Genomic DNA, 72,089 nt, shown 5'->3' on the forward strand with positions numbered 1-72,089 from the left:
GTTTTTGTTAATATTATTTCGTCAAAGTATATCAGGAAGAAATAACTCATAACTTTGTAGTTTTCGGTCTCCATCCATCCGTCTTTTCTGACTTTGTTTTCATCAAAGTTTCTTTAAGAAGTATATAGCTCACATTTTGTCCTTCATCCATCGTAGTTTCTTGATCTGTTTCCTTTAGTTTAATCACTCATATATCACTCGAGGATCCTCCGTCTTTATCTTCTGATCCAGGTAAGTTAAAATTTGTGTTTTGAAAGAAAAAAAGTCATTTTTAGTTTGATACTTAACTTCCTCTTATAAAAATTAGAATTAAATATATTTTTCCTCTTCATTAAAACAAAAATTAATCAGTGATCCTGGAACGCTTATCCATTGTTCAGAAAAACAGTGATTTGGTTAGCTTATTCATTTTGGTATTTTTCCCATTTATTCATTTATATATTTCTTATATTTCATTTTTTATTGTTATCGGGGAAGGGGGGGGTAGAAATATTATGAATAAATCAAAAAGTACCCCAGGATACTGCAAAGACAGCGCCAGTGTTTAAACTATACACCACTGGCAGGTTGGTGTTTAGCCAACAAGATTGTATTTTACACCGATGTTGAATTAAAAGTGTTAGTTCAATACCCTTTGTTGTTGTTTAAAGCACCATGTGTTTATGTTAACACTGCACATTTGGAGATAAAATTTCATGGTGTGTTAAAGAAGTTCACCTTGAAGAAAAGTTTGTTGTAAAAATAGCAGAAAGAATAAAACAAATATTGGTGAAGGTTTTAGAAAAATCAATTAAGGATTAAGGATGTCATAAGAATTTTAAATTTTTGATTTGTGAAGTCATAAGCAAGCAGCTGCCCCATATGTTATGTAAAGTGCATAAATTTCATTTTTTAAGGTTCGTGATGACTTCATTTTGTTTTCGTTTTAGGAATGGGTGAGAAATCATTTTCTATTGATCATGCTAAATGTACATTGAAAGCAATTTTCAATTTTTTGAGAAAATTACATTTCATTGATTTTTACCATCCGATATGTAGGAAAGCTGCTCGCATTAGGACGTCACAAATCGAATAATTGAAATTCTAATATTTTTTATTCTTTGATGAATTTTTCTCAAACCTTCGGCAATATTCATAATTTTTTCCTGTTTTTTTTATAATAAACTTTTCGTCAGGGTGAACTTCCCCTTTAAGTTTGCAAGCCTATACTTAGCTGAGCAAAGAGTCAAACTTGCCGTGTTAAATATCATGATGGCACCATAAACATGATAAAGATTTGCATGCTGTTTGAAGAGAGTATATCTGATGAGGAATCTATCAGACATTGATTTTGTCTTCGCTACGAGACAGGCCCGTTTGAATTTTTTCGAGTTTTTACTTTCAAAATCGGGATTGAAACATTGAGATGGATTCAACTGCACCGCTTAGTCCTCTCCGCGGAGTTGGCGATGTCAAATAGTCACTCAATAATCGCTCAAGAAACAAATGGAAGAATTTATAATAATAATAATACTTTTCTTATATAGCGCATAATAAACTGAAAGTTTCTCTACGCGCTTTACAATAAAGGTTACAAAGTAAACATGCTACAAACAAAGAAAATAGACTTGTGAATTACAGAATTAATATTTAAACTTACAATTATTACCTAATAAATAAACACCTATATACTACACCTAGTTATGAGTTTGAATTTTGAATTTAAAATTGTTTTGACCATGGTAATCCTATTAAAAAATAATATACTTTCTGAGAATTAGTATCATAAAACTGCACTTTCTAAAAGATCTGTACAAAATGCGACAAAGAAATTCTCCTTTTCTGAAGCGGCAGAGGTGGATGTAGCTCCTTGACAATCAGTTGTTTCAATTGATTCTGAAATCTAGATATTCTACCATCATGACCATCGTATTGCTGCTGACGTAAATGGTTACTACTATGTCAACATGGTCAATATACAATGTAAATGTATCCGTTTTATGGAATTAGGAAGGATTTCAACTTCACACTCGGAATGCTAATGAGAGATACTATGAGATGTGAGAAACCCACACCTTTATACAATCAACACCAACAATCTTGTTTCCGATTCGACTTCATTTTGTTTTGATATTTATTAAGTTAATATATTGTAGAGGCTGAGCGTTTTTATCAGTAAGTATCAAAGTGAATTAGGGAGATAAGATAAATGAAAAGATATAAATATAAACCTTTCAAACAGATTGTATGTTTTTTTCTTATTGTGATTGGCATAGGCATGTAATGCAAATGGAGATATGATATATAAAAATTGAAAATACCTGGTATGACCTGATTAAACACGAGGAGACCGAAAAGGGGAGTATGAAAAAAGCTAAAGGGAAAGATAAGGAGAAGGGGGTGTTATCATTCAACTTCCTGTTATCCTTTCAGTCATTCACCTTCACTTGTTTGCAAACTCCCCCAATGTCATCTAAGAATCCCGAACCCCCCCCCCCCATACCATTTAACTCCTAAACCCTGACCCCCAAAGACCAACCCTCAGTGATGTCAGCTAACTTCAAGGAACAAAAATTCTGAGAAGTATGACTCACACTTCCAGCCCCAGTCACTTGCACAGAGCATCACCACACAACTTTTGATAGACTTTAGACCAATCAGATCAAGTTTATATCCCTCCAATCTTATATTGTTACACCACAAAAACTTATGATATAAATAAAACCTCTTGATTATTAGAGATAAGAGATGATAGTAGAACCACAGTCATCCATAGAGACTAACTTCAAGAATTAGACGTCCATCCAATATTATATTAGCTTCAGAATCTTAATCTTAGACTTCAAAATTATTCATCGTCTCCTGTTTTATCTGAATCTTCATTGATATCTTCATGCACTTCGAATTGTAAACTGTAGCTGATTATTGAGTAATATATACCCTGTGAATTTGAACTGCAAATATCTTTCTCTCAGAGTTCATCATCTATGTTCATTCAAGCTTCCATTTATATACTACCGATCCCAAACACGACAAAAGGAAGGGGAGGGGGAGGGGGTCTAGGGAACAGCAGAAACCGTTTTGATAGGTGTAGGGCACGATGACCTAACTCTAAGCTTGAATTATTGTAAAAAATAAATAAATGAAAAATAAGGCTAATTGTATAATTACACAATCAAATAATCACTTTTGAATACACCTTTAATGATATAGCTTGAATTAAAAGAAACAATTTCATCTGATGGAGAAAGGGGAAAATGGCCCAAAGCTAGCTTTGACTGAATCATTTATATACGTGAAAATTGAGGGTAATTGTAGAATTGCGCAATCAAGCAAACTGTTTTCATTATAACTGTTTTACCTCTTTCTACACGTCATCTCTTTTTCTCTCGTTTTCAATTTTCTTTTCACCCCCACCCTTATAATAGGTCTACTATCACAGTTGGTGGTCATACTTGTCCCCATACTGGAACTGCAATGCAAAGTCATGATTTGTTAAAATAAAAATGTGTTTTTATTGTTTCGCTAGTTGCGATATTTAAACGACGAAGATATGATAAATTCTATCGCGCGTTATAATTGAAAAAAGAAAAGCTTGAAATCAAAATAAAATGAAAGAAGAAACTCAACGCATTCAAGAATTTGTAGAAAATCAAATTCCACTTTATTTCTGTTTTAGTATGTAATGATCAACCCAACACATTCGCAGGCTTAATTTCCGAACTTTACATAACGGGCAGTAGGCCTAGTGATACAGTCTTACTCTTACCAACAAACCCGCCCTTGACCAATCAAATCTATTACATTGTTTTGAAGGCATATCATTGGTCGGTTTGGAGTCCGTTTCGTTGGTGCGACTGTAACCATGGTAACGGTTAAGAGGATGTCCACCCCGAACGCGCCAAGTTGGTTTAAAGAAAAAAAAGCAATATGCTATACACACAGCTACAGCAACGAATCCGACTCAAGACCGTTCAAATAACTCCTTGGTTCAAAGCTAATACGTTATTACAACTGGCACATCACCGTTCGGTTTTTTTTATCCATTTACTTCTAGTGAATGTGCATAATTGTTGACTCGCACGAGAAAAGTTCTTCTTTACTATATCGTATATAAAAAGATGGAAAGGTCTTTCTTATCTCCTGATTATAATGATTTGTCATTTAGCCTAGTTGGCCCAGTTTCAAGACGTTTAGTCGTTTCTTTCATTAACCCTTTTTCGTCTTTGGGTAATGGTGCATAATTATTAGTGGCGTAGTCAGCTTTCAGGAGGACACTTACACAGTAAAGCTGATTAAAATTTCATACAACGCTGTTTACTATAACGTTCGAACAGCCACGCTTAATTTAGCAAGAATTAAAGGAAGAGTGAACTATATGTGGTCTCTCATTGACTTGTGTTATAAATACATAGTCTTAAAATATACGTTTTCAGATATCTACTAATACTACAGAGAAAAATTGAACTATATATTTAGAAACTAAACTGTTTTGAGAAGAAAAGTAATTGTTTTGTTACTTGGTAACATATTTATCGCGGTGTAAATGTATTGAGTAGTTATTTAGCATGTTACCATTCAAGTGGATCTTCATTACTAGATTACACTAGCATTATGGGTCAGGAAACTGGCCAGGTATGAGTAGCTGAGGACTTGAGATTGCGCTGTTGGTTCGTATCTGCTTTAAATATTAAAACTACAGAACTTTAGTTTTTAAACACTTGTTTGAACTGAAAAGCTACTACTTTAATGTCATAGTAAACTAAACAGAGCCGGGTTGGTTATAAATTTTAGCCATCGTTTTTGGTGTGTACAACTTGGAGGATACTTTCTTTAAAATTATTATTATTAGCGATCAACTGAAGTCCCTTTTTATTTGAGAATAAAGTTTGGCGATTTTTTTTTCATTGCACTTATTTATTCTTTCATGATTTATTCTTCCATAATCTTTAATGCATCTGTTTATAACCATTCGTTTATATCTAGATGTATTGAATTAATTGATTAATATGTTCATTTTCTATTCATCCTTGTGATTGTCAATACCCCCATGATAGATGTATATTTTTTTTAATTGATTCAGCATTTGTATTATTCATTTTTTTTTCATTGATATATTTTTAATCATCTATTTATTTATCATTATCAATGTTTTTTCATTGGTCATTCAATTATCTATCGTATTCATTTGTTGTTATTAATCTATTCATGTATTTGTTAACGGAAAAATAAACTTTAATCTCTATGAAGAAACAAACAATTATCTATCACCAAGCCTTGTCAGGCCAGGGCTTCCATTTTGTATAATTTTTTACAGTTTGTTTTCTAAAATGATATCAAATCACGGGATCTTACGATGAGAAAACATAAGGGTACAAAACTGCATCTTCAATGAATGAATAAAGAACTGCAGATGACTGTAAATGTCAAAGTCATAATTAATAAACAATGAATTTACCAGGTTAAAAAATGTACTTTGAGAATTGAATATTTAATGAAATTCTACCTTTTCCCTTTTCTCAAATGAATCATTTATGGTATTTAATTTGATTTCATTTTCGTTCTTTCAAACTGATGTCATTTTTTTTGTGTGTCGTTTTATTTATCCGAGTGGGTGTTTCATAAAGCTGTTCATAAGTTAAGAGCGACTTTAAGAACGACTGGTGATCTTTTCTTATGGTAAATGGTATACTCATTGGTGATTATTTAGCGCGTAAGAAAGAATCACCAGTCGTTCTTAAAGTCGCTCTTATGAACAGCTTTATGAAACGGCCCCCAGACGACGCTGGGGGACAGGGGTATCCGGACGCCCCTATTATATTGCAAATAGTTTGGAAAAGGAAGGAAAATGTATAGGGAGCATAAATAATGGGGAGAAAGAGAATAAAAGAAGATGAGAAGTCATGCCAGTGTTCACTGTTAAAAAAACAACCCCCAAACCGCTGTTTGACATTTTAAGCACGATGTTTAAGTCCGTTACTCTAACAAGAAGTTGTTTAAACTTTTAAACTCTTTTTTCAATTTGTTAAAGTTTTCAAACAGTTGTTTAAAACTTTAAACTATAGTATTGTATAAAGTAGGTAAATGTAGTAGTAGGAGGAGTTGTAGTTACTTCCGATTCTAATTTTGAAATAAAAACATTAGTGATTACAGTCTTGAAAATGTAACTTAAGTATTCAGAATGTTAAAAGTAAATGTTAATCGAATAATTGCATTTTCACCGGCTCGCGCTCGAGGTATATGTGCCATCCATTCCCCTATGACGTGCCCTTCGCCCTGCCATCACCCACTGCAAACTGATTTGAGATGTTGATGGATGCTGGTTTTAGAAGATCAGTCTGGCTTAAGAGATGGATCTCCCTTTAGCATTAATTAGTAGGAATAAATCCCGGGGGTCACATAGCTGTCCGTAAGATAAGAACGACTTTAAGAACGAATGGTGATCCTTTCTTATGAGCTAAGTATCACCAATGAACATTTAATGGCGAATATCATTTACCATAAGAAAGGATCACCAGTCGTTCTTAAAGTCGCTCTTACCTTACTATGCTTACGAACAGCTATATGAAACATCCACCAGGATTCGACAGCTGACCTATATATATATATCAAACCTCGATGCATTTAGATGGAAAATTAATAAATCGTCTGCCTCAACCTATACATAATGCAGATTAAAAGCCCAGGATTGAGGAATGGTGGGATTTGAAAAATTAATGTAAGGAGAACAGGGACATGGGAACCACGTTTCAAGAGGAGATGCAACTTTGTTTACACCCCTCCCCCTCCTTCTCCCCTCAATAAAAGAGTGGTTCCACTCCAAAATGAAGAGGATTTGGGTTAAAAAAAATGACAATGTAAAAACTGACACCAAATGGTGTTAATAGAGGACCACACCCTGAGGTGTTAAAATTACACCCTAGAGATGAAACATAACACCAAAGAGTAAATGTGACAACAAAAGATGTTGTAATAACACCTATAGGTGTAAAACTAAGACCACCAATTTAACACTGGTGTAAAATAACTGGTGTGGTCCTCTATGTACACCGGTTAACACCACAGTTTTTGCTGTAGACCTGCAAAAAGGGGAAAAATGAAAATACGTTGGCCCTATGATGAAGGGGAAGGACATACCAACCTAATTTCCAGGGGGAACTGTGTATCCTGTATAACAAAGGCTGATAAACTACTGCCCATACAGAGTATAACTCTTGATCAGACTCGGTTTGGGGGATGTTTTGGAACACTTCGCTTTCCATAAAAAGCACCGCCCCAGCATCCCCGCTACCCATGGTCATAAGAAAGAGAGAGAAGGAATATAGGAACAAGGAGAGTGTGACATATTAAATGAAGGGATAGAGGGAAAGAGAAATAGAGAGAAAAGAGTGATGGAAACCAAAAAATTGTATGTATGATTATATATATACAAAAAGGTAAAAGAAAAGAAAGACTGTGTGCTAGAAAGAAAGAGAGGGAGTGAAATAAAGGAAGCGGGATGCAGATAGAGAGAGGGGGGCGACCGGGCCCGGGGGCGACTAGGGCTAGAGCCTTGAAGGGCAGATAAAAGATGACCCTCATTACGTCATTATAGGGAGAGGGGGAAGGAGTATACGATGAAAAGGTCTTAAGTACTCGATTCATCACCCTGTCATTGTGTCCATGAAGGATGTTGAAGGGTAATTCTTTTGTAAAAGTAACGAAGAGAAGAGGGAGGATGAAGACTAAAATTGATGACGGTGAGTAAACGATTTAGGAGGCTATTATGATAATCAGAGAAAAGATGGAAAGGCCCGACAAAGCTTTAAGAGATTAATGGTTAGGTCTTGATTCAGATGGTACAACCTAAAAAAACGAAGAGCCAATTTAGCTCTTAAAGGTCAAGTCCACCTCAGAAAAATGTTGATTTGAATCAATAGAGAAAAATCAGACAAGCACAATGCTGAAAATTTCATCAAAATCGGATGTAAAATAAGAAAGTTATGACATTTCAAACTTTCGCTTATTTTCAACAAAATAGTTATATGAACGAGCCAGTTACATCCAAATGAGAGAGTCGATGATGTCACTCACAGACTCACTATTTCTTTTGTTTTTTATTGTTTGAATTATACAATATTTCAATTTGTACGAATTTGACGATTAGGACCTCCTTGCCTGAAGCACAAAATGTTAAAATAATGGAATTCCTCGTGTTTAGGGAGGAATGAAACTTCATTTTACATGACAATGACGAGAAAATCAAAATATTTCATATTTCATATAATAAAATACAAAAGAAATAGTGAGTGAGTGATGTCATCAACTCTCTCATTTGGATGTAACTGGCTCGTTCATATAACTATTTTGTTGAAAATAAGCGAAACTTTAAAATGCTTATTTCTTATTTTACATCCGATTTTGATGAAATTTTCAGTGTTGTGCTTGTTGAAATTTTTCTCTTTTATTTAAATCAAGTTTTTGTTGGGGTGGACTTGTCCTTTAAAGAGCGTGTATAGTGACTGCACTGATCGGAGTGCTGATTTGTCTAGTTTAAATTTGAACGAGAAAAATCAGCACTCCGAAGTGCAGTCACTATATACGCTTTTTAAGAGCTAAATCGGCTCTTCGTACGTAGCTCTTCGTTTTTTAGAGTAATTTGTCAACGTGAGTCCACAGGTCGAGATACCAACAAAATCTTCTCATTTCAAGGTTGAATATTGCTCAACATTGGCTTTCAAATATTCGGTAGATTGAGCAGGAGGGATCGATCCAAGTTTGTATTATCTGCAACTTGCAAAAGAGCAATATTTACCATTCTTCTATTTTTTTTCTGAACATCATCTTTATTATTTTCTTCACATCATTCATCATTTTATTTCATATGTAGTGTAGTCGTAAATCAGGTATTTAAAATTACAAATTAACTAGATTTTAGATAGAAAGTAAATGTAAAAAAAATAAATAAATAGGGAAAATAAAAGAAACTCGAAAATTGATAAAAATGCATATGAATTAAGTAAAAATAGTATTTAGCTGTTGCAAGAATGCGCCGTCAGCAGAGGGAGTAACGACTTCCGCAGACGAACAATTCCCCCCCCAAAAAAAAAGCGATTTATATTGACTTTTACAGTTTGCCTTAAATTAAAATCAAATGAGAATCTAATTTCAATCGGGCTTATGGTTATTGAGGTTAATTTCACAGCTGTTTATTATTTTCTAAAGAGAGAAGTTGATTATGAGAGGACTGTACTCATCAGAAGACGATTGGCCTTAATCAATTGAGTGATAACAATCATATGAATGGTGACAACATAAATATAGAGATGTCTATTCTTTCCGTCTCTATTCGCGGAGAGAATGTGGTTAGCTCTATTCATTAGGGGTCGCACGGTGAATGACCGAGAGACAATATCATGCATGATAAAGTCTCACCAACGAAACCGGTTCCAGACCGATCAAATCTATTATCAGTAGCGTACCTAGGATTTTCCACAGGGGGGAGGGCAAAATCGTCCGCAAAAAATTTGACCCCCCCCCAAAAAAAAAAAGGTCTTCAACCACAAACAAATGATTTCGTGTCAATCGACCAAAATTAAAAGCAAAAAAAAAAGGTTTTCAACTTCTCGTCAGGGGGCAGGGATACGTCCCTTGCATGGGTTGTGACTCGTCAGGGGGCAAGTCTGCTCCCCCCTTAGGTACGCTAGTGTACAGTATCGTGTTTACACGCTGAATCGGCTCGCAGTGCCGACCCGAAAGCCGGTGCAGACTCGCCCTTTTTATGCGTGTAAACGCAATTGACTTGCATCGGCTCGCGGTATGCAGACATGGCAATTTTGCTCAGATATAACTTCGATAAAAAAATTGGATTTTTCTTATAAATGGAGCCAGTGGCGTAATGAGCGAAAAATCATAGGGTTGGAAAGCGAAGCGAGCGAAACAAAATTTTGACCCAATTAAATACTAACATTTAACTTTGTGATAAATTTATAATTTGATATAATTTTCAGGAAATCATATTATATATCTCAACTTTCCGTTCCTTTCCTTTCATTTTCTTTTTTTTTCTTGGTCGTAGAAAATCAGGGGGTCCATAACCCCCCAAAACACTACGCAAATGATTGAAGATTTGACGATAATCCGCTTAAGTATTGTAGTTCTGCATGTGTGTGTGTGTGTGAGGGTGTGTGTGAAATTAAATGCGACCAGGGCCCTATTGCATAGCATAAAAAGTTGATATGATAGCAACTCTTGCTGGAATGTTAACTACCATGGCAACAGTGAAAATTCTGCTTCCTGGTTGGCTGTTTCATTGAAAGTTGACAGTTCAGCAAGAGTTGCAAGAATAATTTTTTTTTATGAAATGGGACCCAGATCAGATTTGGCTTACCGCATACTAGCGCTTATGATTTACACGTGGGACCCCCTTTCTCTTTTCATCTCGTCCCTGTACAGGTCCCCTTTCTGACGTCACAATGTCACAGCCTCTATTCGTCCTCGTCCTCTGCTTTGTCACATTAACTGTCTTATTACCACGTGTGTCAGCCTCACCTTTATATCATCTCAATGCACTGTCACTGAGTGAGCCTGATGCAACACAGTTTGAGGTCGAAACAAGAGGCCATCAACCAGAAAGGAGAAATCCTTTATTATCAGGTATTGCAATCGTCATGATCGTGTGGATTCTTTATAGAAGAAAGTATTTTTTAACTTCACGACTTCATATGCGTCTAAAAAATAAAGTATTATTATTATCATCATCCAGTCATCACCATCATCATCATTATTATTTTTATTACTACCATTATCATTATTACTACTGTTGTTGGTGTTGTTGCTGTTGTTGTAGGTTTGGTCTTAGTTGTAGTAGTATATAAGTAACTGGTGATGTCAGTTGTGTGGTTAAAGGGATGGTCCAGGCGGGAGATAATTATATATCAATAAATAGAGTAAAATTTACAAAGAAAATGCTGAAAATTTGATCAAAATTGGATAACAAATAACGAAGTTATTGAATTTAGAGATTTGCATTATTCCGGTTCTAGGCATGTCTTTATGAATATTCATTAGGTGGGCTGATGATGTCATATCCCTACTTGTTCTTTTGTATTTTGTTATGATATTAGGTTTATTACAAAATGTTCTACCAACAACTTAAACAATTGGATTGACAACTGATTAAGTGCCTTAGTTATTTATTGCCGCAACTTATTTCATCGTAATAGAGACACATCATTTACACATTTATGAAAAATGAAACATTTATGATTTCATGTAGTAACATAAGAAAAGGGAAAGTGGGGACGTGACATCATCAGCCCACCTAATACATATTCATGACGATTTGCATATAACTGTTTTCACAAAAGACAAACTTTAAAAATCAATAACTTCGTTATTTGTTATTCGATGTTGATGAAATTTTCAGCATTTTGCTTTGTGACTTTATTTATTTATATATAATTTTTTTCAGCCTGGACCATTCCTTTAATAACAGTGGTTGTTGTTAACGAAAATAATCATTTGCATTCATCATTACTTATATTTGTTTTCTTCAGGTAAATCTCGTATGTGCTTCGCTTCTGCCAGTCTTGTTTGCGTGTGTGATTTACAAGGACGACTTAAGGGCTGTTTCAGGGGACCTTCGGCTGTGATGGCCATCCGAGGGATCGGTGTATGATCAGGACTCTACAATCAACACTTATCTACTGAATTCTCTAATTCCAAAAGGCTTCATGAAGGGGACAATGGGTTTCTTTACGGAACAGGACGATAACTCAATGACAATATCGAGCTTTTATAATGTACATTGTGATTTCCCGAGGTTAACCCGACATATCACCACATGTGAAATACGGGATATCATCTAGTGTACCACATCCAGCAAATACATTCACACTCACATTGAAGGATCAACTATATTTTTGAAGGATCTGATTGGACGTAAAGATGAATCGATATAAACATGATAAATGAATCTGTTTACAATGAAGTAGTTGTATTCATGATGATACTACTGTAATAAGACTCATTTAAAACAGGTTTTATCAAGATTTTATGCCGAAGTACGACTTTGCTTGGTTTTTATTAGATTTTTTTTACTTTTTAATTGCCCCCTCTTTTTAGGGGAGGGGCTTTAGGCCTATTTTGGCAGTTATTAAGTGTACCAAAAAAAAAACATTAATATTTTGGGATAATATACACAATCATTATGGATCCGATTACTGAAGTCCCCCAATACGGGTATGATTTTGAGTTACCCTTGTTTGTGTGTTCACCAAGCAAGAATATCTATAATTAAATTGAACAGGCTAATAACATAGAAACTAGAATGTTCTCTCAACAAATCGAATTAATAACTTTCTCCCACTGACTTTCAATTGTTTTGAATTCTACCCTTTTGAAAGTGAAATCTGTGTGAAACGTTTTTTTTTTCACTCTTAATTCACTCAAAATTGAGTAATCCTTGACGTCACTACCAAAGGGAATAAAAAGCGAGTGAAATATTCACTTATACATTACTTGTCTACTAAGTACCTACACTGTTAGACAATTTATCCTGAGAATAAAAGAAATTCCTGCAGCAGAGTCTCGAGAACACCTGTAATCTTACCAGATCATGTAAAACTAGAGGAAATTTGTATTTGGTGTATGGAACCATACAAATTTCATTTAAGAAAACACCCTTTTCCCCTTTTTAAACAGACCAGGAGCCTGTTGCAGAAAGAGTTGCGTTTAAACGCAAGTCAAAAAATCAGTCGCAAGTCCCAAATGAGCGCTGTTGATTGGTTGAAAATCAAGTTACGCATGATTTTTAGAGTTGCTATTGATTGCAACTCTTTCTGCAACGGGCCCCTGTTCTGTAAAAGGCAGAAAAATTCCTATTTACGAATTTACAGAATGATTCTGCTATTGCTTTCTGCAGAATCTTCTCTTTTTCCTGTAAAATCGGGAATTTTTAACAGTGTAGATTTAAAACTATTTCATATTAATATCATGTCTGAACATTCCATTATCATAACAGTGACTCGCAGCTATAGAAAAGTGGATTTATTGGTTATTTCATCATCCGTTATTTTGTGTAATAATTACATATTTCGTATCGTATCTTTCTTTTTCCCCCGAAAGTCACTCCAGTATTTACACACGTGTGGCCGATTTCGAATAAACTATATTTATAAATCAATTTTTAATTTGCTGTTCGCGTATTTTTTTCCAATATAAATCATTGTAGTTTTTAGCCTGGAGTTCCCACTGAGCTGGTATGGAGTAGGGGCGTGAAATGGAGTGTAAAAGCCGGGGAAGGGGGGGGCACTTACATTGACGAGTGGATACCATGCGCGACCCCCCAAAAACACATAAAAAGGATGTCTATTTTGCTAGGAAAGCTACGTGTTTAGGGTCGAATTTGCGGGGATGATAAAACAAAATTAAAATGTACGTGTTTAAAGTCTGATTTGCGCGAGGTTTGGAAAGTGGGTCCGTACTATTAAAACCAAATGGTGTGTAAAGGGTAAAGGTAAAGCCGACGACCGACGGACCCGTGTCATAGTTCAATAAAGTATTGCTGTACTTGTTTAGGGGTTCATTTCAGGGAATTCTTGCCAAGACCATGAAGAGTATCGTTTTGTTTCCGATACTTGTTAAGGGTAGGGTTTCACACGCAAATACTTGTTAAGGGGTGCATTTTCAGAATATGTAAAATACGTGTTTAGGGTGTTTTTTAAGACCCCATGGTCGGGCATGGTATCCACTCGTGAATGGAAGTGCCCCCCCCCCCTCCCCGGGAGTAAAAGGCTCTGACCTGGACTAGCGTGAAAGCAGTAGCTATAGTAATAAGAAGCTTTTTAGTGGATGATAAGATCAGATAGAAGGATTGAGGTGAGGTGGTGTAAATGATGCCCAAAATAGCAGGTACTCTAAACCTTACTAGAGGATCAGACGAAATACCTGTATCAAAGACAGCCGCATTCTAATGATGGCGATAATATGTTGAGCAGGGGCGACACGTCAGGATAGGAGGGGGCAAGGGACCGGTGGCCTCTTTAATTTTTCAAGTCAAGAACTAAAAGGGAAAATAAAACAAAAATAAAAAGGGAGAGCGAAGTAATAAGAGCACAACTCCCATGTTCAATTGAGAAAAATAGGTCTCCTCGCTGCCAGCCCACCCCACCCCCTTCCCCTGTAAAATCTGGCGGAGCCCCTGATGTTGACGAAGATGATGATGATGATGATGACGATGAAAGTGATTATGATGATGATGGTGATGATGATGATGGTGGTGGTTGTGGTGATGAGATGATGATGATGATGATGATGATGATGATGATGATGATGATGAGAATGACAATGATGATGATGATGGTGGTGGTGGTGATGGTGACGATGACATTAATGATGATGATGATGATCATGATGATGATAATGGTGATATGATGGTGTTGACGAAGATGATAATCGTGGTGGTGGTGATGATGATCATGATGGTGATGACGATGATGATGACGATGATGATGGTGGTGATGGTAATGATGATGACAAAGATTCCCACATATTCGCAACCCCTCCAACGATTAGCACTTTGTTATATAAATTTATTATATAAAATTGGGGAAAAAATACCTCAATTTTTTTATATTAGATTTGAAATTCATCCAGATAAAATTCTGATAGATTTTCTCGGCCCATATTTCCCCTATCTTTCTCTTTTTCTTCACTTCTTCGCATTTTCCTACTATTCTCTTTGTTTTACAAATAACTATACGAAGTGGCGTAACATATTTGGAGGGGGTCGGATATGGCGTAGGGGGGAAACATCTCCAACAAGCAGCGAGTGATCGAAGCAGGCGATCAAAATCTTTGCCCTTTTTGGTACAAAAAAAATATTATGAATTCTGACATGACATTCTGAAAATAATTATGATTAACCGATTTCCTTTTGATTTTATATGTTTTGTCCTCATTTTGATTTCTTTGATTTTTGGGGAGAGGGTGTCCATGGCCCACCCCCAAGCGCCACCCCCCCCCCCTCCCTCTGTACGTCAGTGATGATAAAATCATATCATTTTCTTGTTATTTTTGGATATCGCCTCCCGGCAGGCCTAATCGGAATTCCAAACTGGCAACAATCGATTTCATAGTTATACGGATGAATTGTGGCTAAATTTGAGCCATAAATATTCCCCGGCGCCCCAAAGTATTTCTTCTAAATCCGTCGTACAGTATACAGTCACTAACTTGTAAGGACATTGGCATTTTAAGCACGTGTTAAATTTCCCTTTTCATTGATAAAATCAGTCGATGTAATCGGTTTGGTGACGGCGAGGCCACCGTAGGGGGCGATAAATCGATAACACCCGACAATATCGGAATACAACTTAAGTATTAAGTTACAGGTAGGAGAGAGAATGTAGCAATCTTTCTACTGCAGTTACGCGTGGGCGAATCAATGCCCTAGAAAATGTACCTCCCCAAAGCGAAGAAAATATGATAGCATATTTTTTAATTCAAGAAGAGATACAAACCAAGACAAGGAAGATACAAAATCATATAATAACAAAAGAGAGGTGGAAATCCGGGCGGAAATGAACTGACAATAACAACAAAATGGAATATTATAATTATTTTACTCCCTTTTTTTTATTTCTCCTTGTTTATCTATTTTTTTCTAATGGTGAAACTTAAGGTGGCATGATCAAAGGTCCCCCAGCCCTCTCGCCATTTAGAGGCCAGAGAAATGGGGGGGGGGGGAGAAGAAGTATAAGAATAATAAGAAGAAAACAATATCAAAATAAAAAAAATAATGAAGAAAGAGCCACAGAATCCAGTGAAATCAACAATCTTACAAAAATGATATTTAGTTTATAGTTTGCCACACAACCGTTGCTGAAAAGAAACAGTTTATTCCACAGTGTGTTCTAATGCAGTGTTTCCACATGTGTGTTCACATTTCGCTCACTGTGTACAACAGACAGAGAGAAATCATTTTTAAACAGTTAAAATATTACATCCACAGAGTCCAATAAGTGAATACACTGTAAGCACTCACATTGTAGGTCCATGGCAAAGACGGTTCACACTGTCAGAGTATCATCAAACTGTAGAATTTGATCATAATTTCTCACTGTAAATCACATCAAATTTGTGAACACACTGTAAACACGCTGTGACATCACTGTGTACACACTATGAACATAATGTGAGCACACTATGAACAAACTGTGAATACACTACGAACAAACTATGAACACAGTGTGAGCACATTATGAATACACTGTGAACGCTCTATGTGCACACTGTGAACTCATTGTGAACTCAATGTGAATACACTATGAACAAACTATGAACACACTGTGAACACACGATGAACACACTATGAACACACTATGAACACACTGTGAACACACTATGAACCCACTATGAACACACTATGAAGACACTATGAATACACTGTGAACTCATTGTGAACTCAATGTGAACGCACTGTGAACACACTGTGAACACACTATGAACGCACTGTGAACACACTGTGAACACACTGTGAACACACTATGAATGCACTGTGAACACACTATGAACACACTATGAACGCACTGTGAACACATTATGAACACACTATGAACACACTATGAACACACTATGAACACACTGTGAACACACTATGAACACACTATGATTACACTATGAACACACTATGAAGACACTGTGAAAACAATGTGAACGCACTATGAACGCACTGTGAACACACTGTGAACGCACTATGAACGCACTGTGAACACACTGTGAACGCACTATGAACGCACTGTGAACACACTGTGAACGCACTGTGAACACACTGTGAACACACTATGAACGCACTGTGAAAACACTATGAACACACTATGAATGCACTGTGAACACATTATGAACACACTATGAACACACTATGAACACACTATGAACACACTGTGAACACACTATGAACACACTATGATTACACTATGAACACACTATGAAGACACTGTGAACACACTGTGAACGCACTATGAACGCACTGTGAACACACTGTGAACGCACTGTGAACGCACTGTGAACGCACTGTGAACGCACTATGAACGCACTGTGAACACAATGTGTGAATATGTGATGTTCCCAATAGGGTTTATTGTTTGATATGAATTCCGATATGAAAATACTGAAAGAGGGACAGCGAGATTAAACTGGACTATTAAAAGAGACGATAATGATAAATACAAGAAAGGAGTAAAATTATGACGTAAAAACTGATTTCTTTCATTTATTAATACATGACGCCAAACCCGATTTTCATTTTTTAAAGACTGTTTTATCACTCCCTCTCCCCTCCCCCCGTCCAATGACGTAACCTTTTGTACTGTGTGTGCCCTAATTTCTATCACACCAGTAGAACCATGGGCCTCCGAGGTAATAGGACAATTATTTCATTCGATTTTGCTCTTTCGACCGTCTTTAACCGAATAATTAAGTCGAATAATATTATTGATGCTATCTTCCAGCCTCAAGGGTGTTACACTTAACGCTTTTCTCTATTTTCTGTTCATGTCTACCGTTCTCTATTTTAACTCTGAAAGGGAAAGCAAACTGAATAACACTTATGTGGTCTCTCATCGACTGTGTGATAATAACCAATTAGTCTTAAAATATACATGCATTTTGAAATATCAATAAAGATTATTAATTATCCTACGATATCATTATTTATTTAACGCCAGCCCGGAATCTATATCTCTACACAAAATGCACAGAAGTGTTAAACAAACCCAGTTTCGTTTTGGTCTTACATCCTGATCAGATAGGTGTTTGTACAACACCAATTGGTACTAAAACAACATCGATTTGAGTCCAAACTGGTGTTGTTTCAATATATACTTCTCTAGTGTGGACATATATAGATTCCGGGCTGGTGTTAAATCAACACCAGAGTTTTTGCAGTATACAGAAAAACGGAGATATTTTCGAGAAAAAAGTAGGTGTTTTGCTACTCCAGTATCTGGTAATATAATATAATTAATTAGTATGAATGTATTCAGCGGTGAAATATTATATCATCATAAAAATGGGCCTTATCACAAGACTGCACATCTCAGACGACTGCATTGCACTGGCCAGATGTGAGTAGTTGTGAACTTGAGGGGGCGCTATTAGAGGTTGCTGGTTCGTTGCTGTTTTAACATGTCGCTATCACCAATGGCATCAAATATCATGCTAAAAATCCAATAGAGCTACATTTTGTCGGGCACGTTTAGAGGTAAACAATTTCCCCCTGTAGTTTCATTCAGGTCTGATCACCGCGCTGCGCGATACTTCTCTAATAAAATAATGTTCAGTTGGCGTTACGTAATGTGCATACTGAATAATTTATGAATTGAATGATATATATATTTATATACTCTATTATCCACTCAACCGTCATTTCTCAAGCTTGAAAACACCACGAAAATAATATATTTGATATTCGGGGGTGGATCCAGGATTTCCAATGGGTGGAGGCATTTTTGTACAGGAACAATATGACAAACCCAAAATGGTTTTCACAGCCAAATCGAGGCCATTGTCTTGCAAGAAAAAAATTGGCAAGCCAAAGAATGGTCCTTACGAGCATAATTATGCATGACTTATTCCTCTCAAAATAATTTTGTTGCCTCTCAAAGGGGGGGGGGGGAGGCCGGATGTGCCCCCCCCCCCCGATCCGGCACTGTTAAAATTCAACACAGTCAGCAGAATAGGGATCATATTTTGTGGTTTGAATCAATTTCATTAAAGAGGGATCAAAAATATCATATACACACCCCCTTTTAGAATTTAATCTTCTAACTGAATTTGGAGGTTTGCCGCAATACTGTAAAAAAAGTGAAACTATAAGGAAGAGGGGAATATGATATCTGTTAGAGCAAACATACTTCATCTTAAAACATTCTACAATGCGTATAAAAAGATGTACACTTTAAAGAAAATTCCATAAACTTATTATTTTCTGATTTTTCCAGTCATATACTGATACAGTAAGTGAATGACGATATGGCCGTCGACATGTCGACGGCCATATCGTCATTGCATTCAAATCGACATTCAAATTGAGAGAGCAACACTTCCTCTAAAGAAGGTTTGTGAAAAAGATTTGGACAAAAATGATTATCATTTTCATTGACTAAAAAAATAGAAATGTAGATAGTTCAGTTCGTTTTTCGCTTTTGTTCCTTGACAGTGTTAAAATCAGCATTTCTGCGCAAAGCGATTTCTGCGAGCTTTACCAAAAATGGCAGAGCTCACTAATGTATTACAGTCTGTCAAAAATATATTTTCTTCTGATAGATGAAACCAAATTCCAAGAATATATGAGAAAAAATTATCCCCATTATGCATATATTTTCAATATATATTTTCACTTAAATTTCCAGGACCTTTTCAGTGTTAACGTTTGCCTTTCCGTGTTCCGTTCATACGTTTCCCCGAATGCACACAATCATTATATGAACGTCAAGATTGTCTTGACTTTTTATATAGTGTGTTTCTGTCACTTTGTGCTGAAATACCCAGTGAAAGGTCATGTGCGTCATTATTGATATATGCAGATAGAAAATCTATCCACAAATGTAAAATTATGACGTCAAATTGGTTTTCTTCATTTATCTTTACAAAACAGTGGTTTTTCAATGTTTCAACAGAGTTATTAATTCTTTTATAACTTAATGCATGTGAAGTCTCCTGTAATCTGCTCTCCATTTCAATGATTCATAATCCTATTTTGTTTCTTGTCAATAATAAAAAAAATCATGGATTTTACAAAGAATGTGATTGATATCTTGATTGGGTCTCTATAGATTTCATGGATCGCATAAATATTTTCCCTCTGACAGTTCACCAGATTTCTGCACTTTATCAATTCCTATTCTTTTGAAGCTTCCACGACATACTTTCGAAAAATGACCCCCCCCCCTCAAAAAATGTGTCAAATGCACAAGAAAAATTGTGATGTGGATGGGGGTAGAGGGGCATCTATCAGCCAACTTTGATGTTATATGTTTCTTTTTGTGTTATCACACCCCCCCCCATGCACACACACTTTTCCAAAATAAAACCGTGTACAAAAATATAGAAGTGACCATCCGGTTGTAATTTCTTGCATGTTCAGCCCCCCCCCCCCCACTTTTGGCTCAGGCTCACTCCCCCCACTTTCAAAATTTTCGGCTCATGATATACATATTGGATACAGAACTACAAAACACAAAATACCCACTTTTTGCGTAACATAAATATTTTACTTTGAAAATTGCACTATTGCCAATTATTACATTCTGAATATATATAAGTAAAATCTTATCAACAACGAAAGCATAGGAAACATACTTGTACATCGTGTTTGAAATCTTCAAATGCATTTTAAAAGAATTATTTAGCCTCATATTAGGCTCGTCAATTTAAAGACGCAAACAGATAACAGATCAAGGAGAGAGAAAGAAGTGTTTTATTCATGAAAAAAATAAGCCAAATGTTTGAATTTACTGCATCCATCATTCCTTTCACAATTCAAGCATTTAAAGTGATAGAACGACGTCACTTTTTGAGCTGATTAATATCCCGAAAATTAAAGATTTAATCTTTGCGGAACAAAAATGAGCTACATGAAGCTATATTAGGAACGCTCAAAAGTTACACATGCTAAATTGGAGCTATGAACTTTTTGACAAAAAAATATTCCACATAAGTTTCATGCTTTAAAATTCACTAATTTGTTTGTTTTGGAATAGGATCAATTACAACTACATGTACATGTAGATTGCTACATGGCATTGGATTTCAATTATACATTTACATACATTATTGATCAGTATTTTATGTTTAATTATAAACATTTTAGAATTAATAGTAAAATACAAATGCACGCAGAATCTTTTAAACTTGCTTCCAGCTAACACATTACAAAAAAATAATTGAAAAGATATTTGTAATCTTTGTCTTTGATAACAGGGGGGCCATTTCATAAATTGTTGTAACTTTGCCATAATGTTTACTACCATGGTAACAGAACTAAGCAGCCAATCAGAATCAAGGTTACCATTACCATGGTAGTTTCGATGGTACATTGTAGTTACAACTCTTTAAGAAACATCAGACCCAAGAAGTGGCTCGAATTGGTGACAAAGTTTTATTGTTCCCTTGTAGAAAACAGATTACATGTAGCATACTTTTTGTATTATAATGTAATATTAGAGTACTCAATGTTGGAAAATAGGGTAATATTCATCACCATTCTTTCTGAAAATGGAGGAACTTATTTCTATCCATTTACCCTTAATAGCAAAGTAAGAACACATAATACACGTAATGAACAATTGAATACGTTCAATGACAAAAATAGCAAAACAAATATAAAGATTATAAATTACCAGTAATCATTACTAGTTAGATTTAATAGCAAATAAATATTTATTTCAAACATACATGTCCATCTATACATTGCACACTTAGTGAACTATGCACACTTCAGTCTGATTATAAAGACAACCTTCTCTATAAAGACAAATAAACTAAAAGTAGTTTTCGGATCAAAAAGCACAAAGCATGTTTCACTTACTAGTTACTTAGTTGAACAAATTTCTGTGGCCTCAATAGAGCCAAATCTTTTGGGATCATTAAAATCTACCAAACTTCAGAACAGTTTGAGTTAAAAGAGGAACAGTACAGAGCATTGATTGAATCAATCCAGGGCGCCGTAACACTAAGGTTAGCGATTAATCGCTAAATGAAATGAGCAATCAAAATCCTTGTTTCATGCGCATTTTGCTAAGTAGACTGACTATGAACCAATCAGAATTGTTCTTTGAAATCAGCAATCAATCGCTAACCTTTGTGTTACTGGACCTAGGTCAGTTCCCAGGGTCTCATCTTAGGTGCAATTGATCTGATCAACCACAACTATGGCAAGCCAGTGCCTACTTCTAACATGCATGTTTGCTCAATTTTTTTTTCCAGATTTGATGCATACTCCTTGTCTTGTTAATTTGGTACATTTCCCCATTGTTTACAAAGGACATTGTGCAAATTTTCTGTATGGAAAATTACGACATGGATGGATTTCCATATACATGTAGTCGAGTTTGATCGGATCGTTCACAATTCTTTGTATTCTACGTATGTCAGCACTAAATAAAAGGCTGACTAAGGACATGACTGCCTCTCCAGCCTGTTTGACCCCTTTTAAAAGAGTTGGGACAAGTTTCATAGTTTAGAATAAATTTAAGAACAACTAGTGAACCTTAGTCATGTACTAAACCATTGCCAATTAACATTTTGGTGTACATACCATTTACCACAAGAAAGGATCACCAGCCGGTTTTAAAGTCGTTCTTAACTTTAAGAGCCAGTGGTGAACCTTTCTCAGTTCTCACAAGTATGCTAAATAATCACCAATTAATGGTGAATATCATTTACCACAAGAAAGGATCACAAGTCGTTCTTAAAGTCACTTTTAACGTACAAACAGCTTTATGAAACACCCCCATAATATCAAATGATTCTTATTAGAAAAAAAACATTGATTGAAATATATAAAACTCACATCATAAATAATATTCAGCATGTTGTTGAAAAGAAACTTTAAAGAAAAATTGTTTTGAATGTTAATTGTTGCCAACTTAGGAATTACAGAAATTGCCCGGCATCAAATTCAGATACAATAAAGCAATATCGCAGATACAGGATTTCCATTTGTACCGGTATTTTTAAGAATCGTATTCAAACAATGGTATTACATGTGAATATACATGTAAAAGAAAAGAGCAATGAATGAACTTTAAATACAACATTGTAATTAGACATAAATACAAGTTGTGGTCATGAATGAAAAAATTCGAACAGAATCCAATAAAATTACCAGCAAAGTGTTTATGCCAAATAGCTCTCGAACAAAATTAGCAAAATAAACACGGAATTCCATCAACTGTGAAGTATTTTTTCAAGCAATATCAATACACTGTCCGACATGTAGTTAGTGATTATCAGAATTATCCTTTTTTAGCTAGGATTTCATGATTTCAAAACTTAAGTTTACATTAATGTCCAAGATCTAAATATATCGTCAATCAACCTTGATTTAAAAGACTTTCTCATGAAATAATTGTTTGCTGCAACTACTAGAAAGTGTGTATTGTCATCTTATAAAAAACAAAGGAATATGGAAGCTCATTGTTCAAGGCACTTTGATGGCAAGAAAGAATCAATCAATATACATACATATTACTATACACTTAACCCAGTGCCAAATGGATTTGGGTGGATCCTGTACAAAGCCTATCAAAATTACAGAATTAAGTAGGTAACGGATTAAGTTAATACTATATCAGTCCAGTAGTCCACCTTCTTTTGGACAAATACATGTAATTGCCCAGGTTGAGGCAATGTTTTCTCTACAAAGTTAACATTTTATTAAATAAATCATTTTTTGTGAGTGTACTGACAATGATATTGAATAATAGTTGGATCTATAGTGTTTTGTTTAGGGGGGCCTGAGGGTACACTGCTATTATTATCGCATTTATTGCATTCAAGGAGTTTCTTCATGCCGGGTACCCATTCACCTCACCTGGGTTGAGTGCAGCACAATGTAAATTTCTTGCTGAAGGTAAACACACCATGGTTGGGAATCAAACCCACGTCCCTCTGATTGTAAGACTACGATGCCCCTACAGTGTATGCTCTAACCCATAATTGGAGACAAGGGTGGATCCTTCAAGTCCCCCCTGACATTTTTTTGTGATAAATCTTTAATGTCAAAGATAGCACTGCCTTGATTTAAAACTTTTTCCTTCCAGTCTTCGATAACGTTTCAGACCATTTGGTCAATTATTGGTTTCAGGTGTCAAGCCCAACCAGAATTAAAGCATTGTCATACGGGCAAGGAAGTCACAGAGTTACATCGCTTTCTCAATGGTAATAATTCATAAATAATAATAATAATACATGATATCTTTATTAGCGCCATTTCCACTTTGGTAACTAAAAATGTTCGAGGCGTTGCTCATTCCTTGAATACTCATTTTACCAATATGCAGCATACATTTTTCAAGATCTCTCATGCATAACTATACAAGTTCCTGCCTTAATAATATAATAAATTGATACTTTCAATCTGAATTATTTCAAGCAAGATAGATAATTCTTCTGATTACATCACTGCAATTGATGTTCCACTGGTCTTTCATATAAGGTAAATTGTGACTTGGTCTATTCCCACTTTGTCTACCTCCCGTTTGGTCTAATCAATATGGTCTGATCATAATTTGGTCTGATTGCCACTCAGCACATTTACTGTTTTGTCTATCTCTTGCCTTGTCTTTCCGTTAATGCCCACAATCATTATATTGATTATTATGACATATGAATGTCAAGATTGACTTGACCTGAATTTTGCCCGGACCGGCAGGTGCAATACACCGGGTGAACACCCCACTCTTTGACGAATAGTGTATTGGTTTTAATGTGCATAGGTTGTGACTCTCCTATACACGGGACCAATATTTGCGTCCTTTCCGATGGACGGAGTGTTTTCCAACTGCATTCACACCTGCACTGAATACTGTGGTGAGGCATGCCTACAGACAACGCAATAGCATCAGATTTTTGTTAGTTGCGTGTCAGCATGAGCGGGACTCAAAACCCTCACACTGAGATCTACGACCCTATCAGAAGCATGCACTCTAACCGACTGAGTTATGCTGCCTCCCTTCCAGTTAGGCGTTTACCCATTCATCTAATATACTGCATACTGTATATATGATTAAATTAAATTGCAGTCAAGCCTGCATTTTTTTTACAAGCTTGCTTTCAGGTTGGCCCCATCACATTTCTTAAACTTAAATTAAGCTTCTACCTTAGAACTCGACTGATTGTATCATTATATTATGTAATTATATACTTCCCAATGGTTTATGATTTAATAGTACTTTATTGTTGCTGCTTTTTATATGAATCAGACGTCAATATGAGAAATATGAAAATAAATGAAATTAAATGAAATGTTTATGAACCAAATTTTAATTTGACATAGTGCAAAATAATAAATGTACCGGTATGTAGACAATGTTGAAATAAGACCAATCTGGGCATTAGAATAAGTGATATTTAGACCAAGTGGCTCCTGGACCAAACTGAATTGATGATAGACCAAGTGGGTTTAGCCATGGTGATATTATACAGTCTGAGAACTAGACCATCTGCTAGTAGACCAGGGTCTTGTTCATGAAGGACTTGCAACTGTTTTAACTTTAACATTGTGGCAGCTACCATGGTAACAGGGCTGAGCAGCCAATCAAAATAAAGGTTTCCATGGTAGTTGCCATAATGGCAAAGTTACAACAGCTGTAAATCCTTCATGAAATGGGACCCAAGTGGTTTAAGCCATGGTGATATTAGATAATCTGAGAATTAGACCATCTGCCGGTAAGACCAAGTCAAGTGGATATAAAAGTCATACCTGGATCAAGATGGCTTCATAACTTCAACAGCTCCTCGAGGCAATCCACAAGCAGGCGAATATCTTCAGGTTCCGACATGCGATGAGCGCCCTCTTTGCGTAGGATAACATCCACGTTCTTGCTCTCCAGGCGCTCAGCAAGGGAAACCGACGTTTGGAAGGGAACAACATCATCTTTCATTCCATGTATTAACCGAATAGGCTGCTTGACTGGCATAGGGTTTTGATTGAGACATCGTGTGTAGTGTTTATCTACAAAGTTGTGCGGAGTGGTGTAGGATGTGTCGCCGGGGATTGAACCTCGGGCCTGCATGCAAAGAGAATCATTGGATTTAGACCCTTCTCTTTTAGTCCTTTAATATACATCAAGTGTTGTTTTTTTTTCTCATTCTGTATTATTTATTAACATTATATCCCAAAGTAGTAGAATTATCATTACATACTCACAATAATAAGATTGGTATAGAAAAAATGAAACAAACTTCTCACAATAAATGAAAGCAAAGCGGCAGAAAAAAAACAATAAAGCTAGTTTCAACTTTATGGAAACATACTTTACAAAGAAAACATTATAGACGTAAAAAAATTAATGATGTTTAATATCAATCATACCTTTCTTTTTGGATGGATATTGCCTGACTGGCATAAGGGTGGGGTTTTTTTACTGAAAATTTATACCTACCTTACATCAATTTCTGTTGTTGGCAAGATAGAAGGTGTTAACTCTTATTTCGCCACCCAGGCAACACATCAAAACTTCAGTATAGCCATTTACCATGCAGAAAACATCATCAATCCTGTTTCCTTACTGTGTGTATTCTTATGATTTCACCTGAAGTATCAAGAGCATGTGAAGGTTCTGCCTAAATTTCTAAAATATTTTGGTCTAACATGCACTGTATTCTATCTAATTTTTTTTTTTAATAATTCACATTTCAGTTTAGTTACACATATCAGCACGGTACTTTGTCTCTGAAACAGATCAATATCCCAATATGATTATCTCCCTATATTTCAATCCAAAGAAACAAGATAAGAGTTATTCTTGTCCTTTGAGGCATTGTTTTCTTTTCTTTTTTTACTTTTAAGGCTACACTACTTACCTCATGGACATGTCCCCTCTTCTGCTCTGTTAAAGACATGGGCCTGTCAAACTGTACTGCAGTAGCTACCCCAAGCAGGGAGTGGATACGTTCTGGTCTCTCTAAGGCTAAAAGCAGCATTATGGCCCCTCCCATACTGGAACCAACCAGAATCTAATATCAAAAATCATAATGGATTGAAAAGATTCTTTTAGTCATATTTAAGATTTTTTGGGGTGGGAGGGTGGTCAGCAGAAGTGTTTTTTTAATCTGACACAGCTTGATTGCTTTTATAAATAGTAACAACAGAAAATACGAATAATAAAAGGGGAAGTTCACCCTGACAAAAAATTGTAAATTGTAAAAAAGGAGTGCAAAACGCCCCCCTCCCCTGTGAAAATAAAGGACATATGAAGAGCAACAGAGAAGAAAGGAGAAAAATTGAGATCGGAAAAGGTACAGTGGGGAAGAGAGTAAGAGGAAGAAAGAAAAAGAGGGAGGAGAGAAAAGAGAGAGGGAAGGAGGAAGAGAAAAAAAGGACAAGTGAAGGGAAGAAAAATTAGAGAGGTGAAGTGAGAGAAATAAAAGAGTAAGATAGAGAATTTCGTCAAATTAATATTTTTTTAATTTCTCACCTGAGGCCCTACAGTAAGTTCATCAAGAACAGCAAGGGCATCTGACTTCCAGACGTCAAACATCTTTTCTCCTTTCCTCATCTCACCAATAGACTCGCCTAAGCCTTGGTAGTCAAAGCTGGTGGGTCAGTCAAAAAGAAGAGTTTCAAATATAGTGAGTTTAACGATGATAAATTAATGACAATGACATCATGACTACTTGTAATTTGATGGTGATGACAATGATGGTGAAGGGAATGATGATGATGATGGTGATGAATTGGTGATGATGATGGTGATGAATTGGTGATGATGATGGTGATGATGAATTGGTGATGATGATGATGAATTGGTGATGATGATGGTGATGATGAATTGGTGATGATGATGATGATGAATTGGTGATGATGATGATGATGAATTGGTGATGATGATGATGATGATGAATTGGTGATGATGATGATGATGAATTGGTGATGATGATGATGATGATGATGAATTGGTGATGATGATGAATTGGTGATGATGATGGTGATGATGAATTGATGATGATGATGGTGATGATGAATTGGTGATGATGATGGTGATGATGAATTGGTGATGATGATGATGATGAATTGGTGATGATGATGATGATGAATTGGTGATGATGGTGATGATGAATTGGTGATGATGATGATGAAGATGAATTGGTGATGATGATGGTGATGATGAATTGGTGATGATGATGATGATGATGAATTGGTGATGATGATGATGATGATGATGAATCGGTGATGATGATGGTGATGATGAATTGGTGATGATGATGATGATCAGCGTTCTCGCCAGTGTATAATACGCATGGTGTTTGCACCATGCGTGCGGAAATGGAGACCAAGTGGAACCATGCGTAAAATTTCAGCGACATGCGTGGCGACATGCGTGGAAAAATTAAATGGAAATATTCATTAAAAAAAATACACTCCCTGAACTCATCTTAGTGATATCAACTTAATCTATCGGGTTGCGCCGAAGTCCCACCAACTTAAGACCACTTACAGGCCTCCTACGCCACGGCTAGGAAAGTGGCAAGGCGCCCAGCTAGCTCGCGGCTGCTCGCTACGGTTCTCCTCCCGACTCCTTTCATTCTCTCCCAGTCATCCATGACCCAACTCACTGCAGACATAACATAAACCACACACACAAATTCTCTCCCCATCATCACAAGATCAACTCACTGCAAACATTATACACACACAGGACACAACGCAAGCACATGTTTGACCGTGGTTTGACCCTGGCAATTGTTTCTTCGAAGTGATTGTTTATAATTTTTAGTGCTGTGATGATAGAGTGATTTCCGTGCTTGACTGATATCTGATTTGATTTAATCCAAGTTTGAATGTGTGGTACTTGGTTTACTTGAGGTCTGTATGTTTACTGTTTAGTATTTTTAGCCCATTATTTGTCAAGAAAGATCTGCATTCGTGTCCAAATACAATGTAAAAAGATAAAGTTTTTGTAGAACTTTCGTACAATTCTGAGAAAAGTAATTTTATCATACAATATACCTGCAAGCCTGCAAATGTGAAGTTGAAATTATTTAAATGATGCATTTAAAAAAAAGACTATCCATCATGAATGCCGTCCAAAGCCTCTCTTTGCAATTAAATTTACCCTGACCTAATTTCTCAACACAGGCCATGTAGCAGCCAAACCCAACACAGAATGAAAAGGGCGGCAATCTTGTAACCCCCCCACCGCAAGAATATCAGATTTCCAAACATGTGCTTCTCAAGATTGTGCAATACTAGCGGAGACAAAGAAAGTTATGTAAACAACTCGCGGAGGGTTGGGACTAGTCTTTGTTTTCAGTCACTTAAGAACATGGCAAACTGGATGAAGGTGAAATACATCATTTAAAAAATGATTGTTTGGAATGAAAAGACTAAGATTAAAGGAAATATGACTGAAAAATATCCATAGTTCAATCGCTAATTTCATTACTGACAGAACAATAATATGTGTTTTATTAACTTCTGGTCATGACAAGATTTTTCCTCCCATTTAAGACTAGCGAGCAAATGATGGTGGGGGGGGGGGGGTTCTGGAATGAAAACCCCCCAAAAAAACTTCTCACACAAGTCACACACAAATCCCTATGTACTTTGATGATACAATCACAAGTGTTGCTTAACGCAACGCACGTGCTCTGTACTGGCTTTGTATGGAAGCAGGAGACCGTCAAAAACACGGATATACGTCGTGTCGTAATTCAATTTACTACACGACGTAAATAATTACGTAGTGTAGCAATTCGAATTACCACACGACGTAAATAATTACGTAGTGTAGTAATTCGAATTACTACACGACGCAATTCCGAATTACTGCCCAACGATTTAATGTCATGACGTTAAATGAATTAGTGTCGCTACATCAAATAATTAAGGTCGTGTAGTAATTCGAATTACTACACTACGTAAATAATTACGTAGTGTAGTAATTCCAATTACTACACTACCTAAATAATTACGTCGTGTAGTAAATAATTACTACACGACGTAATTCCGAATTACTGCTCAACGATTTAACGTCATGACGTTAAATGAATTAGTGTAGTGACGTTAAATCAACCAATGAGACCGTTCGTTATATGAGCGCAATGCGAAGAGCTGAGACTACAGAGTAATGTACAGGAACGTACCGGCAGGAAGTAAGTTGGATGTTCGACATTTGATATTCAAACTGTGAAGTTGGTTTGATATTCAGGTTCGATATTCAAACTCCTGTGAAGCTTGACCAATATTCGAGTCCGTCATTGCCACGGACCCGATCCGCATAGTACTGCCCCCCCAAAAAAAATGTTCTACAACTGAGAACAATAGGAAATGATAAAAGGAAAGAAAGGAACGAAGGATGAAAGATACGTTATTTTATGCATACCATGTCAAAATCAATCTCAAAGTTAAAGGTGTGTTTTTTCTCGCTGGCTCGAGACTTATTACGAAGCAAATTTTTGCTGCATGCGCCATTGTGTGCCCCCTCTTTTTGTTCTTATCACGCATTGAGCTTCGCCCTATAATGCTCGGGCACAATCATAAAACATCCTGTTCATACAATGATATGACCCCTCCGTTCTCCCTTCTCTTTCTCTCCCGTTCCCCTTCCTTTTCTTTCCAATCTCCCCCTTTCGCTTCTTTCTCTCCTATTATGTATTCTCTCTTTCCTTGTTTTTTTTTTACTCTATCCACTGGCGGCACCAAGAGATTAGTCAGGAACGTGGTTCCCGATGCTTGAAATATTCCGTTTTAATTTTAGCCCCCCGTTAATGTGCATGCGCCGGGTAACCGAGTCAAGTTCTACAAGTTAGGGTAGGTGGTTACCCCGGATAGGCCGTCGGGATATTCCTGGGGGCCCCTTGGAAAAAAAATAAACAAAATGCGATAAATAGACCTTTATTCCTTTAATTTTGTTAATTTCAGCCCCCTAAATGTGCATGCACCGGGTCAAACTAGTGTTTATATGGTTGCCCGAGTCAAGTTCTACAAGTTAGGATACTCGTTACCCCGGCTAGGCCGTCGGGGTATCCCTGGGGGCCCCTCGAAAAAAAATTCTTGCCCTTTTATTCACTGACGTTTGTCCCCTAAATGTCCTCGTACTTGGGCACGCCAGTGTTGTTATGGTTGCCCGAGACGTGTTGCACCTGTAAAACCCCTTAGCTTTCAAAACCCCTGAATATATCTGAATATCAAATGTTGGTCCAGCTTCACAGGCGTTTGAATATCGAACCTGAATATCAAACCAACTTCACAGTTTGAATATCAAATGTCGAACATCCAACTAACTTCCTGTCGGTACGTTCCTGTACAATACTCTGTAGTCTCAGCTCTTCGCATTGCGCTCATATAACGAACGGTCTCATTGGTTGATTTAACGTCACTACACTAATTCATTTAACGTCATGACGTTAAATCGTTGAGCAGTAATTCGGAATTACGTCGTGTAGTAATTATTTACTACACGACGTAATTATTTAGGTAGTGTAGTAATTGGAATTACTACACTACGTAATTATTTACGTAGTGTAGTAATTCGAATTACTACACGACCTTAATTATTTGATGTAGCGACACTAATTCATTTAACGTCATGACATTAAATCGTTGGGCAGTAATTCGGAATTGCGTCGTGTAGTAATTCGAATTACTACACTACGTAATTATTTACGTCGTGTAGTAATTCGAATTGCTACACTACGTAATTATTTACGTCGTGTAGTAAATTGAATTACGACACGACGTATATCCGTGTTTTTGACGGTCTCCTGCTTCCATAGCTTTGCACAGTCACAGAAATACACACAACACACACGATGCATCACGGCATACACTGCAGGCTCCAAGCAGAGAAAGTTTGTCCTCTGCTCGAAGTAAATCATTCTGTCAGCTCCAAATTCCATGTTTTTTCTATCTCAGTGCTTGGATTCGGCGCTGGCTCCCAAGCCTACTGAACGGCAAGTATCTGTGCATTTATGTGCATTTGTGTGGGCTTAAAAATACGCCACAATGGGGCTTCCTTAGCGTCTCTATTTGATGAAAAGGCCGTCGCTTCCGCGCTCTGCGCGGGAGGGGTGAACACCCACCCCCCAGGAGTGGCAGCACAAATCCCCGACATGCGTGATTTTTTTTCTGGCGAGAACGCTGATGATGATGATGAATTGGTGATGATGATGGTGATGATGAATTGGTGATGATGATGGTGATGAATTGGTGATGATGATGATGATGATGATGAATTGGTGATGATGATGATGATGATGAATTGGTGATGATGATGGTGATGATGAATTGGTGATGATGATGGTGATGATGAATTGGTGATGATGATGGTGATGATGAATTGGTGATGATGATGATGATGAATTGGTGATGATGATGATGATGAATTGGTGATGATGGTGATGATGAGTTGGTGATGATGATGATGAAGATTAATTGGTGATGATGATGGTGATGATGAATTGGTGATGATGATGGTGATGATGAATTGGTGATGATGATGGTGATGATGAATTGGTGATGATGATGATGATGAATTGGTGATGATGATGATGAAGATGAATTGGTGATGATGATGGTGATGATGAATTGGTGATGATGATGGTGATGATGAATTGGTGATGATGATGGTGATGATGAATTGGTGATGATGGTGATGATGAATTGGTGATGATGATGATGAAGATGAATTGGTGATGATGATGGTGATGATGAATTGGTGATGATGATGGTGATGATGAATTGGTGATGATGATGGTGATGATGAATTGGTGATGATGATGGTGATGATGAATTGGTGATGATGATGGTGATGATGAATTGGTGATGATGATGGTGATTATGAATTGGTGATGATGATGGTGATGATGAATTGGTGATGATGGTGATGATAATGATGGTGGACAGTGGTGCAGATGAGGAGGAGGGTGATGGTGGTGTTGATGATGGTGCAGTAGATGATGATAAAGATGAAGATGGTGGTGATAAATTGATGGCATGAGTTCTATAGTTTATTACATGTATTTTGATAAAGAATATGATGATGATGGTAAAATGGTGGTGTTGACAATGTCAATGACCATGGGAATCAATTTCGATTACAGTAACTGATGATGGTTAATTGATGACAATGACCATGATGATGGTGATGGCAAAGACAAACCATGATGATGATTACTGCTGAGAAATTGATGGTACCAATATGTTTATAATGATTATTAATTGTTGACAATTGAATAATGGTGATTAGACATATATGTAATTAATTGCAACAATCTCAATAAATAACCATCTAGATATACAGCTTCTAAATAAATACCTATTATTATTTAAATTTCTGTCCAATTAACTAAAATTTTTACACTGTACTCATGTACTACCAGACTCACTTCAAAGACAATACATTTCTAGGATAGATCTAATTTTTTTTTGTTAGTACAGTCAATGAGTCATTACTCATGTAGCTAATTTCTTGACCAAACTTTCCATTTCTTGCAATATGTCTTAACAAAATTTTGTTCTAAACTTAAGATAGGTTTAGAAGTTTTGGGGATTAATCAAATGTAGAACTAGTCTACATTTAAATATAAAAATCCCCAGAACATTTAAATCTAACTTAAGTTTAGAACAAAATTTTGTTAAAGTAGAAATATATTGAAAATCGTAAAAATGGAGAATCGTATATCACAATAAAGGAGAAAATAAGGAGAACACGATGGTGTACATCATTTATCATGGAGACCGATGAAACTCAGTTAATTGATAGTTTAAAGTTCTCTCTCTGAATGCTTCAAACACGCAGAATTACGTCCGCGAAATTGGGGATTTTTTATGACGTCACTGTCTGTACGAGAGGCGTGATTGGCTCTCCCACGTGAAGCTCCACTTGCATGCAAAACCTGTTGCAAGGGTACATTTTCTCCACATTGTCACTGAATACTTCGATCCCGAAATGAAAGAAAACCCAGAATTTTATCTAGATTTGGATTTTCAAATTGATGATTTTGAGATGAAGAGAATGATGATGAAGTGAACAACACAGTGACGTAGTTGGAGGTAAATTGGGGGAATTACGCCGATGATGATGATGAAAATTCAACCGTTTGCAACACGATCACAAGTGAAGTCATGTACATGCCGATTCGCTACCAATTCATGCTGCTGGAAGTGCTAGCTACGCCGCGCGGGCCAAATTGAATTCATGCTGGACATGAATAACCACATCCAGACAGAGTCTATCATAAGACGGAAAATAATGATATAACTGTACTTACAAACAAGTGAATAATCCGAACCTGAAGGCTAATCAACTCAACGAATAGCAGCAGACGATATGGCATATGCACTGCACGGTAAACTTCATGTGGCTGGGATAGATTGTCACTCGTTCTGTTAGATGTAACTTTTATCTCATTAATTTGACAAAATTACGAAACTCGGGGAATTATTTATCTATATAAAAATATAGTAACATCTCTTATCATTTTTTGAATTACGATAAAACCTGTTTTGAAGGAAAACGTTGAGGTAAATTAAAATTAGATGTAAAAGATCATCCCCATCATTATGTGATCGTAAACAAACAATCACAACAACACATGCCGTATTGTTTGCTCGCCTTGGCTGAGACTGAGAGAATAGATCTATATATGCACGTGTTGCACAGCTCTCAATCAGCAAGGCGAGCAAGGAAGGAATACGTGCATGTTTGAGATGGTTTGTTTGCAATGACATACAAGCTACGAATGTTGGGGATGATCTTTTACATGTAATATTAGTTTACCTCAACGTTTTCATTCAAAACAGGTTTTATCGTAATACAAAAAATAAGAGATGTAACTATATTTTTATATATATAAATAATTCCCCGAGTTTCGTAATTTTGTCAAATTAATGAGTTACAAATTACATCTAACAGAACGAGTGACAATCTATCCCAGCCACATGAAGTTTATCGTCGGTGCATATCGTCTGCTCTATTCGTTGAGTTGATTTGCCTTCAGGTTCGGATTATTCACTTGTTTGTAAGTACAGTTATATCATTATTTTCCTTCTTATGATAGACTCTGTCTGGATGTGGTTATTCATCTTATGGATTTAATTTGGCCCGCGCGGTGTAGCTAGCACTTCCAGCAGCATGAATTGGTAGCGAATCGGCATGTACATGACTTCACTTGTGATCGTGTTGCAAACGGTTGAATTTTCATCATCATCATCATCGGCATAGTTCCCCCAATTTACCTCCAACTACGTCACTGTATTGTTCACTTCATCATCATTCTCTTCATCTTTAAAATCATCAATTTGAAAATCCAAATCTAGATAAAATTCTGAGTTTTCTTTCATTTCGTGATAGAAGTATTCAGTGGCAGTGTAGAGAAAACGTACCCACGCAACAGGTTTTGCATGCAAGTGGAGCTTCACGTGGGAGAGCCAATCACGCCTCTCGTACAGACAGTGACGTCATCAAATTCCAGTCAATTCAGAGACCGATGCGAGGCATATTTCGGAGGGGCATTTTAGCGTTTTTTAATCGGCGATTTTCACCTTTTTGTATTATTTTCGGTATTTTTGAATGACCCACTGATGATCCCCACATCATTACCTTTCCATTGATATATAATAAGACCACATTCATAATCAATATATTTCTCCTTTAGAAAGTTTTTATAAATTAGCTACCAGTCATGACTCACCATGCTCACTGTCAGTTAGATCTAAGTTTAACATTTTTTGGTAGTACAGACATGTCTGTACTACCAAAAAATGTTAAACTTAGTCTTAGTCTAACTTTTTTTCATGTAAGAAGTTCAGTCATAATTTTCCAATTAATTTTGACAAGTACGATAACATATTAGAATTCTAATTCTAAAACAAAAGTTAAACAAAACTGACATTGATTCTAAAAATATAAATTGTAAAACTTAAAATAAATTAAGCCTAACGAGTAACGTTAGATTTGTCTACTCTTAAATAACTCTAATAGTAATTTATAATCTAGTCTAGTACGATATCGGCATGTTCTTCTTGCATTGGATGTCAACTCCCAAGACCGAGTCAGGATTCATCGTCAGGACCTTAACAAATCACTGAAGCGGAACGAGATCAATAAAATGTATGGCAGTGTATCCTATTGCCGGACACTTTCATTTCAGTGCTTTAAAAATGACAACTAGAGGAAATACAATCAAGAAAAATTATCACTTGCTATTCCAAATATTCTGAAAATCATGAATATGATAAAATTATTTTATATTTTCCAACCATTTTCTTTGCACCGCACTTGCCGCATACCCCTCCGCGAAAAACAATTATTTTCGTGCGTGACAAATTATATTGTAATTCCGGACGCGCGCCGGACGGGTAAACATATTCTTGATTATAATGATGTAAGAAAGAATTGGTGTGATTTTTTTCGAGATTAATCATCTCATGAGTAAATTCTAAGTTTTTGTTTGCTTTCTTATAACGATTCTGATCAGATCTTTGTTATAAATTTACGTTTGCTAACTAATTTCCTTTTTTTAATTGCGCGTTCGATATTGCACTTCCAAGTGTTAATGATGCTCGTTCATATCGTAAGACTCAGTCATCAAGTTAAGTTCTATCGATGCGCTGTCGATCATTGACGGCTCTCCAACACGGTAAACCTCGCGCACGGCCGGGGTATACCGGGAACATTGAGAACTAGCCGTCGACGATTTAATCGATGGAGCGTACGAGATTGAAATTCGGCAAATCAGGTCCGTATTTCAATCAGAAAATAGATCAATTGGTATCAATTGTTAATGCCAAAACTGTGTTATATGTTATTTCAAGCATTTTCTGTCATTTTTAGAGAAAAATAAGGTAAAAGTTATATTTTCGCTTTGGTTTTGCAATCTCGTTCTTTGAATTGATCTGTGATATTGAACTGCGGAAGTCTTACGGTACGAAATTGATTTCCTACGCAGTTATATGCGCGTCCGGAAATATGATAGTGTCCGGTAATACAATACGTCACTATACCGAACAAAGGCATGCCCACGCCGCCTGCAGTAGCCTTCCAGTGCCACGGCTTTTCCGCCGGTCATGTTGCTCATGTATCCCGGTAAAAACACAACGCCCGGATCTTTCCCGGGCGTTTGACGAAAAGCTATAGATGAAGTGTGTGTCCTTTGTAAATGTTCTAGACTCTCCCTGTCGTCTGTCATCACGAATCGCTGTTGGATTTGCAGACGGGAGTTAGATTTGGGAGCAGAAAGACAAAACATGCGAAAATTGAAACAAGTACGAAAATAGCACAAGGGCGCTGACATTTTGTTTTCCTAAAACAGCCACTTATTATCATATTGCGTGCGGACCAAGTAAAATGTCTTTATAATGTGTTAATCTTTATACTAGAAAATATATAAATATAATGTTTTTGTAATATTATATTTTAACATCAAATTATTGAGAATTATTTGCCGAATTTTATTTAAATCTCATAAAATATCATGATTGCAGTGCCAAGTTTCCGCGGTTTAGGTTTCCCAATTTTCGATGAAGTATTGAAAATTAAGATTTTTGCAACAAATATTACTATAAAAACTATATTGATATTTGAATAAATTACATAAATTTGTAGTAGTTGTAAATCAATTATTTATTTTTTCTTTTTAATCGAAAAATAAAATTAAAAGGCTAAGATTATCAAAATTTTGCAGTTAATACAATTAATTACAGATTGGCAACTTCGTACTCATTCATTCGACGAATTACGCTTTCCGTATCGAAACTTCGCACAATCTTAACGATATTTAAAGAATTCTCGACATATTTGAAGATTTTAAGTGAAAAGATCTATTCGTTAACCATTTTATCCAAGTGCTCATGCAATGGGACGGCGTAAGGTGAGAAAAAAACAGTATTTTCTTAATTTCTTGTCATTTTTTGTTGAGTGACTGCATCGACTGACTGTCTGTGGCTGGATGTGTGTGGTGCCCGCGTTTGCACGGTTTGTGACTGTGGCCTGTGCAGCGGTGGCCGCCTGCAAGTGCAAGCCAGGCGCGACCGCGGCGCGGATGTGCCTGCGCTCCTGACGTCTGCACTGCGCCTATGCAGGGGGGTGGGCATTTCATGAAGCTGTTCGTAAGATATGAATGACTTTATGAACGACTGGTGATCCTTGTGCTATGTGATATCCCTAATGTAATTGAATTGAGTTATGAGTAAGAACAAGTTCCAGTAGAGCGTAAAGTCGTTCGTAACTTTACAAACAGCTTTAATTAATGTCTGTCAGTGTGTCAGTCTGGGCTAGCCTGGAGGCTCTAGACAGCTGGCAGCCGTCTGTTTCGAGGAGTTTTACATTTTTTAAAAAATTTCTCCTCGTACACAGACGGCTCGCAATCGTGCAGCCACCATTAGGGGACTTGCAATGCGAACCCCCCCCCCCCCCCCGTCGGGGCTCTTCAATCTTCAATTTTTGTCTTAATGAATATGGTCAGTTCCCCCATGTCTGCGCGGTCTCCCAAGTCTGCGCACTCGCGTATCTGCGCGATTCTAGTAAAAGAAGATACGCAACGGGCACGAACTTTACACATGCAATACTATAGGCAGGTATTCATTAAAAAAATCGGACTCAAAATGGTGGAAAAATAATGAATTCAGGGCATTTCATGTGACGGCCTCAGAATGCAGCCTTTGTCATCAAAATCCCCGAATCGTGTGCAAAGTGAATGAGTGCGCAGACATGGGGTACCATTTTTTTTTTTCAATCTGAAAATGACTGCCCGAGGTTTTTTCAAGAAAATCTTATATTTTCTTTCATTTTTCAATGGGAAATTTGGTACACTTACTATTAATAATGTAGAGAACACTATTAACCAAAAGATTTTGTGAAATAAGAAGAAATTCATGTTAAATCTTAACTCAAATTGTTTGGTGCGCAGACTTGGAGCCCACCATCATAAAAATTTTAAAAATATACGCTACCAAAATGCAAATTGATATTTCCTCTTGGCATTAATTGCCAAAAAACAGAGAAAAATCAAGTTGAAAGGAACAAAAACAGTGACATACCACGGCTGTTGCGCAAATCCATTTCCCGTTTTATCCAATCTTAAGTACATAAACATATGGCCATTGAGTCCCCTGTACAGATCGCGCTAGAACTTCGGTCTCTGTATTTGGTGAGTAAAGCCAACGGAGTTCAGCTGAACAACCAACATAACAGAGACCGAAGCTTTTGGTCTAGGAGGCTCCTACTCCTAGTTTAGCCTAGAGAGTAAAAATAATTCACTAACGTGTGCTTACTCGCCATGGCGCCAGGGATTGCGTTCAATTCATGTGCGTGTGTACAGTTGTACCGCAAAAAATGAAATGTTCGTCCACGACACTCATTCAATGAACAAGGTTATAATATAACCTTGTTCTCAGTTATATCTCCATGTGTGGCAAAATAAGGGTGGCAATGTTTGGCTTATTTTCTCTTTTTGTTTGGGGCAAATGCCTGATTTTTTTTACACTGACAGTTTCTATTACACCTATTATTCATACAACTTGGCTCTTATTTAAATTTGACACTTTGAATAATTTTTTTCTTAATTAAAAATAGCGATCAAAAAATGAAAAATTTCTTGCCATATTACTTTCCACCAATAGAGGGCGTTCACAAAAATATGCCCAAAATTCAAGTTTTTGAGTGCTCTGGTGAATACAAAAATTATTCCCAAGTTACTAATGTAAAATAAATTGCAACTGTATGGAAATTAGTAATTTTGGTCACAAAAGTGATATTTTAATGATTTTTTTAAAGTGTGTGCTCTGTACAACATTGGCATACCATAGTCCTACCTGAAGATTCCCCACAGGCAGGGTGGTAGCAGTGAACAAGTGGTCCACGAGATTACTACATCATGTACATGTGCTTTCCTCCCAAAATAAAAGGAACTTCATTTCTGACATTTATATGATATTGATTTCATTTTTAAACAATAAATTCATTTTAAAAAATGAGGAAAATATCTTGAGTAGACTAGGAAAACCTTGCCGATGTTTATGTCGCCATCCTGCGCACGGCCAACATGGGAGACTCTCTTCAATGTGGGAGATAATTTCTCACATTATTGTTGGAGACTTGCTTTGCAAAAGAACAAAAGAAACCACACCAACAAAGGCATAATTTTTTTCGCCCCAAATTTTGTGGTCAGCATCAGAAGCCCATTTGTTGTGTGTGTGGATGACAACAAAAATCCTTATCAAAACAAAAGTAGACAGTGAATTTTCAAAGTAAATGGTGAAAAGGGGTAAGTTTTCATGAGGAATCTGCTTATTACATTTTTATTTGCCGCCAAGGTAATCCTTTTGAAGCAAATGTAAACTAAGGAAATTGGATACCCAAATTCTTTACAAAAGTCTCTGATATTGGAGATAATCTCTCTTATGGGAGACAGTCTCCAATATTGGTCGTGCGCCTCTACTGCATCCTGTTTTCTTTTTTTTGTTTTTCGCCAAGCTACATATTACAAGATGCATACAGAGGATGTGTACTTGTAGCTTGGCGAAGAACAAGACAGCTCAGGATGCCTCCATTCTGGAAAGTAAACGTGTGCACGCGTGCTGTACAGCACGCATTACCTTTTTACTTGTCAGAGATGTCAGATTTTAAGAGAGTGCCACATTTGCAAAGGTGTCAAATTTTCAGCTTTCAGTTCAATTTTCAGGCCATTGGTGGAGAGGGGGTTGTAATAGATTGAATGTGTATCATCTCGGAGTAATATTTCCAATGAAAATCTCCCTCGCAGGATTGTTTTTGGTTGTCAAATCTTTTGGAGTCCAAAATTTTTTCAAGGTCATAGGGAATTAGTTGACATGAATACTTGTGAGGTACTTTTCTTACATTATGATATGATTGTAATTTTATTATTAATTTGGTAAATTTTGATTATAGAAAGAGGACAATAGTGACTCTTCAGAACACTGGGATGAATCTGATTCATCGGTTGATGTTGAGGAAGTGACCACGTCTGATGACGATCATGGCAACAGAAGGATCACTCGTCAGTCCACCCGCATTGTTACCAGGGCAACAAACCAAGGTAATATCACAAATGGCCCGCTCCACCCCCCCCCCCCAAAAAAAAAATAGTCTACATTCTCCAAGGTGATGAAGGATGTAGCTTTGGGTGTCCACTATTCCTGCCTTGCTGCCCTTGAAATTCCCCTAAATACCAACAGTAGTCCTAAGGAGATTTAAACATAAAGATGCTCTTCTCACTGAAGGGTTTACTGCTTGAGCTGCAAGCAATTACCGGTACACTTGCTCTTTCACGTAAATATCAATATGATTTAATTCAACTGTGAAAGTTAGAAAGATTTCTGTGTTCCCAAACTTAAACTTTGAAGGCAAAGAGTTACCTATAGTAAGTAATCTCCCTCAAACTATTAAAAATATTATTCACCAATTCACTTGTTTTGTTTTCAGTCATGAGGATGAGGGAGCAGTCACCTATGAAGACTGGGAAGGGCGAGAACAGAAAATCATCGGAGAGCTCTGACAATGAACCGCCACCTGCACCCACCGATACAGCAGATAAACCCAAGAAGAAAGGTCGTAAGAGGGGCAAGTCTGAGGCCCACCCGTCGGATACGGAGTCTGGTGCTTCGCTCAATGGAGGTAGGTTGAATTGATCTTCGGGGGAGGGTTTATAAAGCATTTTGTACATGTATAATGTCACACACATTAACCCCCAACTAAATCCACAACTGGTGGTCCATTCTTGTGCCAGTTGAGATAAAAAAAAAATGTCTGTCTTGACACAAGGGGAGTGCACTTTAATTTGTTAAGAATGAGAATTTATATCTACATGTACGAAGATCAGATTTTATTCAACTTCAGCAGATGGCAATAAAAATCTTTGATAATCTGTTAAGTTGAAAATATATGCAGTGTGGAATGCAGGAGGCCGCCATCATGAGTTTTATTATTAAAGTCTGGAGTGGATGGTTCATTAATATTTTCTCCCATTTAACAGGAGCTCCCAAAAAGAAGAAAAAGAGAAAAAGCGTGAAAGGAGATTCTAAGCTTACCAATGGAGAGCTTTCAAGTGATAAAGAGAGCGGAGACGGAGACAAGAAAAGGAAGAGTAGGATTATTGCCGAGCAGCAGCTTTTGAAATCAGAGAATGTGGAATTGAGATGCCCGGTACCAGGATGCGATTCAAGAGGTAAGATCTATGTATTTTAATTTGGGAAGATGATGGATGAATGAATGAACGTATGAACCATCACAAAGCAACAAGTTCATTGTAAAGACATGGAGTTAATCAAGAGTATATACATGTGTATGATTATTAGCAGGTTTGAATTTTGAAGTATGGGAATATAGTTTATAAATGCTCAGTTCCTGACTGGATTCAGGAGATGAGCTGGACAGGTTGAAGGATTGATGGTTGGATGGATGAATGAATGAATATGGAGAAGATGTAAAGAGATAAAGAAAGAAGAGAATTACAGAGGTAGAGTAAATCATTTTGAAGTTAGTGAATGATGAATGGAGATGTTTATATGATGTGATGATACTGACAAGTTAAAATGTATATGTAGGGGTGGAATGTAATGTAGATATGGTAGAAAAAAGAAGGATCAATTAATCACTGCTTGACTTATTGAATGATTTCCTTATTAGATGTGCAGTATATTAGAAAAAAAACTCTCTGGTGTTTCTCTTGAGTGTGTAGAATATAATTTAATGATTTCAGATACAATGTATCTCTTGTGACTTAAAACTTTTCGCCCACTTCTCTCAGGGCACTTCACTGGTAAATTCACCAAACATCGTACATTATGGGCTTGTCCCCTGTATCATAACATGACGGCTGAAGAATGTCAGGCCAAAGCTGATGCTAGGGCAGAGAAGAGACGTAGCAGACATCAAGAGCAAGAGAACGATGAGAAGAAGGCGTTACGACAATCGGTAAGCAATCTCCCTTATATCTTAAGGAACAATTTTGAAAGTGGGGAGAGGGGCGTTGAAAGTAGGAAGGCAGGGGCCTGTTCCAGAAAGTGTTGCAATCAAACGCAAATCTGAAAATCAAGCTCAACTTGATTTTCACCCAATCAACAGCGCGCATTTGGGACTTGCGATTGATTTTTTTACTTGCGTTTAAATGCAACTCCTGCAACAGACCCCTGATCATGCAAAAAATCACAATAAAATGGTAATTTTTACGTTTTTGTACATGGTTCTGCAGCCCTTGTGTTAATGTAAATTTGTTCTTTAAATTTTTATGTGGATTGAATATATGCTGCAGAGAATTAATTTATTTTTAAACACTCAAAGATATGTGTAAACTTTATAGAATGTTGCGATGTATTGTATTTAATGTGAAATTTGCTTTACCCCTATTGTCTTGCAGACAGACAAGTAGAATTGGTTTAGTTAGCAGTAGAGTACCCAAGGCAATGATATCAGTTGCCATAGCATCATGGCGGCCTGGTTCTAAACAAGTGAACCTGCTGAATGAAAGCGTGTGTTTCTCATAGGAGAAAATGGCTGCTATCAGAATTTGATCGCTTGCAACCTATTTTTCAGACGAGCCAAAGCCAATAGTCAGGTGTGACTCTGTTTAGAACCAGCCCGCCATGACACCATGGCAACTGACATCACACTTGGGTACCTTTTTGTTCAAAATTCCTTCTTGGGTGCATTCACTCATCCCTCTATACTTTACCTGGGCTGACCAATTTGAAATTCCTGATGAAAATTATACTGATGATCAAATATGCAACCCAAATTCTGCCAACTTTTTTATTATTGTAAGATGCATCACAACAAGGAAAATAGGGATTTTTTTTGTATGTGATACATTTTAAAAGAACCCATGCAGATTTCTATTTTGATTCATTCCTACAATGATAAACTAGAAATGTTAGTCTTGAGTAGTTGTTTACTTTTTGAAGTGATGCTTCGAATGTGCAGAATACATTGTAAAACAATGTATGCAGAAGTTTTTCTGCATTTGTCAATGTTGAAATAAGATTGATAATTGGCAAAATATGCAAAGAAGTCTCTTTAACATAGTTTTCAAATAGAAACATTTTTTTAAAAGTTGATTCACAGATAGTTACATACCACTCATTTTTTTTCTGGTGGAATAATTTCCATGCTTACTTGTGCAAATCTTATTCATAAATCTAATTCATGTAGACCATCTCTTTTGATTTTTTAATTGTAGAATTGTAGACTTACAGTGATTTACTTTACCTGGATTTACCTGATTTATAATTTTCCATTTTGTTTTTCTTTGCCATCTTGCTACTAACTTGCATTTAACATCATCATTCAAATGTTTATGTACTAATCCACACTTTGATTTCACTTGGACATTTCAATGTGTATTTCATTTGTAATCTTGTTTATCTCTGATGTATCATTATCAATGGTGTACCTTTATCATGTTACTTCCTATTCAATGTTCTGTCAAATCATTGGAAAATCAATTGTGCTCTCTGACTTGTTTCATGTTGTTGATGATATGTCCACCTGCATGTTTTGTGAAACTGTTATTTTATTTGTTTTACATTGACATTTTATATCCGACCCCATTGATATTGCCATTGTTTGTTCTGTTGTTCTGAAATGCAAATCTTTTGTGTAACATCATCTTGCCCCAACCCTTTACACCCCTTTTCCTTAACACCATTAAACACTCTATTTCAAAACCAACACTTCCTTACACCTAAAACCTTCCCTGACTCATTTTCTGTTAACACCATCGTCTTTTCTGAAACACTGTTTCAAATCATAACACTAAACTGAACCGTATCCTCCCATCTGAATTCTTGTCTGTGACTCTTGTGTTTACACCATCTTTACACCGACTCCTACTAACACTCACACCCTCGTAAAACCAACACCCTTGGCACTCAATCAGAACTCATCTCGTGCCCAACAGCAAAAGCGCTACCAGGTGCAGGAGCTTCGGAGACAACGCAAGGATCTTTCGGAGGATCTCAAGGTCAAGAGTCGACAGCACCGGGAGGAGTTCCACAAGTCCAGAGAACCTCTCCTCAATGGGATCACATCACAATTTGACTTGGACCTGTTTCGTGAGGCACAGATGCGAGCCTCGGAAGAGATGGTAGGTGACTCTTATACATGTACACATGTATGTACATATTGCCCTATTTGACAAACACAAACAAGTAACAAAAAGGACTTAATGACCCTATGTGATAAAAGATCATATCTAAAAATTTATAAATTATAGGGGGAGTTCATCCTGACAAAAATTTTGTTGCAAAAACAGCAGGAAAAAAATGATAAAAATATTGGTGAAGGTTTGAGGAAAATCCATTATAGATTAAGAAAGTTAATAGAATTGCAAGTTTTTAATTTGTGACGTCATAAACAAGCAGCTGCCCCATGTGTTATGTAATAGTTAATGCATGAATTTCATATCTCAGTGGTTCGTGGTGACTTATTTTTTTATTTCCTTTGTTGGACCAGGTGTGAAATGATTTGTGGATTGATATACTGAAAGTACTATAAAAACCATTTTCAATTTCGTAAGAAAATGACATTTCATTGACTTACCATACGATATGTAGGAAAAGCTGCTCGCATATTAAATTTAAAATTCTATTTACTTTTTTATTCTTTGATGGATTTTCCTCAAACCATCAGCAATACATTTTTTTCCATTTTTCAAAAAAAATTGTCAGGGTGAACTTCCCCTTTACATGCTGTATCTTATAAAATTTGGAAAAGGTTGCAACCTTGTCTTGTCTCTAAAGAGTCTCCTAATTTCTATAGAAACAGGTGCTTGTATCCATCAAAGTCTGTGGAATATCTTGCTTATAATAAGGAAGAAGTTTATAGGGTTTTTTTAAGATTCTGATCAATGATCAACACAATGGACCATTATGTGACTGAAGTAGAATACTGAAGTCATAAGCAAGACGATGGTAAGTAGATTGAATGGGCAGACAACTCAGAAGAAATATAATCATGGACTGGATTTCCCTACTTGCTCCTTGTACTGAAACAGACTGTACAGATGGAAGCTAGGGATGTTATACTAAAAGGATTGCTTGGTCGGCTTGGAGCCAAGCTAATAATCTTGACCTTTAAACTCCCCATTATGGAAAGGTAATACTCCCTTCTCTGGTGTCTGCTGTACATGCCCCACTTTATTCATCAAGTTCGTGCCAATATCTTTATGGTTTCTATTTTTTTGTACTCAAAGGAGAAGTGCGGCTTGGGCAACCCTGGCGAAGGCACCGTCAAGAAGCTGGAGTTCGGGCGCTTCGAGCTCAACACATGGTACTCGTCCCCTTACCCTGAGGAATACGCAAGACTTCCAAAGCTCTACATCTGTGAGTTTTGCCTCAAGTACATGCGAAGCTCGACTATCCTCAGACGACATCTTGCCAAGTGTGTCTGGAGACATCCCCCAGGGGATGAGATCTACAGGAAAGGCAACAACTCAGTATTTGAAGTGGACGGCAAGAAAAACAAGGTTGGTGCAGGGTGTGACCCTATCTTGACTCAGCAGGTGTTTCACAATGATGTTCGTAAGTTACCAGCAACTCTATGAACAACTAGTGATCCTTCCAGATGGTGAATGATATTCACCAAAGTTTCATTGATTTTGATAAAGCACTTAACCCTATCTAGGCCGGGGGGGCCTCGGAGGCCCCCCCCTCAACAAATCGTGCGATATTTTCGCCGTGCGAAATTTTTTGACCGCGCCGCTCGCTGACTTTTTACTTTCAAGTCTTGCGCAACTTTTGAGACCAATTTTGTTTCACCCGGGTACGTGGTTCCGAAATTAGGCAACATTATGTAAGTGCATGTCAGACCGAAAATTGCTCAAAAACGTGATTTCGTGTACAAAGTCAATGCAGATTGTGTTTTCAACCAAAATTCATAAATGTATGATTATTTTTAGTTTTGCTAGTCTAAATGTATTCATTTTATGCTTTTTATGATCACAGAAAAGTCCCCAACAAATTTCATTGAAAAAACAATGAAAAACAAAAGGTCAAAAAAACAAAGAAATACATAAGAAATTGCAAAAAACAATATAATACATAAGAAAATGATTTGATATCACAAATTTTTTCATGTACACTTGCTAAGGACACCACAAAGAGTTTCTATACCAAAAATTAGTACATTTGGAGCTTTATTTAGGGAGTTAGAGGAAAAAGTATGATTTCGCATACTAATTACGCATAAATTAGCATAATCACTTAATAGCGATTCGCATGAAATAAATTACTATACAATCTTGTAGATTATGTCCCAGGCAACCCGCGTGCCAATTTTCGGTGCGACCGTGCGGTCGACGGCCGAGATCTCAGGGGGGGCCTGGGAGGCCCCCCCCCCCCGGCCATGGGAACTCCCCAAATACCCCGGCCTAGATAGGGTTAAGAAAGGAACAACAGTTGTTAGTAAAGTTTCTTGTAACTTACAAATAGCCTTATGAAACACCTTTCAGATTTTAACGTTAACTCAGGTTTATCAATGCAACCAAGGTCATGCTTTTGTATTGATGCCCTTCTCATAGTTTTGGACATTTTTTTGTACCTTTTCTAATATTTTTAATTTATGCTGTAGATAGAAATTATGTGCCCTGTAGAAACGTTGCTTTGTCCAGTAGAGGGCATAAGATTTATAAGTAGACCATGAGATATCACACTTAATATTGATTGTTTTCTTTTCGAAGTTCACTATGTGTATTACATTTGAGGTTGCCAGCCAGTTAATAAAATTGCACTTGTGATCTGAATAATAAAGTAAACAAAACATCTTGGAGCGTGTGGATTTGAACCTTTCACCCTGTATGTGTTCTTTAGCGATTCTAGCTTCTGAATATTAGGGATTCTTAGATAATTTCTACATACATTGATGTGCTTTGTGATATTTTCACAGTTCTAATAATCTCTCTCTCTACCCATCCTGTAGATCTATTGTCAGAATCTATGTCTACTTGCCAAGCTCTTTCTGGATCATAAAACTCTCTACTACGATGTTGAACCATTCCTCTTCTACATCATGACAGAGAATGATTCATCTGGTTGTCATATTCTTGGCTACTTCTCTAAGGTAAGGTGATTTAAAGGGCTTTCACAATAGTTCTTGCGATTATTTGGTCACATTGGCCCGTATTCTGAAGTCAGGTTTAACTTAGACTCAGGCTTAAAGTTGTGGTTTAAGTATGGGAAGCCAAAAGTATCAATTTTTTTTATTAAGTTTTACGTTTCTCATGTGTACTGTGTTCTTTCCTGATTCATCGATGGTGAAAACAATAATCTATATATACTTCCTGGACAATTATGAATGATTTAAGAGCCAAATGAGCTGAAATATGATATCTCTACAATTAGTGATTTATGTAACAATTGGCTGTCCATACTTAATCCACAACTTTAAACCTGAGTTTGAGTTAAACCTGACTTCAGAATACGGGCTAATATATGTTGCACACAATCACAACGGTCGTAAGCAGTCACACCACCATGTGTGAAAGGGGCTTTAGATGAGTGTTATAAGCTACTATTGGCTAAGCAGATGTTTGTCAGTGAGAATAACCAACAGATCACTTCATGAAACAATGGGTAGCACTTAACAATATCCAAATCGGCAATAAATTAATTTTTCCCAGCCTCTGATTTTATGAGACGAAATTTGGAAATGCCAGGCAAGGGATGCTGCTAAATTCTTATAGATTCCCAGCCATGGCGTAATTTCCTTCAGCAAGAAATTTACCCACATTGTGCTGCACTCAACCCAGGTGAGGTGAATGGGTACCCAACAGGATTAATTCCTTGAATGCATGAGCGCTGAAAGGCAGCTCAAGCTAAAGCCAGGGTAATAATAACGATAACAACATGCCTCGGAATAGAATGTTTCTAGAAATGCCTATTATTATTAATACAAATAATGATTGTGTATTAATGAGAATTATGTATTGTAATATTATTTTATCTATACTATTTATAGGAATGTGTTTAATAAGAGTCTGCCAGCAAAGGTTCCACTTTTTAGCAGCCTCCTTCATTATCAACTTGTGTGAATGATTATCTTGTCTAAGTTCAACAGAAAATTTCACTGTGTGTTGATTGTTTACTTATATTAAGATGTCCAAAAATTAGCATATTGTAGTTGTTAGTGATGGTAATGAACAAAATGAAATAAAAATGAAATCATTTTAGTAATGATAAATAACACTTATGATTATGAATATGTCTTTCTTATTTGGCATTGATTTACAGGAGAATAACTCTTTACTGAATTACAACATATCCTGTGCACATATAATTACTAATATCTGTTTCTTTGCCATTGCTACGCAGGAGAAGAACTCTTTCCTGAATTACAATGTATCCTGTATACTCACGTTACCACAGTATATGAGACAAGGATATGGAAAGATGCTGATTGATTTCAGTAAGTAACTCATCTTCCTATTTATCCCATTAATGTGTTTGAGATATTTGTGATTTAGTAAGTTCCTTATCTTCTCATAAAGCCCTTTGTTAAGGATACTGTGTTTGAGAGATTTATGATTCAATAAGTACCTCATCTTCTCATTTATGCCCTATGTTTAAGATGTGTTTGAGAGATTTATGATTCATTAGTATCTTATCTTCTCATTGATGCCCTTTATTTAGGATGAGTTTGAGAGATTTGTGATTAGACCGACATTATTTTCTCTCAATGAAATCACAGGTAATGTTGAGTAGTGTGTGCGCAGTGCTTTGTAACTGAAAGGAAAAGACACTACATCAAATAATTATTGGATTGGATAGGAAAAAGGACCCAGATCTGGCTATTCTTATTTCCCTTTTCCCTTTTCTTCCTATTTATTATTGTATTTTATCATTTCCTTTCGTTATTTACCAAAGGATGGGTAAGGGGCTAAGATAAGATTGGTTTTGACAATATCTCTTCTTATATTTTCAATCCTATAGGTTACCTTCTATCTAAGAAAGAGAAGATTGGTTTTAATCATATCTTTATATTTTCAATCCTATAGGTTACCTACTATCTAAGAGAGAGGAGAAGATTGGTTGTAATCATATATTTTCTTATATTTTCAATCCTATAGGTTACCTACTAACTGAGAGAGAGGAGAAGATTGGTTTTAATTATATATTTTCTTACATTTTCAATCCTATAGGTTACCTACTAACTGAGAGAGAGGAGAAGATTGGTTTTAATTATATATTTTCTTATATTTTCAATCCTATAGGTTATCGTCTATCTAAGAGAGAGAGAGAAGATTGGTTTTAATTATATATTTTCTTATATTTTCAATCCTATAGGTTACCTTCTATCTAAGAGAGAGGAGAAGATTGGTTTTAATTATATATTTTTTATATTTCCAATCCTATAGGTTACCTACTATCTAAGAGAGAGGAGAAGATTGGTTTTAATTATATATTTTCTTACATTTTCAATCCTATAGGTTACCGTCTATCTAAGAGAGAGAGAGAAGATTGGTTTTAATCATATATTTTCTTATATTTTCAATCCTATAGGTTACCTACTATCTGAGAGAGAGAAGATTGGTTTTAATTATATATTTTCTTATTTTTCCAATCCTATAGGTTACCTACTATCTAAGAGAGAGGAGAAGATTGGTTCTCCTGAGAAGCCTCTATCTGATCTTGGCCTAATCAGCTATAGAAGCTATTGGAAAGGTGTTCTACTTCAATATCTTCATAAATTAGATGCCAAGGAAATATCCATCAAAGGTTAGATATTCTTGATCAGATTATTAGTCATCTTTGTCACAGTACTTGTTTGTATTATCATCCTGATCATCATCATCCTCAAAATTGTTCTCATGATTATCAATTCCAGCAGCTTCAACATCACTCATCAGTATCATTATTACTGTTGTCGTCATTATCACCATCACCACCTTCATCGTCATTATCACCACCACCATCGTCATCATCACCACCATCATCACCATTATCATCACTCATCATCTTCATTTTCTACATCATTATCTTCATTGCCTTGAATTCCCTGTTAATTGGCTTCAATGCCTTCCTGATTTCATATTTTCCTCATATTATTTGTACTGTAATGTAGAAATGCACCCTATAAAAAATATTGAAATTAAAGGCCTAAGATATAGTGTATACACACCAATTTATTTATTATCATCATCATCTTCATTATCTTTCTCCTCATCACCATTATGCTCATCTTCATTGTCGTCATGGTAGTCGTTATCATCATCATCTCATGAGGTATTTCTCATCCTTACAGACATCAGTCAAGAGACAGCAATCAACCCGTATGACATCGTCAGCACACTGCAGTCAATGTCGATGCTCAAATACTGGAAGGGAAAACATCTGGTGCTAAAGAGACAGGACCTCATTGATGAATACCTCTCAAAGGAGAAGGAAAGGACCAACGGCTTGAAACAGATTGATCTCAATAGCTTGAAATGGACCCCACCCATATGTGAACCTGTGTAGGACCTGGTGCCCGTTTCATAAAACTTGTTATAATAGCATATTGTCAGTAACAGTTAAGCTACTGAAATCCTTCGATTTCATTGGCTGACAGTAAACTTGTTAAAGAAATTTTGCATGTGTTATTATAATAAGTCTTTATTAAACAGGATCCTGGACCGTCCATGTAACTCTTAGAGACATTTACAGAACAGATTGTGGATAAGAAGTTGCCTTTGTTTGGACGATAGAGTGTTCCCATGAGCAGCCATGTTGGAGGAGAGGGAGAAGAAACCTGTGCATCAAACTGATCAATCACTTTATTACTGGCTTTGAGCCCTGCGCACACTGCGATCCATTGCGGTCCGAATTTCAAAGAAATTGTAATGACATTTGATATGAACTTTCCAACCAATAAAACCTTAGCAATTAAAGTTCAGAATAGTAATAGGAGGACTATCTGAACTTTAAATTCAGTTCGAACCTTTCTTGTAGAAATAGAAGCATTTTTAAATCTGAATCATTATGACATCATCAGTAGCGACTTGAAGCCGATTTGCACACTACTACACAGACAGGGTGTGCTGCAAAGTAAAATTTTGGTTTTATTTATTATTCCTAACATTAGGTTGTACTTCAAATGAAATGATTTTACTTTGAAGTTCATATTTAATGCAAAATGCGATTTTTTTTTTTTTTTTAATTTGCATCGTATCGGATCGCATTGTGTGCTCTGGGGCCCGTTGCAGAAAGAATTGCGATCAACCGCAACTCTACAAATCATGCGCAACTTGATTTTCAACCAATCAACAGCGTGCATTTGGGAAGTTGTGATTGATTTTTTTACTTGCGTTTAAACGAAACTCTTTCTGCAACGGACCCCTAGGCTTATTGCACACATGTCTTGGTTGTGTCCTCTATCATGGCTGCAGTGAGAACACTCTCTAGTCATGCCTGCCTCATTGGACACTCTGTAAGTTGAATAAATTCCCAACTCAAAGTAATTGTCAGAACCGGGGACTATCCTAAAAGGACCTTTGTGCCCCCCATTCCATAAATTCTACCATTATGGTAACTTTGCCGTCCAATGGTAACCTTCATAAAATCGTTCATTCAAATTGGTCGTTTGTCATTGTTACCATGGTAGTTACTATTGGATGACAAGTTACCATTACGGTAACTTGTCATCCAATGGTATCTTTAATAATAATAATAATAATATACAACATTTATAAAGCGCTTTATACATAAGTTTCAAAGCGCTAAGAAAAGAATACAAGATATTTCAGTATATTAAGAACAACAAAGGAACTGAAAGTGAAAATACCATTACGAAAAATTGATTATTAATTATGTGTACAAATAAAGAGATAATCGGCGAATACACAACTTGAAATTAAATCCTTGATTCTGATTGGGTGTTGAGCATTGTTACCATGAGAGTTACCATTGGATGGCAAAGTTACCATAATAGAAACTTTCATGCTACAGAACCATGATGATTTCTATACAATGTTAATGCTTTACAAACCTTGATTTGTGATCGGTTACTCAGACCTTTTACCAGAAAAGTATTCTTAACAGTGAATACCATAAAATAATCAACTTTTTAGTGCATCCAACCCTCTTTGATCTCAAATTTTACCGAGCTGCATGAACTATTACACCTTTTACTATACGCATGAAGTGGGTGCAAATGATTTGAGGACGCCGTCTTACTAACAGTTACGATTGATCCATTCAACCTAAAATATATGGAAATTCATCAATGTCATATTTTCTTCTTTAGGAAATTTGCACAAGGTTCTTTGAAAACAAAGAGAGGCATATGTAATTGCCAAGAAAACGGTGAATGTATGAATATACATCATATCTACAATTTCTTTTTTAACAAACGTGTATCTCAAGGCCACCGCACACCTATCGACCCGACTGGTCGGCGACTGGTTTGCGACTGAGTGAGGGGAGATGAATCGCAAGGCAGTCATAAGCCTCGACACCGCACACTTTGCGATCCGATCTGCGACTCACGCATGCGCTTTTTGCCTTTGGCATAGCATCTGAGAAATTGCACTTACTACTGCGTAGTTTATCATAATACGCGTTATACAACTCTGCTGTCTGATTGGCTGGAGGTTGGATTGAGCTTGCGATCCAGTCATAAGGATTCGACATGTCAATTCCGATTTTCCTTGCGACTTGTCTCTGACTAGACTCTGACTGGTCTGCGACGCTCAAGCTGACAAGAGCTGTGACGTCACATCTCCCCTCACCCAGTCGCAAGCCAGTCGGCGACCGGTCGGGTCGTAAGTTGTGCGGTGCATGGCCTTTATATGTTGATGTTGCTGGCTTTCCTTAGTTGTAGTTGATTGAATAAATCATAACTCTTTGTAAGACAGGGCCCTGATGTATAAATTGGATGTACTTAAGGGATTCATCCCATCATTATCAACCTTCCAAAATAGGCCTGAAGTTTATGCTAAAGTTGGTCTTTATGGGGTTTTTAAAATCCAATTTATACATGCATAATAGATTTATTTGACCCTAGATATAATTACACAATAGTTCCTGTATTTCATGATCTTACGTAGGACATTGTAAACAATGATAATGGTGCACAATATTTGTGATAATTTTAAAAATGGGTTTCAGGTGTTTTTCAGGATCTACATTTTCAAGTAAATAAGGGGCTTTTACATGTCCAGGGAGCCGTTTCATAAGGCTGTTCGTAAGTTAAGGGCGACTTTAAGAACAGCTGGTGAACCTTATGTGCTAAACCATCACCAACTCAATATACAATTTACCACAAGAAAGGATCACCAGTTCTTAAAGTCACTCTTAAAATTACGAACAGCTTTATGAAACCCCTACCATTTTTTTTCCAGGCACATTTGAGTAAAATGATCTGACATCTCTGATGAATTATTTTCTATGAATAATTTTAAACAGAAATATGGCGCAATATAAATGCTGTGGATCATATCATCATTATGAATGGCTTAACGCAGGAGTGCTTGTCCTTTCATTGGTTCAAAAGCAGATTCCCAATCACTTTGAAATTGAGTCCATTAAGATTGAAATTCAATCCCTTTAGATTGAAATTCACTCCATTTCGATTGAAATTCACTCCATTTCGATTGAAATTCAATCCCTTTAGATTGAAATTTAATCCCTTTAGATTGAAATTTTTGCTGATTAGTATCTGAATGCAAAATTTAAGGCCCTGTCACATCCTTGCAAGCATTGCCTGTGACTTGCGGGTAAGTATTTTTATTACGGTCCGCAGGTCGCCCGCATTGTCAGCATCTCGCACGTACCTCACACAAAGATGCATGAAGTCTGATTAGCGTGCAGAAAAGTTTTGAACATGCTCCCCGAACTCTTTTGCAAGCGATTGCCTGCGACTCGCCCTCAAAGCTTACACAGAACGATGTGACAGGGTGTTTAATACTGTCAAAGATTGATGAATGACACAGGATATCCATCACCTCTGTGTTTAACCATTACTAATTTATTTGTCGGGGTGGACTAAAAACATGGTTATGGAATTCAAACAAGAAAAATATGTCCTTCAATAGTCAATTTTATTTAGAATTGTTCTGAAGAACTACAGACACAATGGCTCAAATTCACAAAGGTTGTTTTTAAAACCATCGGTTTAACCAATGCAGATTATGCAGATATCCTTTATAATTTAAGCTTATTTACTGCGTATAAAAAAAGCGCAATGCTGAAGCGTGCTTTTGGCACCGTGCGCCAAATTGACGCCTGTTGTCATGGTTATCCACGCTAGTTTATATTAGTCCACTGTTTTTAATTAACGTGTTCACTCTACAAACAGGGGACTCATGAATAAAATAGCGTTCTTAACCATGGCAACAGGCGTCAATTTGGTGCACTGACAAAAGCGCCCATTAGTATTGCACATTTTTCAATATCCATGGCGTGGTAAATAAGCATAATTTATACAGGAAATCTGAATGAACCATGACTTTTTCTTGTTTGATATTATTTACAAGCCTTAGGGGAAGGGGGCAAGGTATTAAGGTGACAAATTGGTTGACAAACTACTTAGTACAAAAATAACTTCTGAATAATATTTTGAAAAATGTGTGCTTTTAATTGAATTTCAGTGTTATCACAATTACAAGTTCATATCAATAAAATCTATTCTATGAGTATTTTTTTCTAATGCATTTTAATACTGTTCTGTTCAATGTCTAACAATGTATTTGATATGTATAAATTTGTATGTAAACAGAACTCAATGCACTTATGAGGTAACTTCAGAGAGAAATGCCAGAAATGATATTTGTGACAAAAATGGTAAAGGAATTTCATTTTAGGAATTTCATTTTCTCTGAGAGATTCAGTGTCACATCGAATAATATTTGTTCTTTTGTAATGATGATGTAAATATGTGAGTTTAATGTTTGTTGTAAAGGTATGACTGTACAGAGGAATGTATTAATTGAATGAAGAAGAAGAAAACAGAACATTTGTTTCACTCGTCTTTTCTTTTATTTTTTGTCGAGAAATGTAATAGAGTGGAAGAAGAAAATAATTGGAAAAAACAGTATGGGATGAATGGAATCTCGGGACCCGTTTTACAAAGAGTTACGATTGATCAGATCAACTCGACCATATGGAAATCGTCATAATTTTCCCGACGGGAAATTTACATAGTGTCCTTGGAAAACAAAGGAGCACATCAAGTTGTCAAGACAATGATGGATACATGACTATTTTATAAACAAAGATACAGTTGAGATGATGAAGTCGTTGGCTTTCCATAGTTGTGGTTGATCGGATCAATTGCAAGTGGTAAGATAAGAACTGGAAGCTCAGAGAACGAGGATTCAGTTGCCATTTTCTGGTCAAGATTTGCAAATCTTTGGGAAGTAAAGTCAGAGTCCGGCAAAAATGAACTAAGACTGAGTTAAACATTTTCAATTATTTCCTTTCTAATCACGTTTTTTGAAATCTCACTTCTTTGTTCTCTTCTGTTTTCCTCTGCCTTTTTTAAGTCTCGTTGTTTTTTGTACTGTCTATACTATTGGTCTTGAATGGGGATGGGAGCATATCCAAACTACCGCACCTTTCTTAACACCCAATCGAAATTGAAATTGAAAAAATGATATCTATTGAACTCAGACAATACGATTATTGATTGATTGAATTTATTTTGCGTTCAATGTTTTAATAAACAATCATATAATTTTCCAGAAAAAAATACGTAAAAGTTCGTTTTACCGTTGCAATCGAAGCGAAACAGAATAATCATTTAATATGATACAGAAATATAAGTGGTTAACGAAAAAACGAAAGATTATATAATTGCCATGATAAGCGCATGCAATGATACCCCAATGTTACCATTAAATTAAAATCTTGGGTTTTTTAGGAACACTATCAGCTTTCCACTAAAACGGGGTTTATTATTATTATTTTACTGAACCAAAAGGAAAAGTAAACAAGAAAAAGTTCTTTACTTCGTCGAATAGAATTTGATTGACGACAGGAATTAAATTCGCTCCTCATAAGATAATGTTTCCAAGCTATGAAATTAAGTCCATCATCTCTAGATCAAATGACAGAATTAAAATGATATAATATAAAATCGGGTACATTCGTAATTCCGAAAGTTCGGATATTCCGAAGGTTCGTATTTCCGAAGGTTCGTAATTCCGAAGGTTTGTTAGTCCGAAAACGTAATGATTAATAAACCTTATTTCGTTTTCGGACTAACGAACCTTCGGAACAACGAACCTTGTCTCGTTTTCGGACCAACGAACCTTCGGAACATCGAACCTTATTTCGTTTCGGATTATCGAACCTTCGGAATAACGCCACAAATGTTCGGATTAACGAACCCTTTTACGTTTTCGGATTAATGAACAATGAGGTATAGGCAATTTACGTGTTTCGGAATTACAAACCTTCGGAATTACAAACCTTCGGAATTACGAAGTGTAACCATATAAAACTATTATGATTGAAAATTCAAACAAAGAGCACACAAAACAGGAGAAGAGGGTTAACTTTTATCTTACCATCGTCATGATCTTGAAAGTTTAGGCTATAATTCAGGAATATATTAAAATGAAAATTCATCTCTACAATGAAATTTGACCGTAAACCGTGTTATAAGAATGTGTCAAACTCTGAGAATATATATTGCAGTTTGACCGAATGAAAAGCCGTAAGCCACGCTTTAGACGATACCAGAAATGATGATTACCCCCCCCCCCCAAAAAAAAAGGGGGGGACAGAAGAAAAGAAAGACACAGAAGATGCGATCCAGTACCCTGTCGTATTTCTCAGTCTGTGAGGTTTCCAAATATCTATGTTATTCTTTATCGCCGGACACATCACCTTTAGGGGAAAATGAAACGAAATATAAGAAAATGGAAATTAGTTTATTGATATGATAATGTTAATTGAATGCCTTCTATTCGATGAACATCAACCTAAAATAATGATGTGATAGCGTACACATATTAGCAATATTATGACTTGGTATAGCAATAAAATGTAAACGCAAAATGCATGTGTGCCCCAAATCTGTATCGCATATTAAATAATAATAATAATAAAGCCCCTAGGATGATAAAATCACTGGCGGATCCATCACCTTCCAGAGACCCATCACCTTCCGGAGAAAATGAAAACAAAATAAAAGAAAATGGACATTAGTTTATTGATATGATATTGTTAATTAAATGCCTTCTATTATCAACCTATAGGAATGTATATACAGTACGTAATGTAATAGCGTACACATATTAGCAATATTATGAATTCGGTATAGCAATAAAATGTAAACGCAGAATGCATGTGTGCCCCAAATCTGTATCGCATATAAAAAAAAAAACTAAAGCCCCTAGGATGGTAAATCACTGGCGGATCCAGGGGGCACAGCCGGCCCGTACGTGCCCCCCCCCCTCCTTTAGAGAAGCAAAATTAAAATTTGTAATGTAAAAATGCCTTTAAACCAGCGGTACGTGTGCCCCCTCTTTTGACAGTGAAGACTTTTTTTCTTTTTCCTTTTTGCTTGTGAAATGTTTCCTCCAAAAAATGTACCCCCACACTCCTTTGAAAAATCTTGGATCCGCCCCTGGATGAAATACGCATTCACTTACGTCATTCTGGAGTATACTAGCATTCGTGCAGAGTCACCCCAAAGGTTTTAGATATCTTCACATTGAGGCAATCGTATTGAGAGCTCTCCAATTCCAACTCGAAGCACACTATAGAGGTAAAAAAAAATCATATTGGCACTCATGGTATTAAAAGCCACAACCTTGAGGAAATATGGGTGGACATAAATGCAGCATTAATACACCTGAAAACATCAATTAAACTAAAAACAATCCATGTTCATCTATTTTCCTGATTTTCGTCATTTTATGAGAAGATTTCTGTAGCGTATATGTCTTTCTAATAATAATAATTGGCATTTATATAGCGCTTTATCAATCTACGACTGTTCAAAGCGCTTCACAATTATGTATACAAGGTCACTGGATTCATAGCAGTTTATGGCTTGCTAAACCAGCCACAATGACGGACAGTGGCGTACCGTGGGTCACGGCATTGGGGGGGCACCAGCAAAAAATTCGGGTGACATAGGGAGCGCGCGAAGTGCGCTCAGTTGTCAGGTATTCTGACGTAATAGAAATATTTTAAGGCATGCAGTGCCATTAAACGGCCATGTATCTCACTGATTAAATAATGCGAGCGCGAAGCGCGAGCTGAAATTTTTTTATATTGAGGGCTAAAAATGGTCATTATAAGCAAATTGTTTTGTAATCATGATACTTAACTGTCTCGCTAAACAAACAATGCGAGCGCGAAGCGCGAGCTAAAATTTTTGTATATACTGACCCTAAACAAGGAAATATTAAGGATTATATTTTAGAATCCATTAAGAGTATAAATATCCACCATAGTCATCTAATGCTAGTGCCATCCTTTGCTGATTTTGTTAGAATTACATCTAAACACAGTCATGAAGCACCTTTTGTAGTCATGTAATCATGATTATCATACGCATCTTACTAATCAAATACTGCAAGCGCAAAAGCGCGAGCTGAAAATTTAGGAAATATAGACCTGAAGAGGGGCATTCTACGGGTTGTTTGTAGGAATTCTCTAAGACCCTACGTATTTGACTAACCAAATGATGGGAGCGCGAAGCGCGAGCTGAAATTTTTGTTTATATTGACCCTAAACATGGATATTTTAAGGACTATAGTTAGGAATTCATTAAGTCAGAGTATACATATCTCACCATAGTCATCTAATGCGAGTGCCAAGCGCTTGCTGATTTTGTTAGAATTACATCTAAACACATGGAGCACTTTTTGAAGTCATTGTAATCATGATTATCATACGCATCTCACTAATGAAATACTGCGAGCGCGAAGCGCGAGCTGAAAATGTAGGAAATTCAGACATGAAGAGGGGCATTCTAAGGGTTGTTTGTAGGAATTCACTAAGACCCCACGTATTTCACTAACCAAATGATGCGAGCGCGAAGCGCGAGCTAAATTTTTTTGATATTCAGATCAGAAAAATTGACATTTTGAGGACTGATTTTAGGAGTTCATGAAGAGCAGAAATCTCACCAATCCACTAATGCGAACGTTAGCACGGACAGGAAATGTTTTATTTTAAGACCGTAAAATAGGGCAACAACTTTCAGTAGTCATGAAAAAGAAGAATATATCACTACTTAAAACAATAATAACTCTAATTGCGAGGAAATATATTATTTTGTTGTATATTGATTTGAAAACGGGAGGCTTTAGTACAGCAGGTTTATATATCTCGTTAAACAATCTATGCGAGCACCAGGAACAATGAAGACACAATTAAGCAAATAATGTTTCATAAAGTTATGAAAAAAATGCTTCTTATGTTATAACATAAAATAAATAATATAAGACTATAATAAACAACAATTTCTTCTTTCCCCCACTACGTTTCTCTTTTTTTTTTGGCCAGCCGATTGGGGGGGCACGTGCCCCCCCATGCCCCCCCCGTAGTTACGCCACTGATGACGGTTGTTTCCTAGCCTACCGGTAACCAATTAGCACCTGGTTGAGAGTGGTAATGTGTGGATTGACGCCTTGCCCCCGGCCTTGCCAAAGGGCGCTAAAGCCATGGTGGGATTCGAACACACAGACCCTCTGATTACAAGGCGAGAGTCAGAACCGCTTCATCAAGGCGCTTCTCACTCTCCCATATTTTTCTCCAGTACACGACACCCGGGATGCGCGTTTCCGTTTTACACCCTGGCGAAGGCATTTTCCGGAAAAGTAGCCAAAAAGCGACTAGTGAAGAGTCTACACACGTCGCTGGTTGCATGCAGCGTGCGACACAGGCGAGTCCACCACCGCATGCAATTTGCACAGTTACTGATCACAGTAGAGTTCCTCGGCACTTCATGTACAGAGAGAGCGGCAGTCAGGAGTGAAATCCGAACATGCTTTTGCAGTCGCGTTGTTTATGATAAAAATAAATTATTAACTAAATGAATAGAATGACAGACAAAATCAAAATAAACAGATACTTATATTAATGGAAAGACAAATTGAAGTTTGATGGATTGATACACTTAGAAGCTGCCGAAAGATAGATATAGAAGACTGATAAATAGAGACAAGAAAGACAGGTAGATAGATAGAAATAGAGAGAGAGAGAGGGAGAGAGAGAGAGAGGTGGATAGATAGATAGATAAATAGAGAGAGGGGGAGAGACAGAGAGGTCGATATATAGAGGGAGAGGGGGAGAGAGAGAAAGAGAGAGATGTTATAGATAGAAATATGGACGGACAAAGAGAGAGAGAGAGAAAAAAGACAGACAGATGCTAGAGAAGGAGAGAGATAGAGAATTTGAGAGACAGATAGATAGAAAGATAAAGAATGAGAGAGACAGAGAAGATATACAAATTAACAGATAGATAGATACATACATGTAGATAGATAGATAGAGAGAAATAGAGAAAGACAGACAGATAGATAGAGGATTTGAGAGATAGATAGATAGATGTTAGATAGATAAAGAGGGAGAGAGACAAAGAATATTAACAAATTAACAGATAGATAGATACTCTAGTTAAAAAAATAGATAGATAAATAGATAGATAGACAGAATGAGAGAAAGACAGACAGATGGATAGATAGATAGAGAGATAGATATTAAATAGATAAAGAATGAGAGAGACAGATAAGATTATTAACAAATTAACAGATAGATAGTTAAAAATAGATAGATAAATAGATAGAGAGAAATAGAGAAAGACAGACAGATGGATAGATAGATGGATAGAGAGATAGATAGAGAATTTGAGAGATAGATGTTAAATAGATTTAAAAGTGAGAGGTACAGAGAAGAAAGTTAACAAATTAACAGATAGATACTGAAGTTATAAAAATAGATAGATAAATAGATAGAGAGAAATAGAGAAAGACAGACAGATGGATAGATAGATAGGGAGAGATAGAGAGAATTTGAGAGATAGATAGATGTTAAATAGATAAAGAATTATGAGACAGGGAAGATTATCAACAAATTAACAGATAGATAGATACTGTATACAAAAATAGATAGGAGATAGATAGATAGATGGGGGAGAGAACTTGAGAGATGGAGATATGTTATAGATATATGGACGGAAAAAGAGAAATAGAGAAAAAGACAGACAGATGGATAGATAGAGGGAGGGAGAGAGAGAGATAGAGAATTTGAGAGATAAATAGATGTTAGATAGATAGAGAATGAGAGAAACAGAGAAGATATATTAACCGATACTGTAGTTTCATAGATAGATAGATAAATAGATAGAAGAAAGACAGACAGATGGATAGAGAGAGAGAGAGCTGGAGAATTTGAGAGATAGATAGATGTCAGATAGATCAAGAACGAGAGAGAAGAGCGACAAATTAACAGATAGTTACATAGGTAGGTAGAGAGAGAGAGAAATAGATAAAGACAGACAGATGGATGGATAGATAGAGAGAGATAGAGAATTTGAGATAGATAGATGTTAGATAAAGAGAGAGACAGAGAAGATTATTAGATAGATAGATACTGCAGTTACATAGATAGATAGAGATAGAATTTGAGAGATAGATATATAGACAGATAGAGAGAAAGACAGACATCAGCAAATCGGCAAGGCAAATGATCAAGGCAAACATTCGTATTGAACCTGGAAAGTATTTGCAAGTACGGTATGTTCTGCGGATAACTTCGGTGCGGACTTTGGATCGCGCGCCCAGCTGATAATGTAAACAAACGTAGACGTAGACTCTTCACTAGTCGCTTTTTGGCTACTTTTCCGGAAAATGCCTTCGCCAGGGTGTAAAACGGAAACGCGCACCCGGGCGGGGGGGCCACTTACATTGACGAGTGGATACCATGCGCGACCAAAAAAACACGTAAAAATGATGTCTTTTTCACGATAGGGCACGTTACGTACGTAACGTGATAAGGGTGTCAAAAACACAAAAATAATGAAAAAAGGGTATCTATTTCAATAGGAAAATTACGCGTTTAGGGTCGAATTGCGAGGATGATATAACAAAATTAAAATAATTTATAAAGGATATCCGTTTTGCCTCAACACTTCGTGTTTAGAGTCCGATTTGCGCGAGGTGTAGAAGGTGGGGTCGTACTAAACCAAATAAGGTAAAGCCGACGACCGAAGGACCCGTAACAATAAAACATTCCTGTACTTGTTTAGGGGTTCATTTCAGGGAATATTTGCCAAGAGTATCGTGTTGTTTCCAACAGGGTAGGGTTTCACACGCCAATACTTGTTAAGGGGTGCATTTTCATAATATGGAAATTACGTGTTTAGGGTGCTTTTCGAGACCCCATGGTCGCGCATGGTATCCACTCGTGAATGGAAGTGGCCCCCCGGGATATATGTTTAAAAAAAATCGTAGAAATCATGTAAAATATGGAAGATGGCCCATTTTAGCGGTATTAACAAAATACCACTGTTCTTTCATGGGGTCTTTTACATGCATATGAAATAAATATACATAATTACAATATGATTTACAATTACGATAGTTTAACCTTTTGTTTATTGCCAGGGTAAGCTAGTACCAATATTATTTTCTTCTTTTTTTTGGGGGGGGGGGGTCCCACTCCCATCATCATAAGCAACCCAAGATACAATGCGAGTTAACTTTATAGATAAATATTAAAATAATGTGCAAAAATCACTCTTCTCATATTCATGATACCACACTCAATCTATATGTTTTTTATAAAAAACCTTATTTCAACATGGTTTTCATAGAAATTGCTTTTGATTTGATTTGATTTGATTCTATTCTATAAAATTAGAATATAATTATAAAATTTGAATGAGCCCCAGCCCAGCTCATTCATCATTACAGCACACCTGATGAGGGGTCCGGTTTACAAGTTAAACAAACCCAAGATAAAATTTATTAATTGAAATTAAGGCATTGACAAACTGGTATCAATTCAATATTAAAGAACAAGTCCACCCCCCCCCAAAAAAAAAAAATAGTTGATTTTGATACAAACAGAAAAATCCAACTGGTATAACACTGACAATTTCATCAAAATTAGATGTAAAATAAGAAAGTTATGGCACAAAACAGTATATGTATATCCTTGTCGGTATGCCAATAATAAAGGAGACTGATGACATCATCTTCTTACTATATTCTTTTGTGTTTTAGTTTGGGAGATATGAAAAAAAATCTAATTTTCTCGTCCAGTGCAACAACGATTAATTACTCCCTGAACATGTGGAATTAGCATTGTTTATGGTTCAGTCAAGTTGATCTTTTCATTATTGTCAAATCCATATAAGAAAATGAAATATAGTTTAATATTCAAACACTTAAAAAAATAGTAAGTGCGCTGCATCATCGACTGTCTCAATCACATGTAAATGATTTGTGCATATCACTGTTTTGTAAAAAAAAAATAGTAAGTGGAAATTGAAAATGTCATAACTTTTTTCATTTTACATCCGATTTTGAAGAAATTTTCATTGTTATGCTAGTTTGGTATTTCTCTCTTTATTCAAATCAACATTTTTCGGGATGGACTTAACCTTTAACTAAGATTAACTTTATTTTACAAATCTATTTTAATACGAATTTAATAAGTGAGTAAAAAAGAAAATACGCTGTTTTTGGTTTGGTATAGGGTCCGATTCGGTTGTTTTGTCATCGTTTTCAACTACGCCTACCTGAAAATACTTTCTGCTTCCTCGTTACACAATAAACTGCATATAATAACGTGTGTAGGGTATGTTTTTCCCCTCACTTTTTTCCTGGCATCATATTTTGGCGACAACTTGTTTCAGGGCCAAAATGTGTAAATAAAACCCGCGAAAAGCTTTTTTTTTTGGGGGGGGGTTCACACACATAAAAACTCGTTTAGAGGGTGTTTGGAAATAATTTGACCACGCGTGTGTACAGCAATATTGACTGCCCCCCCCCCCCGCGGCGGGATTATATGTTCATGTGATTCTCTGCAACATAATATTATTGACATATTAAGCCTACGTCATTAATTTTCATGATCAGACAAACGACCCAAAACTCATTTATTTTAGCCAGGTTTACTCACCTTTGTTTGTAGGTGTGTCCTGCCCTCCCTGTGAACCAGTGACCGCGTGATGTAATGGTGCTGTTGGAGTATTACTCCTACCGTTAACATATCCAACCCTATATATTCTTCGAGTTGGGTCTTTCAAAATGATAATAAATAAAAACATCACGCAGATTTTCTTACTTTTAAAAGAGTATATATACTTTATTATTTCTGTGACTCACTGCATCACAAGCCATCATCCTTTTTTTATCTATCAATTCACATGTATCATTTATATGCATTGTTATTTGCTTTTAACGGAAATAAATTAAATAATTCAACTTTTAAAAAGCATTGAATTAACTTTGTGATCAGACACGTAAGAAATAACCTCTTTATTGAATCCTGCATTCTATAAATCATATAATGAAAAATTAAACATAATATTGCACCCACATGTTATATCGGTTGTTACGGAACAAGATACAAAGGATGGATATAGATGTGAACATAAAAGTCTAGCAAAATAGTCCTCCCGTCCCCCTCCCCCCCCCAAAAAAAAAAATAATGATAATAATAATAACGATGATAGTAATAATAACAATGATAATAGTAATGATAATAATGATATCAATAATAATAATAATGATGATGATGATAATTCTAAACGAACAAAATTACAAAAATACAAAAAGAGTGCGGATTTGGACAGTTCATTGCCTAAATTAAACCCTCATTATATATACGGGAACTCGCCAATATTCAACTCACCATCGTTCATATTGGTCGGTGGACTGAGGCTTTCCACACCAGTCATTGCATTTCCAACGCTGGGGGTTTTTTTACCAGCTGCATCAGTGAATGGCAGGCTCGTCAAAGCCACAGCAAGAAGGCTAAAAATCACAACCTTTGACGTCATTTTGGATCTGTATATATAGGTATAATCCATTTTTTTCTATCTTCAAATACTTATAAAATATATAAATCAACATTAACAGTTACAAAATAATTACAGATATAAAATTACAAATCATGAAAAAGGGGAAAAGGGACATTTATATACACAGGAGTGGAAGAGGGTGAGAGTGATGAGAGAAAGGCTAATTTTGCGATAGATGTTTACAATAGAAGAGTTTAGTTGCAAAAGGGGTTAGGTCCACTTTTTACCAATCCGAGAAAAAAACACGATTTTTATTCTCACTTTTTGCAATATTCTTATAAGAGAGTAGATTGTCATGATGTATACTTTATCTTGTGAACATAAAATTCGGTATAAAAGAAATCTACCTGTCTTCAATTGTTTCTTTATATTCTTTTAAGAATTATCATCGTGGACAAACCCCTTTTGCAACTAAACTGGAATGAATCCATATCTATTTTTATTTTAAAATGTGATTTTCCTTTGCCATTTTAGATCAGCTATTTATGAGAATTTCAATTTTTCTTTAAAAATCTATACATTAAGACAAAAAAATCAAAATTGATGAAATATGGACCTAACCCCTTATGCAAGTGAGCTCTTCAATTATACATGAAAAACCGGTATCATAAATTTCAGTTTTTCCTTTCCTTCTCTTTCTCTTTGTTCTGATTTTTGTTCGCAGTAGTGGAACTTTAGGGGAGGGGGCTATGGCCCCAGTGCACTAGTCCCAATCTCGCTATAGCGAAAAAATCTCAATAAATATTTGCGTTTTCTCTTCGTTTTTTAAAGTATCTCAGTCGCAACTTGTGTAAGAGCTGTGGAGTAATTGACAGAGCGGGATATTAAAATGAAAACTCGAATTCAAAATGCGAATAACATCAATATTATATTAGACCTACCTTTCTTTGAAGTTTCCTTTCCAGTGATTAAAAACTATTTTTATATTGATATCTGGTGTATGGAGCTGGAACATGAATTCAGCGTCAGCACTCACTTCTATGCTAAAATGATGTTTTCGGAACGATATCTAACTATTATTTTATATATACTGCCCTGCAAGATTCACAGACAGTAGCGTGTTTGCTTTCGATGGGGTGGGGTTGATTATGGCCCCCGAATTTTCAATATAATTTTGATCGAAGTTCTATAAACACCGTGCTAATTTTAATTTGATATCCATTATGTTCATGTCAGAATTAATAATTGAAAGAGTGCGATTTTGCGGGCTCACTATCATTGCTCACATAAAACAAATTTCCAGAAATACTGTACGTTGGCCCTTATTTCAGCCCCCATTTAAAAAAAATCATGCGCCACTGTCATTTCAGTTTTTCCTAACCGAAGTCAATTTGTGTTCGTCCTTGATTTCGAAATGAGTTTTGAGTTATAAATTATATATGCTGCATAGATGATATGCATACAAATATGCAATGTTTGACTGCTCATAATATAAATAGGATAAAAAGCATATCCTATAACTCAGCGCAACACAGATCTTATATTTTTTTAAATTTTCTTCTTCCTTCCTTCCCTAGTAACGAAGGAAGGAAGGAAAGAAGGAAGGAAGGAAGATAATGTAGCGGGGTGTGTAGACTGTAGACTCATAATAGGAACGTTGTAGAAGTGTTGTTTCCATATTTATACAATTCTTGCTGATGGAAGAATATGAAAATGATACAGAATGTAATATTCACCAAGTTACCAGTAGGTCTGCAAATTCGAATTATCCCCGAAAGTGTATAATCGAAATCTATTTTTACTGCGGTTTCAGAAACGCTTATTTCCCCTTTGCCCTTCACTTATCTTTTCCTTTAGAAAAAAACAACAATATTTGTCAGTATTTATTTCTTTTCATCAAAAGCAAAAAAAATATGTTCACATATATTTTTAAACTGATATTATGCGATACTGCTCAGTGAAATAGGAATATTTCTTATTTCCAATCAAATTCGTTCAAGTTTTTTTTTCTTATTGATGATAATCATAATCGTAATCATAATCATGATCAGAATTTCTCTTTTTTATATTTACATTCGTTCAGTATCTTTCATTGAGGGTAATGCATTGAAAATAGATAGGGTCACAGACATTTTAGACTCATGTGACACTTTGTTTACTACTACGACTACTCGGCGACTACCTATACTACTACTATACTACTACTGCTGCTACTACTACTACTACTGTAATATCTGGATTTATAAAGCGTTTTTGCCTGGTGAGGATATAAAGCGCTGCTAGATCACTGTCAACAATATTGGGTAAAAATATGTCAGCACGAGGGCAATTATGCTTAAACAATTTGGGGCAGTATTTTACTGATCAACGCTGGAAGCATATTGTCCAGTTTATGTTAACAAATAAGCAGCAATTACTTTAGAATGGGCATTATTTTCATCACACTGGATAAATAAAATGCCCCCAAACCGAAATGCCCAATGTGGGTTGGACCATGAAACTATTACGATATTTGTGATAGGTCCATTGGTGGACACATAATTACCGTCATGGAGCATTTTTCAATATTTTTTTTAGAGTGATTTCAAGTCCGATTCAAGTTACGGGCCTTCGACTTTAGCTGTGCTGCCACATACGGCGCTCTAGTTTCAGTTTGGATCCACTTACCCAAACAATCAATGAAACCAAGTGAAAAAAAATCAAATAATGATTAAAAATATAAAAATAATGATTTTGAATAAAATATAAATGAAATAGGGCTACAACGTACAGAAAATGAAAATAACAACAAAAAGGTAAATGGCAATAAGTATGCACTCATAGACGTAGCTATAGTCAGTTGATTGAGACCCAAAATGGACCAAGTTTCATAAACGTATTATGTAGTAGCGAACGCAGGATTTTTGAGGGGGCCGGGGGTTTAAGCTGAATGAAATGTTGAAAAGCCCCCCCCCCCAAAAAAAAGGTCGATCCTTACAAATTTTGCGTCTATGGTCTATTCACATAAAAAAAAATTGTCAAGCCCCGGCCCCCAAAATACAGTCTTTTTTGTACTTATCAATGAATTTTATTGAATTGTTTTTTTTTCTTGTAACTTCAATTCAAAGATTTTGAGAATGAAATAATTTTGAACAAAAAAAATCATCAACGCCAACAGTGCCTATATATACCACGATAGTATAATGCAATGGGGTACCACTGAACTGGTGGCCGTACCGTAATCCCTGATTCGACGTAGAGGGCACGCTGACGGGAAGATGCGCTTGGCAACGGTAATCAAACAGTTTGAAAAAAGGAATATTGAATGTAAAAATCGTTAATTTGACCTTTTCATCATGCACAATAATGGTAAGTATCATTAGGATCTCATTGCTATTAATTTTTAAAGCTGTTTTTCCTTAAGAAATGCGAAGTAGTACTTTGCATCATGCTGCACTCGCTATTTGAACCAATCAATTAGCGATCAGATGTGCGCCGGGACCGGGTGTGTAGGCAGGGCTGGGAGCGAGCGATACCCTGGAGGCTGGACTGCACCCGGTAGCTGTGGCTTAGCCAGGCCGGTTCGTCCCGATCCCGTGGGTTGCTTGTGCACGTCAATTTCCAAGACTCCAACTTATCAGCGAGTTTTCACATCTTCACAATTCTTTCATGTATGACAAAATGTAAGACCACTGGGTAGGCTCTGCTTAGTCGCTTCGGTCTCTGTTATGTTGGTTCATTTTTGTTCAGCTGAACTCCATTCCTTGCCCTTGGCCTGGGCTGCCTTGGCCTCACTCAGGCCTCAGCTCACCAAATATAATATAGAGACCGAAGTTCTAGCGCGATCTGTATAGGGGACTCAATGGCCATATGTTTATGTGCTTAAGATCGGATAAAACGGGGAAGTGAATTTGCGTGACAGCCGAGGATAAGTCACTGTTATTGTTCCTTTTAACTTGATTTTTCTCTGTTTTTTGGCAATTAATGCCAAGAGGCAATAGCAGTGAAGAGGGAATATTACTTTGCATTTTTGGTCGCGTTAATTTTCAAAATTTTTATTCATTAAAGACAAAAATTGAAGAGCCCTGACGGGGGGATTTTGCATTGCAAGACCCCTAATGGTGGCTGCACGATAGCGAGCCGTCTTTGTACGAGGAGAAATGAAAAAAAAAGTTAAAAAACTCCTCGAAACACACGGCTGCCAGCTGTCTAGGCTCTGCTAAGAACTAACTTTGTCATTTGTGCAAAATGAAAATGATTGTGTAAGCTGTCATCCCGCGCTAAAAAAAGATACCCAGTATAGATTTTTTGTGAATTGTGTGGAGAAATCTAATCTTTGAAAACTGAGACAGTCCCAGTAAACTGGGAGTGAGATGATCCCAATTTTCTGACCAGCGCCTCTACTGTACATGGGCAAAAACAAATTTACCCCCCTTATTTGATAACTTTGCGTATATTTATTCAATAAATAGTAGTATGGTCAGTTCCCCCATGTCTGCGCGGTCTCCCAAGTCTGCGCACCCGCGTATCTGCGCGATTCTAGTAACAGAAGATACGCAACGGGCACGAACTTTACACATGCAATACATAGGCAGGTATTCATTAAAAAATCCGACTCAAAATGGTGGAAAAATAATGGATTCAGGGCATTTCATGTGACGGCCTCAAAATGCAGCCTTTGTCATCAAAATCCCCGAATCGTGTGCAAAGTGAATGAGTGCGCAGACATGGGGTACCATTTTTTTTTTCAATCTGAAAATGACAGCCCGAGGTTTTTTCAAGAAAATCTTATATTTTCTTTCATTTTTCAATGAGAAATTTGGTACACTTACTCTTAATAATGTAAGGAACACTATTAACCAAAATATTTTGTGAAAGAAGAAGAAATTCATGTTAAATCTTAACTCAAATTGTTAGGTGCGCAGACTTGGGGCCCACCATCATACAGTAAATTAAAATATTAATTATTAAATTAAGAGCACAAGCGTTTACGGTTTACTTACCCAGTCTGTTTACGTCACCATCTTGCCTTCTTTGTTATCGATACCTAGATACCACACTTGTGTATAGCTCCCAACTTAGATTTTAAAAAATACTTGCATTGGCCGTTAATATCATTAATCGTAAAATACTTGTATAGGTCGATAAATATAAAGATTGCTTTATGTCTATGGACTTACTGCCTACAGTACTGGAAAATGGCTGTTGATAAATTGAGCATGGCTGATGCCTATTTTAACAAATTTAGTTTGTAGATCTAGGCCCATCTCAGAAATTTTGTTCTAACATAAATTCTCACAAAAGGAAAGTCAGATTACAATGTCAACACCTTGCAGGATGATTGATCATATTTTTAAAAGTCTAAATTTGAAATAAAAACTTACAATTTTACAAATTTTTTCCAGACCTTGTTTTTAACTTAAGATGGACTCTACAGTTATTCTTTGTGACGCTTGACTATTACATGTACATGTAAATCTACAAAACAAGGGATAGGCTTCTTGGAGAGTAGTTGGAAGAACAATCTCTTGAAACAGTTTCTGTCATTTGACTACACATTTATACCAAGCATCGTCAGACACTGAGATGGTACAATGTCAGTGCAGACAATAGTAAGCGTAATATTTAAATTGATAACTATCTTTGTACTTTGATGATCGCCATGATAATGCTGAAGGAAAATGTCCTTAAAATTATTGGGGTTTCTTTGTTTCTGTTTTGAAGAAATAAATGTCAGCTTTACGGCTAATGATCGGTTGAACTCAAGAAATATTGTTGTACTCTGAAATATATATATTTCTCCTCTATATTTCCAGGTATATTAGAAATTACTCTCAGCAATCACTAATCCAACCTGCAATATGGAGGTGGACGAAAGATTAAGATTCCTTGAGACACGGATCACATCAAGTCTTCGTCCTAGGAATGATGATCTTAAGGCCTTGTTTGCTGGTGATGAGAACAGGTATGGGAAGTTGTAGTTTCATTTGATTTGGCAGGTGTTTATGACATTACACTATATTATTAACCCTAAAAAGACTGGGGGGGGTGATTCAGCCCCCCCCTCGACATTTTTCGCGATAAATCTGCCGCGCAAAATTTTTTGACCGCGTCGCTCGCTGACTTTTTACTTTCAAGTCTCGCGCAACTTTTGAGACCAAAATTGTGACCCCCGGGTACGCAGTTCGGAAATTACGCAACATTTCGTAAGTGCATGCAGACCCAAAATTACTCAAAAACGTGAATTTGTGTACAAATCCAATGCAAATAGTGTTTTTAGCCAAAATTCATAAATGTATCATTATTTTTCCTTTTACTGCTTAAAATCAATTAATTTTATCTTTTTTATGGTCAAAATGAAGTCCCCGATGATTTCCATTGAAAAAACAATAAAAAACAAAAAGTCGAAAAACAAAGAAATACATAAGAAATTTAGAAAACAATAGAATACATAAGAAAATAAATGTGATGTTGAAATCTTTTTAAAATGAATTTGATCAG

General features: G+C 36.4%; 3 protein-coding genes and 1 long non-coding RNA gene across 7 annotated transcripts in view; 3 read left to right on the plus strand and 1 right to left on the minus strand.

The window, feature by feature from the left end:
- The window catches only part of LOC121420507, a 12,455-nt gene extending 169 nt beyond the window's left edge, over nucleotides 1-12,286 (plus strand). The window contains exons 1-3 of the long non-coding RNA XR_005970772.1: nucleotides 1-231; nucleotides 10,414-10,614; nucleotides 11,517-12,286. The exon at nucleotides 1-231 is cut by the window's left edge and continues 169 nt beyond it. This is a non-coding gene — a long non-coding RNA (uncharacterized LOC121420507). The remainder of the gene's footprint in view (nucleotides 232-10,413; nucleotides 10,615-11,516) is intronic.
- A 12,525-nt stretch (nucleotides 12,287-24,811) lies between these two features.
- LOC121420509 (palmitoyl-protein thioesterase ABHD10, mitochondrial-like) lies at nucleotides 24,812-36,984 on the minus strand. The gene is made up of 4 exons (XM_041615175.1): nucleotides 36,695-36,984; nucleotides 27,165-27,282; nucleotides 26,551-26,703; nucleotides 24,812-25,754 (listed from the first exon to the last, which is right to left on the minus strand). Exons 1-4 carry the CDS (start codon nucleotides 36,982-36,984, stop codon nucleotides 25,464-25,466), a joined length of 852 nt encoding a protein of 283 aa, XP_041471109.1. The 3' UTR covers nucleotides 24,812-25,463.
- On the plus strand, nucleotides 36,703-52,258 carry LOC121420508 (histone acetyltransferase KAT7-like). Of its 4 annotated transcripts, none has more exons than XM_041615174.1 (11): nucleotides 36,703-36,776; nucleotides 40,599-40,746; nucleotides 41,133-41,324; nucleotides 41,683-41,874; nucleotides 42,457-42,623; nucleotides 44,584-44,790; nucleotides 45,898-46,170; nucleotides 47,622-47,762; nucleotides 49,013-49,106; nucleotides 50,270-50,416; nucleotides 50,943-52,258. In XM_041615174.1, the coding sequence occupies exons 3-11, from the start codon at nucleotides 41,135-41,137 to the stop codon at nucleotides 51,155-51,157; spliced, it is 1,626 nt and encodes a 541-aa protein (XP_041471108.1). In that variant the 5' UTR covers nucleotides 36,703-36,776; nucleotides 40,599-40,746; nucleotides 41,133-41,134; the 3' UTR covers nucleotides 51,158-52,258. The 4 variants fall into 4 exon arrangements, with proteins under 4 accessions (XP_041471108.1, XP_041471107.1, XP_041471105.1 ...); XM_041615173.1 differs by lacking the exon at nucleotides 36,703-36,776 and adding an exon at nucleotides 36,901-36,955 and having other exon boundaries at nucleotides 44,605-44,790; XM_041615171.1 differs by lacking the exon at nucleotides 36,703-36,776 and adding an exon at nucleotides 36,923-36,955 and having other exon boundaries at nucleotides 50,943-52,257.
- A 19,152-nt stretch (nucleotides 52,259-71,410) lies between these two features.
- The window catches only part of LOC121420510 (dynein beta chain, flagellar outer arm-like), a 95,141-nt gene continuing 94,462 nt past the window's right edge, over nucleotides 71,411-72,089 (plus strand). Inside the window, exon 1 of the mRNA XM_041615176.1 lies at nucleotides 71,411-71,553. Coding sequence (XP_041471110.1) covers nucleotides 71,450-71,553 — 104 coding nt within the window. The 5' untranslated portion in view covers nucleotides 71,411-71,449. The remainder of the gene's footprint in view (nucleotides 71,554-72,089) is intronic.

This window comes from Lytechinus variegatus, chromosome 8 (genome assembly GCF_018143015.1).
Source record: "Lytechinus variegatus isolate NC3 chromosome 8, Lvar_3.0, whole genome shotgun sequence".
Classification (NCBI taxonomy): domain Eukaryota; kingdom Metazoa; phylum Echinodermata; class Echinoidea; order Temnopleuroida; family Toxopneustidae; genus Lytechinus; species Lytechinus variegatus.

Coding starts and splice junctions, on each gene's coding strand:
- LOC121420509 (XM_041615175.1), bottom strand. CDS start 36,984: ATGTCAGCGCCCTTGTGCTATTTTCGTACTTGTTTCAATTTTCGCATG. Junction 26,704..27,164: donor AACTTACTGTAGGGCCTCAG/GTGAGAAATTAA, acceptor TTTTGATATTAG/ATTCTGGTTGGTTCCAGTAT. Junction 25,755..26,550: donor AGAGGGGACATGTCCATGAG/GTAAGTAGTGTA, acceptor CTTTGCATGCAG/GCCCGAGGTTCAATCCCCGG.
- LOC121420508 (XM_041615171.1), top strand. Junction 42,624..44,583: donor AGAAGGCGTTACGACAATCG/GTAAGCAATCTC, acceptor GCACTCAATCAG/AACTCATCTCGTGCCCAACA. Junction 50,417..50,942: donor CAAGGAAATATCCATCAAAG/GTTAGATATTCT, acceptor TCATCCTTACAG/ACATCAGTCAAGAGACAGCA.